General features: G+C 35.1%; 4 protein-coding genes and 1 pseudogene across 16 annotated transcripts; 2 read left to right on the top strand and 3 right to left on the bottom strand.

The window, feature by feature from the left end:
- Positions 1 to 11,840: 11,840 nt before the first annotated feature.
- Positions 11,841 to 15,575, bottom strand: LOC114316266 (serine/threonine-protein kinase STY13-like). 3 transcript variants are annotated; one of them, XM_082922780.1, is made up of 7 exons: positions 15,392 to 15,575; positions 14,610 to 14,753; positions 14,074 to 14,206; positions 13,743 to 13,938; positions 13,161 to 13,285; positions 12,865 to 13,023; positions 11,841 to 12,480 (listed from the first exon to the last, which is right to left on the bottom strand). In XM_082922780.1, exons 2-7 carry the CDS (start codon positions 14,738 to 14,740, stop codon positions 12,178 to 12,180), a joined length of 1,047 nt encoding a protein of 348 aa, XP_082778906.1. In that variant the 5' UTR covers positions 14,741 to 14,753; positions 15,392 to 15,575; the 3' UTR covers positions 11,841 to 12,177. The 3 variants fall into 3 exon arrangements, with proteins under 3 accessions (XP_082778906.1, XP_082778904.1, XP_082778905.1); XM_082922778.1 differs by having other exon boundaries at positions 14,841 to 15,466; XM_082922779.1 differs by lacking the exon at positions 15,392 to 15,575 and adding an exon at positions 15,048 to 15,300.
- Positions 15,576 to 20,779: 5,204 nt separating this feature from the next.
- On the top strand, positions 20,780 to 22,348 carry LOC114316235 (chalcone isomerase-like protein 1; annotated as a pseudogene).
- A 1,082-nt stretch (positions 22,349 to 23,430) lies between these two features.
- Positions 23,431 to 24,951, top strand: LOC114316312 (pentatricopeptide repeat-containing protein At2g01510, mitochondrial). Its single transcript, XM_028262979.2, has one exon. The coding sequence runs from the start codon at positions 23,431 to 23,433 to the stop codon at positions 24,949 to 24,951; it is 1,521 nt and encodes a 506-aa protein (XP_028118780.2).
- Positions 24,952 to 25,242: 291 nt separating this feature from the next.
- LOC114316267 (altered inheritance of mitochondria protein 32) lies at positions 25,243 to 27,840 on the bottom strand. The gene is made up of 5 exons (XM_028262929.2): positions 27,314 to 27,840; positions 27,121 to 27,206; positions 26,597 to 26,902; positions 26,400 to 26,483; positions 25,243 to 25,785 (listed from the first exon to the last, which is right to left on the bottom strand). Exons 1-5 carry the CDS (start codon positions 27,575 to 27,577, stop codon positions 25,443 to 25,445), a joined length of 1,083 nt encoding a protein of 360 aa, XP_028118730.2. The 5' UTR covers positions 27,578 to 27,840; the 3' UTR covers positions 25,243 to 25,442.
- A 29,951-nt stretch (positions 27,841 to 57,791) lies between these two features.
- LOC114317241 (transposon Ty3-I Gag-Pol polyprotein) lies at positions 57,792 to 69,063 on the bottom strand. 11 transcript variants are annotated; one of them, XM_082922768.1, is made up of 6 exons: positions 68,727 to 69,059; positions 67,581 to 67,802; positions 66,590 to 66,801; positions 64,493 to 66,472; positions 64,283 to 64,391; positions 57,792 to 64,004 (listed from the first exon to the last, which is right to left on the bottom strand). In XM_082922768.1, the coding sequence occupies exon 6, from the start codon at positions 63,453 to 63,455 to the stop codon at positions 62,328 to 62,330; it is 1,128 nt and encodes a 375-aa protein (XP_082778894.1). In that variant the 5' UTR covers positions 63,456 to 64,004; positions 64,283 to 64,391; positions 64,493 to 66,472; positions 66,590 to 66,801; positions 67,581 to 67,802; positions 68,727 to 69,059; the 3' UTR covers positions 57,792 to 62,327. The 11 variants fall into 11 exon arrangements, with proteins under 11 accessions (XP_082778894.1, XP_082778895.1, XP_082778896.1 ...); XM_082922769.1 differs by having other exon boundaries at positions 64,283 to 64,387; XM_082922770.1 differs by having other exon boundaries at positions 66,590 to 66,755.
- Between the last annotated feature and the right edge of the window lie 3,026 nt (positions 69,064 to 72,089).

Here is a 72,089-nt window from a genome sequence, read left to right as displayed (position 1 = left end):
TTAGCACTGTGTATGTTAGGATCGCATCTTAGTTACATTTCATGCATATCATGCATATTGCATCGTGTCCGGAATAGGAGTTAGTCCGGGCACGGGAATCGAGGTACATTTCGTACTCCGAGTGACGGAATGTGTCTCAATTCCCCAGTCACCGACACTCCAGATTATCCATGATGGAGTTAGGTTTTAGCTGTAGTCTCATGTGCATTCATCCTATATTGAGTTGTGCATTTCGACTCCTCGGCCATCATGCCTCGGTATGCGTGATTGGTGGCACGAGGATCGAGACATGCATATATTTGTGCAAATACATTGCTATGCCCCTTTCCTGCTCTCTGTTGCAGCAAAACCAGGAATCAGCAACCTTTTGGGGCTTGGCACACATTTCAAGAACAGGTGTAAACAGAGGCTAATTGGGGCATTCCGGTGGATTTCCGCGCAAGACAACCCGGACGTGCATCATCCAACAGAAGCAAGATAGTCCCTGGCTTGCACGCCAGTTTATTTACTTTCTAGTTAATTTATTAATTAATTAGAATTCTGTAATATTCTTTTATTTTGAGGACTGTAATATTCGGACTGTATATTTATTCGGACCCTCTGAGTGAGGGCACAACTGTAATAAGTGTGGGTGAGTGTGATGTATGTCTTCCAACCCCACGTCTTTCTCCCTTTTATTTATCCGCTTTTGATGGTTAGATTAGGGCATATTTTAATTAGCATACAGTATGACAGCATGTTTTCATTCATTCATCTGTATTGCATGCACCGGGCTCGGCGCACCATACTAACTGCATCGTACTTTCAATTCCGAGTTGAATACATGGTAGTTGTAGCATCTCATATACCATCTTAGGATAGCCGAGCCTACTACAGTTGCATTTTTGCATGTGTTGCATTAGGCATTTCTGTATACTTAGGATCACGCATGATTTCTAATATAGTTTCTATTTTGGCTTGGAGTACTCGGTGAGTTTTATGCTTTAGCATCCTTGCATGCGTGTGAGTGAATGCCATGATAGCATGCTTACCATGAGGCTATGTGCTTATCTGATATATCTGCCTGAATGCCTGTGGGTGAAGGTTGGGTTATCTGAATTGGAATGAATCATCAAATGTTTCAAGCCTACCTGCGGGTAGCAAACCATTTTCAAAAACAAGCATGAAATGTTTTGTTCCAATTCAGGCGATCCAGTCTATACTTGTATGCTGTGAGCATCACATAGTAACCTAGGCTAATAACCGGAATAAGAACTCACAATGTTTTTCAAAAATTGATATCATGGTTAGTAGAGGCCGGTCTATGACCGGGCGAGCGGGGGTGCTCACGAAGTGACCTTCCCCAATCGTACCCAAGTTCCCGAGCCGAGGCAACTTTGGTGATGACGGACACGTGGCCTTTTGGCACCGAGTCAGGGTTTCCTAAATTTCCCAAAATAAAATATTTAGGTGGCGACTCTGTATCTGGCAAAGCAGTCCATGTTTGGCACTTCTTTCAAAAATCAGTTTTCCTAAAACGATTTGCCGGATTTGGACTCTTTGGTTCAGATTTAGAACCGTGACAGCGAAAGTCGAGTCCGAGCTGTAGCGAGGTCCCCCGCGGGCTTGTTACATGTACCCTTGTGCTTCTTCTGGACGCCGGGCAGGGTGCATTATCTTTGTAGGCATGGAAGAAGTATACCAAGCCACAAGTAGATTCTCTTCCAAGCTACGTCGAAGGTCAATGGGCACGTAAGGGTAGACTACTGAGCTTCGAGCGTAAGAGGGAAACTCCAAGGGGTCAGTGAACTCAACAAAATGGTGATTGATTCGCTCCCTTAAATCATAAGTCTCAGGAGTTGACCAGCTTGTCCAGCCAGAAGCCCCAGAAGGTGAAGAGGTTACAGTTTCATCCCATGCAGAGGTCTGTGAGGAAGAGTTTCCTAAGTCCATGTTTGCAACTTGTCGAAGCAAAGGCTTGAGAGTAGATCGGTCAAAATACAAAGGGAGTTTAGGGGAAGAACTCTTTGTATCTGTAAGTTTGTAAACCAAGGGATTAAAGGCAATGTGTTCGTAGTCCAAAGGTTTATAATCTGCAAAAGCCTCCATTACCTGAATAGAGAAGGGCGGGTAAAGGTGGCTAATGAATGCGTGGAGGTTCTTTCGAGGGGGAATAACATCACTCAAAGACTCTTCATATGCTTGATCAGTAGTAAGGGAAGTTGATGCAGCCATAGCCTGTTCGAATACTAAGGTATTGGGATGTTCAACGAGTTAATGCAAATGATCACCAAATGGATGACGGTTGTGTTTCCAGAATTTGGACTCCATACACGATCTAGAGGCGCGGGAAAACTGTAATCCACTAATATCACCAAGTATTGGGTATATTAGTGCGGGGGGTAATGTTGGCTATATATTTTGTAAAAGCCAGTTACAGTTCGACACGTGGCAGAGTAAGGGTAATAAAGGAAGGTTATTCAAGCCTTTAATCCTGATCGTACACGTGGCAATAAATATTGGTCCTCACATGATCTGAGAAACACTAGATCAATAACGGGATGCAAGATGACATATCTTCAACGGTTACTCATATTCAAATTCCAGTACAAGAGGGAAGCTCAACTGCCAGTAATGGCGTAATGGAGCTACTTGTAAGGAAGCATGATCAGCGATCATGGAGGAGCAGTTCGACGGTTTGAAGTGCAGTTCGAAGGTCATCACTGATGAGTATAAATAGCAGGGCAGCCCCCAGAAAAAAAGGACGGACTCAGATCATACAAACCAGTCATTTACTTCATATATTTTCTTTTCCAGTCTTTACATTTCCAGTCTTTAAATACCTGCACTTTAAATACCCGCACTGCACTTCGATTCATAGGAGTAGCTTCAAGTAGATTCAAGTAGATTGCTGTTATAAACCTCTCTGAGGCTGAGTTCGGATCATTGTAAGTGTTCATTTTTATGAAATACTTCAATTGTTCTTCATATTATTGTTATTTCTATTAACTTCTCCTAAGTCAAGCCACCAGTAAAAGTCCTCTTCATTGAGGCTGTAAAGAACTAAAACACAATCATCTGATAATTGGTTGGCAATCACAATTTCTGTAAGGACTGATTGATCCTTGCTGGCACGCTCACATTCACAAAAATACCCTTCGAAAAGCCAAAAAGCCAACAAGTATGCTTTTTTCAGAAGCATGAAACACATGCACCCTTACTCCCACAGTTTCATTAACAATTTTTGATAATGGTTTGACCAATGGCAAATTAGTAAACAACCAGTCAAAAGGACTTAGATGGTTAACAAGAAAATATTTGGGACCATGTGGATCATAAGACCAAAATATAGGATTTATTGGTCAATTCCCCTTTCTTTAATTATTTCCCTTTCAAAAACCAATATGATAATTTTTTAAAATTCATATATTTTTATTCTAAAATAGTGAAGTATTAGAATTATGTCATTTTTTTATATAACAAAGCATAATTTTAATTATTAATTGTCAATACAACGATTTTAATCTATTATATTATATATTATAGTAAAGGAACATTTGAAAGAAAACCTTTAAACTTATATATAAAACTTTATTTACGAAAGACAAAATATAAAGAAATTAAATACAATTATCATATTTTTAATACAAATTATATTATTTTATCTCGTTATGCTAGTTCTATGTATAATAGAACGCATACCTATAGATATATATCACGTTTTTATTTTTTTCTTTTTTATATAGTTTGTTTGTATATTTTTTTTTCTTGATTTAAATTTTGTTTCGCATACACAAGAATGAGTGATTTGTATCTTTCGTTTTATATATTTTTCCCATGTAAACTAATTTGAAAAATTAATTTTTATTTTATACATAAACACTACACAAATAATTGTTATTTCTTATTGACAGATTAAAAAATTTCTACCTAAAACACATTACTGATTTTTTTAAAAAAATATATGTATTTACTACAATCATTCTAACAAAAGTTACTTTTTATTTTTTATTGCTTTTGTTGGTGATAATTACAAATAAAACATCAGAAAATACAAATAAAAAAAATTACAATAATTATTGGAAGGGCTGAGGGGCGGAAAATTTGCTCTTTTTAAGGAGATTTAAGCCCTCTGCGGTTAGGAAAAACCTCACACCGGTGCAGCAGAAAAAACCTTGACTTATCCCCCATGATACAACAGCCCAACCAAATCGTATGGTTAACCAATACTACACAATTGGTTGAACCCAAGGCCCCGTTTGTTTTGGGTTATAGCAAGGGGATTAGGATTACTAGTACCTTGGGATTAGTATATGGGGTGTTTGTTTTGAGAGATAGCTTAGGGACTATTAATACCTTGGGACTAACTAATACCTTGTTTGTTTTGAGAGATAGGGAGGGTACTACTAATACCTTGGTATTACTAATACCCTTGGGGAGGGGATTCATAGTGAGGAGGTAGAGATGGTATTAGAAATACAGTGAGGGGATTAGAAATTTTTTTATTTTTTTTATCTTTTATATATTGGAATTTTTTTTTAAAATATAATTTTTAATTTTTTATATTTTTTTATTTGTTTTATTATTTTATATAAAAATAATTTAACAATTCCTCACTACTAATCCCCTCACTATGAATCCCCTCACTACTAATTCCCTCACTATCAATCCTCTCACTAACAATCCCCTCATTATTAATCCCCTCACTATCAATCCCCTTCATTCTATCTCTGAAAACAAACGATCCTCACTAACAATCCCCTCACTATCAATCCCCTCCATTTCATCTCTGGAAACAAATGGGGCCCAAAGCTTTACGCATAGGGGCGGAGCTATCAAAGGGCCAGGGGGTCACGTGCCCCCTAGGTTTTGCAATTTTTTTTTTATTTTTTATTTTTAAGGCAAACATAAAGAAAATACTTTAAATAAAAAAAATTATAAAAATATTATTTTAAATGTCAATGACACTTTTAAAATAATAAGAATAACAATGGTTATTTTGATTGAAAATAAAGTGATTACGATATTATTATCTATGAAAATTTCAATGTAATGGTGATATCTATTACTATTGACATGCAAATATAATTAATCTCAATGAAAATATAGAATTTATTGAATTATTAGTTACATTTGACATGTAGCGTTCATTCTCTATATGTTTCTTTATTATTGGTTGGTGATATCACATGTTAATGATAACATGGTATAACTATTATATTGAATTTTTACGCATATTTTGTATAAAAAAATTACTTTATCATTATATATTTTATTTTAAAATTTATATCCATAACTTTTTTTAATATTGTCCATGATACACTAATTACAAATAATATTTAGCTTATTTGGTTCTAGTTTTCAGAAAATAATTTTCAAAAAATTCTATATTTTTATTTTCCGTATTTTAATATTTTCAATAAATTTTTTTAATATTTTAAGCAAACTTTTTTAATTTTTAGACACACCTAACATAAATATACCTAAAAAGTATAATATTTGTGAAAAAAATCTTTAAAAAATACACTAAGGGCATCTCCAACCCATCCTCTATATCTTCAAATATGGAGGATCCTCTCCCAAAAACAACTCCAACCCATCCTTTATTTCCTCCTCCCAAATGGAGGAGGATGAATTGATCCTCCAAATATAGAGGGAGGATGAAAAAATGGAGGAGACTCTAAAATACTATTCACTCTATATTTCTTAATCATATTCGAAATAACTTTTAATGTGTAAATTTAATTTTTATAAAAATGACATCAATAAAAAGTATAAAATCATACCTTTAAAATGAGTATAATATTAAATATGTTTTACAAAAATTTTAAAATTAAATATTTATTAATGAACAAAAATTACTTTTTGATTGGAGTTTGAATGAAGGAAATGAAGGTTTGTGGTTGGAGTTTGAATGAATAGTGACCTCCTCTATATTTACTTTTTTGAATAAAAAATATTATTTCCATCCTCTTAAGAAGAAGATGTGGCTGGGGATGCTCTAAATACCAAAAAATATAAAAATAATATTAAAATTCAGTACATTTTTCATATTTTTGTGTATTTCTTAATTTTTTAAAATATTTTTTCACAAATATTTTACTATTTGGATACATATCTAAGTAATGTGCATCTAAAAAAATTAAAAAATTGTTTAAAATTTAAAAAATATTCACTAAAATCAAAAAAAAAAATTGAAAAATAAAAAACTAGTTTTCAGAAAACTAAAACCAAACACACTGATTAATTTTTTTTATCATTCTTGAAGTTAATGGTAAAAATTTATGTTAATTATTTTTATAAAAAAATATAATATTGTAATTAATAAGTACCCCCTCTGATTTAATTTTTTGGCTCCGTTACTGTTTACACATACACCATTTTTTATTTGCCAGATAATCTCACGAATAAGAAACTTGAGCTTCCAATAAAAGAGATGAAATGCTCAATTTATAAGAGAGGAAACTTGATGGGCAAGTGTCTTGGAGAAGAGGAAACTTAGTGGACAAGATTCTTGGAGGAGAAGAAGACTTGACTTGGAAGGCAAGACTTGAAGACTTGGAGAAGAAAACTTAACTTGGAGGATTCTTGGAGGAAAAGTATAGGAAGTTGCTTGGAGAAAAAGAAAACAAATCAAACTCATAACACATTATAATATTAAAACATCTGCTAACAACTTTAATAAATGTTGATTAAATAACATTTTAATTATTTTTAATTCAGACCCTCGCGAATTCCCCCATTAAATGATGTTTGCCTAGAGTAAAACGTATTTTTATTTTTAATGCAGTTAATGAATATTTTTATTATGATTGTGGGTATTGTATGATTTTAAAATTTATTATTTTATTCATATTAATGAATTTTATTCATTTTTTAAATTTAATATGATTATACAATATTTAATCTGGTAGTTATTAATTTGGTAACTATTCTATTCCATTCAATTTACTTAACAAATCAAACATGAGAATTGGAATTGTAATTTCATTCCCACATCATTTTACTATATCAATCAAACGGTGGAATGAGAATGCACATTCCATTCCATTCCATTCCATTCTCACTATCTTTCCTTTCTATCATACCAAACAAGACGTAAATTCTACATTAATATATTCTTATACAAACATAAATTTTATATAGAATTTTGAAACACAATAATATAGCTTAATGGTAACCTTTCACTTTAAAACAAAATACATATAAACATGATTTATATTTACAACAATATCACTATCACAACATTTTTATGATATTTTTTGAAAAAAAAAATTATATATGAATTGTACGGGGAGCAAATATTCAGGCGAGCCCGTATTCCTTTCTTCCAAGCTCTGTTTCTGTCCGATCACCTGAAAGCACAATGTGGGTGAGCTACCCGGCGGTGTGTGGCCGGAAAACCCCTCCGACGATCAAGTTAGAACACACACCAGGGGATAGATAGAGAGAAGGGAGAGTGTTGAGTGTTTAGTGTATGTCTCACCAAATGTTCATCTGTCCGCGTATGGGGGGCGCAGACGTGCTTATATACCTTCTGCACCCCAAATCTACTCCCAGTGTCCTCTCAACACGTGGCACTACTATCCCATCTGTCAGCATAAACCTTGCTGAGCACCACCTAACCTAACTGCCTGCCCATTCTTCTAGGAGCTCGGCAGCCGGGCAGTACCATCTCGGCCATCGTCTGCCATGCTGCGCTTCATGCCCAAGTACTCCAATAGCTAAGCTCAGATGAGGACCGGACTCGGCGGCATCTCGGCAAAGCCGAGCTCCGGACAACTCACGCTTGTCTGCGGTCGACCTACCTGCCGAGCAAAAAGGTACCTCGGTCCAACCTTGCCTTTCCTGGCGCTGGACCTTTCACTTGACCGGCTTCGTAACCACGGATCCTTGCAGCTCGGTCAATCCACGCGCTGCCTTAACCGAGCAGCTTCCTTCAAAGCTGGGCCACACAACTTGGCCCAACACCTGTTCGGCCCAAATCTGTCTGGCACAACTCTGTCCGGCCCAAATCTGTCCGGCCCAATTCCACGGCCCAATCCAGATCATAAATCTCCCTCTCATAAATATAATTTTTCATTTTTATTTCCACCATTATACCTAGATTAGATCAATTTAATATAGATATATTTAAAAAGTATAAAACTTATACAAAAATAATTATTAAAAAAATCCATTGAATACAACAAATTAAGATAATATATTGATTTTTTGTATTTTTGTGTTTGGTGAATTTAAAAAAAAAATATCACAAAATATTTTCCTTCTTAAGTATATCTAGATTAGATGTATATAAAAAATAAAAATAAAAAATTGCTTAAAATATTTAAAAAATTCAGTAAAAATAAAAAAAATTACGAAAAATATAAAAACTCAATTTTTTTGTGAATTAAACTAAAGAAAATGATTGTTATTTCTCTTAAAATGACATGAACAAAATACTTGCATTATTTTATATGTATAAAGGCTAAGGAGTAAATATGTTATTTTAATATAACAGGGGATAAGTGCAATTTTTCAAATATGAGAAGGAATCTATATTAAACAAAAATCTCATGAGTGTAGTAATTTACCCTATTTTTTTTCTTCTATTTACTCTTAAAACTTAATTTCTGTTCAATATTGTATAAAAAATGCCATAACAATTGTCATATAATATACAAATATATTATTATATTAATGTTTAAATTTATGTTAGAGATGTGAATTATATATAATAAAATATTTTTATATCACGTTACTGTTACTGTATCATTTTTTGTCTAATTTTTAACACAAATTAGTTTTAGGAGTAAACTGGAAAAAAAAAAAAAAAAACTTGAAACATAAAAGTTCAAAGTGAGAAAAAATAAATTTTAAGGGTCAAAATTGAAAAGCGTCTAAATATAAAAGGGGCAAAATGTAATGTACCCATTTGAAAATGATTTATCATTCATATATGAGTTTTCTCTTAATTTTTAAAATTATGAAATGTTTATGAGATTTTAATTATTTTAATTTTATCTCCTCCTCAAAGTATGACATTATCTTTAAAATTTTAGGGTAAATTACACTTACACCCCTTGAGATTTGGATATAATACATATCACCTCCTGACATTTGGAAAATTACACTAACCCTCTTGTCATTGTAATTATTTAGACGGAATAAAGACATTGACTTTTACACACTCTTTTTTTGTTTTGCTTTACTTTATCTTTTTTTTTGCCCTTTTCATTTACTTTTTTTTTTTAAATATAATTTTCTCTGTTTTTCTACTAGGAATTGTTACTTTTTTATATAAGCAAGGGGGTTTGTGAAATGAGACTATTAACCACAGGGGTGGAAATGTAATTTTTAAAACGTCAGGCGGTGGGTAGTAATTAGCCCAAACCTCAAGAGATGTCAATATAATTTACCCAAAATTTTATTTATGAGAAATTAATTTATGATAAAATTTTATAGAAGAGATAAATACACATTTAGAGGTTGTTTGAGAAATATTAAATAAATATATCCTTTTTGACTTTTTACGAAAAGATATACAGAAAAGTAAAAAAAGTAATGTGACCAAAAAAAAATAAAAATGAGTGTTAAGATAATACTTTCCAAACCACCCCTTAGGTTTTGTTTGGCAACATGAATTTGAAATAATAATAATAATAAAATCGCTATAAATTAGCGCGTCATTTTCTATTTACTGTATGTTATTTTTATAAAAGTTTAAAAATAATTCACTTTGCTTGGTTAGAGTTTTTCAAAAATACTTTTTAGAAAATTATACTTTTTAGTTTTCCGCTTTTTTTTTAATTAAATTTTTTAAATATTTTAAGCAATTTTTTTAATATTTAGACATACCTAACATAAATATACCTAAAACGTAAAAAAATTGTGAAAAAAAACCTTTTAAAAATTCACTAAATACCAAAAATATATTTAAAAAAAATACGAGAATTCAATATATTTTTTTTGTATTTTTATGTATTTGTTAATTTTTTAAAATATTTTTTCACAATTTTTTTACTTTTTAGATATATTTAAGTAAGGTGCATCTAAAAAAATGTTTAAAATTTTAAAAATATTCACTAAAAATAAAAAACTAAAAAATCTAATTTTTAAAAAACTTAATTTAAAAAACTCAAACTAAACATATTGATTTATTTTCAAAGGGGGATTACACAGCACGAGAGAAAGATCATACAACACTGTGGTGTGTGTTCACGAAATTAAAAATTTTCTCTTTAAAGATCTCATTTGAGAATAGGTTATTTTAATAATTTTTTAATTTTTTATAAATATATATATAAAAAAGTAAAAAAAATAATGTAGTAATTTATAATAATTTTTTAATTTTTTAATTAAAATATATAATTGAGAAAAAAAACCTAAGTTTCATATTATGAATTCCCTTGCTAGATGGGATACAGTCATATAATAGGCACGTGTAAGCTGTTAGATAAACCATACCCTTTGAATAAAAACTTTAATAAATTGACGAAGTATACTTTCAATCCATTTTCAATCATTAAATCATAAAATTTTTAAAATACGTAAAGTCCTAGAATATGTGAATTTCATAGAATATATGAATTTCAAAAAGTTCGAGAAATAGAGTATCTGGTCTAGATAGGAAAATGATAGAGAGCTCTAAATATAGAGCTCTAATTTGAGTTCTAATGATGTGTCAAAGCAAAAAAATAAAAACAAAACAAGGCACAAACATCACATCAGGGTGGGACCCACCTTCCCATTAGAGCTATTAGAGCTCCTATATTAGAGCTCTAAAGCATTTTTGGGTCTAGATAAATATATTAAGGTAAATATGATCCAGCATGAATGCATTTATGATGAATAATAATTAAATGTTAGATAATTACTGTGACTTTTATATTGTAATCTTAAGTGCAGGATGTCGCGAAATAATATAACTCGGTGAATTCGAGGTTGAATTCACAAGGATCAATTTGTTCAAAATAATTACCGACCACTCAAATAAAGTAAAGAAAAATATGATTTTGAATTTTTGAAATGGTTGAATAATTTGAGAAAAATAATTAATTACAAGATAAAATAAGGTGATTATAAAAAGAGTACTAAGGCATTAAGGATCCTCCGCCAATGCTTTATTTAAAATATTTTAGATTCAATTTATATAACTCAATTGAAACATGCACAAAAGTTATTTTCAATAGGAAGATAAAACGATTATTCCATATAAAAATTAATTACTTTCGCTGATTGATTACACCATAAAAATCTAATTGTTTGATTCGCAGGAAATATCAAGCTTCTATCGTGCCCAGAATCTACAATAGAACAAGATATTATACAGAATAATAAAAATTTTTCCAAATAAATAAGTCAATCAATTAAAATAATCTAACATTGAAAACCATTATTGAGTCATAAAATGTTTATAAAAAAAATATTGGAGTTTCACCACTAACCTTAACAAAAGAAAATTAAAACATCATAAAAACAAAAGGGAAAGAATATCTATTAAAAGGTACTTTTTTTTTTTCCCCGAAATTCCTTCCTCTCCACAACAGATTAACATATATTTATAGTGCAAAAATGACCCGGACCCCCTCCAATATGTGACCCCACAACCCCCTTGGCCTGTGATTCAAATTTTCATTTTTTTTTTTTCTTTTTTTCTTCTCCGCCTCCAATCACCAACCCCCACATGTGTGCGGGGTGGAAGGGTTGGTGATTGAGAGGGTCTCAATCACTTCTCTTTAAAGTGACTGCTGAGAATTGAGTTTGACTTTAATTTGCCATTCATCAATAATAATAATAATAAAAAGTTTATTAAAAACAATACATATAATATTAAAAAAAAGTTCCAAAACAAAAAGCATTTGCCAAATCCCACCTCATTTGAGCACAAATAGCATCTGATTTTCATTAGTCATTGAGATTATTACACTAAAATGGAGTGAATGCCTTTGGATGGACCTTGCTCCTACAACTATAATACATCACAACCACCCTAACTCCAAATCTCTAAGTCGGTCAGAACAGAAGAAAGTTAATATCAAATTTATTATTCAACTTTACAAATAACCATCAAATACAAGGCTTCCTATAGCAACTAAACATGTAAACTCAGCCAAATTCACATCTTTTCGTATGAAAATTTATGCGTTGTTTTGACGCTACTCTTCATCAAGCTTCATTTCACTCATGCAACTTTTAGTACCTCCGGAGGGGCAATCAGTAGCACTGGCCAAAGCAAAAGAAACCTCTTGGCTTGTTTTCCATTGGGGTTTCGCCCGAGTCATCTCTTACAGGCATCAACGTACTTGTACCAGGAGACTCCGGTGGCAAGATAGCATTCTCAGAAGCAAAAATCCTATGTGGGAGAATGGGCTCTGGTGGTGAAATCGAAGAGAGATAATTGAGAAGCATTTGTATTATTTGACTGAAGTTGGGCCGCGCATTTGGGTCCTCCTTCCAACATGAAGTCACAATTAGAGCTAGATCTCCCGGGAGGTCATCAGCACTGGGCCTCACATTCTGAAACAACAAAAGTACATAACTCAAATCATGCCTGAGCTGATGTTTAGAGCCCCAATAAAACAACCTCGTTGTCCAAACCAGTGTTACTAAAAAACATTAATACCCTAACAATTTACATTTAGTGCACATTTCGATATATCATACACTTTCATTCTGAAATAGTGAATTTTGCAATCCAAATACTCCTATCGTACTGGAGTGATCCACGTAACCACGTTCCAGGTAACATAGATCAAAACTTTGTAAAATTCTTTTGGACAAACATTGAGGAGTGAAATTTGTTCAATAGTGCATATTCAGTTGTCCCTATGTTCATCGTTCTTACCCAAAAGGAAAAATTGAAAATAAAAAAAAGGAAAGGAGACGGAAGAGAGTAATTACTTTGAAAGCAGCGGCATAGGCTGCCTGCAAATTTGACATGCCTTCAAAGGGTAACTTATTGTGTATGAGCTCCCACAATACAATTGCAAAACTATAGGCATCCACCTTGTGGTTATAATGCTTTTTCTCTCCATGCCTCAAAGTAACTGTGCTATAAAGCTGCAACCGAGTAGGAAAGTGGCCAAATATTGAAGTGTGAACCCTCAAACCTCTACAAAAGACAAATTAAAAAAAAAAAAAAAAAAAAGCGTAAAGAAAGAAAGAAAGAAAAAGATCTTCATCATTCAATACTGTACCTCAGGAGCCATCCACCGATAGGTTCCGGTTTCAGCAGTCATCATCTCTGTTAACGACTCTTCTCTGGCCAAACCAAAATCCGCTAGTTTAACAGTTTTGTGGTCCGCTGTCAAGAGCAAGTTTTCTGGGAAACAATATAATATAAAGAATCAGAAGCAAAAACAATTTGATCCGGGGACAGAATCCTTGTAAAATTGGTTTAAAAGCAAAACAATTTTATCCGGGGAAAAATTGGGCAACAAGAATCAAAATAAACGAGGCAACCCATTTAGTGATCCTTAATTCAATCCAACTGTACCAAAAGAAAGTCTCCATCACATTTTCTACAACCCTCTAATGCAAATCATCGTAAGGCATTCACAGTTCATCCTTATACATGTTTCCTCGTCTTATGTTCTAATTTTCCTTCTGATGCAGTTGCAATTGGGATATAAAATGAATAAACAAACAACAGAATCTCTACAATCAACTGTAGTTATTATGCCCATCACAGTATGAAGGCATCGAATACTCCCAACAAGGATAACAGTTCAAATTTATTAAATTGACAATCCCATGAAGAAGATGGATAAAACTAGTACCAGGCTTGAGGTCACGGTGTATGATTCCATGAGAATGTAAGCATTCCATTGCACGAGCAATATCAAGTGCAAACCCAATAGCTACACATTTATCCAAACACCTTGGCCGCATGTTCAGCAGGTACTTTCGCACTGTCCCACCTAGTAGAAGTTCAGTTACTATCACCATTACAGGTTCCTTACAAGCTCCAATGAACTGCAGACATAGTAGAACTCAAATCATTAGTCTTACAGATGTGTCATATTCAAATTGCCAACAAACATTCACTTCCTACACATAGTTTTGATTTTAATATAAAGAAATCTTTGATTCAATTTTAAAATAAAGAACCTTGACTAAATTCTTGTGCTGTACTCTAGATAGCATTGCAACCTCTCTTGCGAAGCGAGCTTCCTTCTTTGCAATCTCCTCTGGGGTGTCCCCTCTATTACCAATTTTAATGGCAACAATCTGGTTCTTATATCTGAAAGAAACCAATACACAAAAAAATGAGATCACAAACACCATAACCAATCTAACAAGTAATAGCTAATGACACTAACAAGTGTTCAATAGAGATTTTGATGAGAACTAAAGATGTTGCAAGTTTGAAAAAGTAGTTTCTCTTTAAGTCTGAGAGACAATAAGCAATTCTTCTTCTCAATCAATCAAGAATCCCTAGCAAAACAATTTGTACTACCAAAATGTCAGCTAACTTCTTTCTCCACTTTCTCTTTTTTATGAGAAATCGATGAATCTTGCAAGTGGCGAGACAAATAGAGAGAACAAAGTGCACAATGATAAAGATGGTAAGGACTAAAAGACTTGAACCCACATCAATAATGTGTATTATACTAACAGTAATGATCAGAATAAGATTGACTTACTTTCCCTCGTACACTTTGGCATGTGCACCCTCTCCAATCTTTGGTCCAACAAAAAGAAGCTTCGGATCAATCAACCACTTGGCATCCAAATTGAACTCTCCTACATAGTAGAACCCATTCCCAGATCCCATGTTCTGTCTCTCTCTGAAATTTATCAATGAAACACCGAACCCATATCAACAAAAGATAATAAGAGGCAAGTTCACAAATGAGTGTTAGAGAAAAACACACATGACAGAGCTCTATATAGAGAACACAAGCTCTGTTCTGCTTCCATGGCAGAGACCCATCCCCCGAAACACAGCCAGAGATCAAGAAATCTCAACTCATGCCCTCAGTCAATTGGGAGGCAAACAAATTAAAGCAGAAAAAGCTCTGCCCTGAAACAGAGGAAACACAAAACAATCAAGAAAGACTTCAATGGGAAATTGAAATTACAGAGAAAAACAACGACCCAGAGAGGGGTTTTTTAGGAGGTGAATTGGGTAGTGGGTGGAGTATAGAATCGTCTCTCCTTCCACCTATGGAACAATCAACTACTCTGTTTTTTAATCTTGATCTGCCAAGGTAAAAGCCATGAAGGAATTGAATTGAGTGTGTCAGAGAAACAATGAAGTCTTTTACTATATTCTAGAAGGAAGAGAGAGCGGAGGAGGAGAGACAAAAGAGGGTTTGAAATCTGAGGAAACTTGATGCCATGGATATGGACATATATAATATATATTTAAAAACTAAGGAGGGCTAAAATAAAATTATTTAAAACATGCACATGGAAAATGGACCTTCATCTTGGGGACAACGACTATGGAGGATGAAAGGACTCGCCTCTTTAATTTTTGTTTTGCTTTTTGCCCAACTTGGACGCTACAGTACTATCAATAATGTCTTTCTTGTTTTTCATTTTAATAATGATATATATTTTCCACTACAATTATTTTTTTTTTTTGAAAATGACTAACAACACACAAAGGAACAATTTTGTGAGCCTACACTTATATAAGAAGATTGTTTGGCTATTTGATGCAATTTGTTTGAGTTGGTTATAATTTTTTTTATTTGGATAATTAGTGTCTAACTATTTGGTATAATTTAGGAAATTAAGTCAAAATCCTTCAATTGAGTCATTTTTTCGTGAAAAAGACAACTCAATTTATTTTGTTTCATAAACCTCTTAAAGAAGAAGTGCATAATTGAGGAAGGATAGAATAAAACTTTTGGTTTTTTTTTAGACAATAGTAGGCCAAGTTTGGCATGTGCCTAAAAAGTCAAAAAGTTACTGACAAAATTAACTCAAACAATCATATTTTTTCCTCAATTTTTTAGTCTAAAAAGTCAAAAAATATACTTATTTAGAACATCTCAAATAACCCGTCATATATCTCATAGATTTGAAATTTGCAAGATTAGTTAGTTTGTAATTATCTGAGAAATCCTTATATGTTTGGAATTTGGTAGTGTCATAAAATTATTTTTGGAAGTCTCAAAATCTGTGGTCTTCCTCATTCATCAATCACCGAAAAAGAAACTCGCAAGTCATAATTGTCTAAGTTCGAAGAAATAGATAAGAAGAGAACGTAATTATTGTTTGTTTCTTCTAATGTACCTTAAACTAGGCTTGTATTAACATCATTGTTTATCAATTTAATAATTTTTCACTTTTATTTATTTTACAAGTTTAGAAATGTTGTGTATCTGTATTTTTCGTTCGTTCTTTTAATATGTACTCTATTTTTTGTAAAATAAAATTTTACTCTAGTTAACGACGATAAACTTTGATTGTTGATATGCTTAATGATAGTAAATTTTACTGTGAAACATAGCATAGATGGTATTTTTTTAAAAGAATTTTATTCTCAACTTAGATTTTGTTTGATAGATCTTGATGAGAGTATTCAAAAAAATATAAATTTTATTAAAAACTGACATTTAGATTAAAAGTTATATCATTTTAAAATTTAAAATATTAAATTAGTTACTAAGGATATTTTGGTAATAATGATATGTGCTGAACTTTTTAAAGAAAATTTTTGTACTTATCCTTAATGCATTAAAGTATTTTGAAAATTTTTTGACCAAATCTCCTTTTTTTAATTTATGTTTATGACTTATTATTATTAGGCCGAATTAACTTAAATAAATTGATTATCTAAAAGTTAAGAGAGCGAGTAGTTTTGAATTTTTGTTTATTAAAATTACACCAAAGAGGCTTATCTCTGGTTCTATTATTGATTTTGGTACAAGCAAAATAACTATTTATAGAATAAAATTATTGGGAGTCATAAATTTGACCTAGTTGAAGGTTTGGTAATTTAATTCATTATCTATTTTAAAGAATTAAATTTTTGGTTTTTGTTTTTATTTTTTGAATTTGGTTAAGGATAACCTTAATTAAGAATACTTCTTAACAAGTGTACAATAATTATATATTTTATAAAAATATATATCATAAAAAAATATATTAATTAATGTACTAACATTCAAAAAAATATTTTAAAAAAATGTACTATATTAATTTTAAAATTTATTAATCAATAAACTTAGTTAAATGATTTCACAAGCCTTGACTACTCTTTCTTCATCATCATTTTTATTTGAAAAAAATTAATAAATAGTAAAATTATTTGAAAATTAACAGATTATTATCAAACATGTGCATGATAAAAATAAACTTTATTGATTTACCATTACTTTTCTTATTCCTTATCTATTTGATATTTTCATTAGATAAAGAAATTTTACTCATCAAAATCAGTGATGTGTGAGAAAATGTTTACAATATTTTTTTGACATTTGATGATTTCAGAGTGCGAAAATGTCAATGATGGTAACAGTGTTGTTATTAGATTATTAGGTAAATTGTATTTATCTTTTCAGATTTGTAAAACATATAATAAATTTTGTAATTTTAACATAATTATATAATTTTTTTAAAATTTTAATTTACATAATATGTAAGTCTATTTTGATACATTATATTTTAGTTAAAAAATAAAAAAAATTACTACAAAAATATCATTACTTTCTTTATTTTTTTACATATCTTTTCATAAAAATTAAAATGTCACTCTAAAAAAGTTAATTCTCAAAACAATCATTAGTCTCATTTTCATTAATAATTTGTTAGTTATATAATATTACAACAATGATAGGTGACTCGAAAAATTATGATTCGAATGGCTCGAAACACCCAAAACGACGTCATTTTGAGTATAAAACGCCGTTGTTTTAACACATTTGAATCATTTAAATCACAAAAATTCAGATCACCAAATGTTTCCATAATATTATCATCTTTATTTATTTATTTTTTTTTTATGTTGAAATGCAAATTTGGCCTTGTTTAACCTTGTATTTTCATATTATTTACATTAATTTCAATCTCTATAATTTTATTAAAAAAATTAATATAATTATATTAAATTTTTAAATTTTAAATTTCAATATAATTTACACTTCTTTATTTCATATCTATGTATTGTTTGACAAATACAAACAAGGTAATCACTTCAGGTCTTGTCTTCTAGAGCAAATGGTTGTTTGGCATGTGTTATTTTAAATTTTAAATTTCAATATAATTTACACTTCTTTATTTCATATCTATTTATTGTTTGACAAATACAAACCAGGTAATCACTTCAGGTCTTGTCTTCTAGAGCACAGGGTTGTTTGGCATGTGTTATTTTAACACATCTTTTTATTTTTTTATTTTATTTAGTCACATCATTTTTTATTTAAATTATATCATTTCTTTATTATATTGTATATCTTTTTATAAAAAATTTAAAAATATACTTATTTAAATCATTTTAAACAATCATTAATACATGTGATTTGTACAACGTCATGAACAACAAACACAAGAGAATTGAAGGGCAAAAAAACAAACAACTAATTTGATATGTAAAAGGAAAGACCTCACATTGGGTTGTTGAGGGAGATGAATAATAAAAAAAGAATCTAAGGCCAAGAAGCAAATTCAACGCAGCTGCTGCAATGGAGCTTTCCTAAAGCGTGTCGGTGTGTATTTTTATTCTTATCGTCATATAGAATTACAATTTTATTCGCCTCATTTTATTATTATTATTAACATTGAAAATCAATTCATTGTCTTTGTATTTTACATGATTTTTTGCAAAAATTTAAAAAATTATTAAAAAAGATAATTCTCAAATGAGCCCTTAAAAGCAGTGGACCATCGGGGGGAGGGGGGGGGCTTATGTTCATCTGTGTACTGTTAAGGTGGTTCACAAATTTAAATTATTTATCAAACACGACTTCAACTTGAAAATTACCGCTGGGGTGGCGGTGGGGTGCAAAGGTGCCTTCCTTCCACACAGTTAAGTAGGGCTTAACTCTTGGGGCATGACTAGGGCCTATTTTCAAATGGTGAGGCTGATTACGTTATACTTCGATCGTGACTCTGCCTCTTGTATTGGGGGTTGGTGTATTCTTTTCTTACTCTAGTGGTAGGTCCCTTCCTTTGAATTAGATTAAATCTGGTCAACGATTGGTTACGCCGATGCCAGGACCACGTATATTATAATGCCTTCATGGAGCATCCTTTTTTCATGTTCAAAAAAAAAAAAACTTGGACATTATATTTTTGAAACTTATTTTAATAAATTAATTCAAGGTATGTTTTGAAAACATGTCTTTATTAAGTTTATAAAAATAAATAAATAAATAAAAAGAAAGAAAGAATTTTGGTTAAAAAAAATAATAATGATAAATAAAACAAAACAAACAAATTTTGTGCCCCCAAACAACATAAAAGTCATCCACAAAAGTTAAAAAAGATATGCATATCTATTAACAATATAAAAGTAGTGAGTTTTGCTTTTTTGTATTTTCCCTTTTGACTATATGGAGAAAGGAAGTATGAAAGTAGTGGGTGGCTTGGCCTTCCAGTATTGACCCCCCCTTCTTCTTCTTCCTCTTTCAAAGTGTCCCAACTAATCCAGCTCATGTTGGTTACAAATTGGTGATCAGACTGTCCTACTTCCACCTTCCATATAGCTATTCTAGTAATCTAAATCTAGTTTCAAAACCCTAAAAACAAGTTCTAAATTGTAAATCATATGTGAAAAATCAAAATAATAGTATCAATATAAGAAGGGGAGAGAGTATGACTGTAAACGAGCTAAGTCGTGCTGAAGAGTAAATTGTTCAAGTCTAGCTTAGTTGGATTTTGAACATACAATTGGCAATGACCCAAAAACAAAAACATACAATTGGCTAATTAACCCTATTTAAATATTAAAAAAAAGTTAATGTGAGTTCATATTTATTTTTCACACTTAAAATAAATTTGAATTACACATTGATTTACTTGTATATTTTACAAAGCACACCACTTTCTAAGTTTCTATATCCTTTTTATCTTCATCCGCTTTCTCAAGATTTCTTCTTGCATTCATTAGCAATCAATTATTTATGAAGTCTGAAAATCAACCGCATAAAACATATGTAAAGCAATCTAAGTGAACTATATTTTTTATGATTGATTCACCCTCCCATATGTATGACTCAAATTATTTAATGTTATTGATTTTGGGTCCATAGACTTCAGATAATCATTCTTAAACCTCACCACTAACAGAAACTACTCAAAACAGTCCTAAATGGACAGAATCAAATGAGCATTGTTAAGCTATCAATAGATCAGAGGATTACATGGAGGGAGGTTGGTTCGAGGGACGTGAGAATTCCACATTTTTGTGGATGAACTGCAAAAACATTCATGGAGACTCATCACCCTTTTAACTTGCCCTATCTAATGCTCATATCGAGGTGTAGCTAGGCCTAAGAGATCGATGCTCTACCCTCCCCTTGCAACTACAAGGTTTTAAATATCAGCTGATACATATCGTATTGGGATTTTGAACTTTCAGTACTAATATTTACATATATCAGCTCATACTGTTTTATATTGGTTGATAATGATACGTATTCCAATCTTGTTCTTCTGTCCCAAATTTTATCTCTAATAGAAAAAAGAGTGTTCGAGACTAATGGGATTGAAGATCCTGAGCATACAACTATATATATCTTCATCATCAATGCCAATTTAATGCAATCCCATCTTCACTCACCTGCAATCTCCCCATATAAACACACCATAGTATATAGTATAGCCAACCAAAACAAACAACATCAATACTCTATAAAGAATGGCAACCACCGCGGAGGAGGTTATTGCCAACACAGACATGGTTGAGATAGAGCCCAAAACTGGTGTTGCCTTAAAGCCACAGACACCTCAAGATGAGAAAGCCAATAGTACTACTATGCCTAAGATTGCCAATAGTGAGACAGAATGAGGCAGTTCAAAAAGACTGGCCAAAGGATGAGACAAAGAAAGAGGAGGTGCCTGTTGAGACTGAACCCAAGACCGGGGTCACTTTTTCGGTTAAGCTGGATGATGGGAAGCAGTTGAATACTGTTGGTTTGAGGAAAAAGAGCATGCTTGGCATGGGCATCAAAATCTATGGCTTTGGTATGTACTCACTCTGTCAAATGCTCAGTTTATACTCATATATACTTCTTGATCTATAACTACAAAACCTCACAAATTAAAAAAAGAAAAGACTAGGTTAGCTCATACCGATGTAAGTGTAAAGTGTATTTAACTTAATGATGAATAAAAAATGCCTTGGGTTGACCAGTCCAGAAATAAAATGATACTAAGAGTCTGGTTGGATGGATGTGAGCTATTCTCCTTGAGTGATTAATGCCAAATCCATAAATACAAATGGAACTTAAGTATCATGCCACAGCTTAAAAAAAAAGTTAGTTACTTGTAACATTTTTCAGTTGCAGGGATATATGCAGATAATGAGAAACTGAGAGATCTTCTGAGGTCAAAAATTGGAAAAGCATGGGCAAAACCTACCAAGGAAATGTATCAACTGGTAATTGACAGTGATGTGGGAATGTTGGTGAGATTGGTAATTGTGTTTTCTGGCCTTACTATGAGCATGGTAAGAAAGAACTTCGATGAAGGTCTTGGAGCATCTATCAAAAAGCTCACTGGTAGAAAAAACGACGAGCTCACAAAGAAGTAAGTTGGTTATTTGAAATCACCATAACTGCATATTTCTATTTAGCTACTAATTGAACACTTTTTAACTTAAAAGATTTGACTGTTGTTTGTTTTAACGAAGGATTATGGGTGAAGCATCAGATGACATAAAGCTGACATCCGGTTCTGTAATTGAGATTTCTCGGCTTCCAGGATACATTCTTCAAACAAAAGGTGAGGATACAAAGGGAACAGCCGCCTTTTTTGGTTGTGTTTTCGATTTCTGTATTCAGTTTCCAAATAACTTGTTTGGTGAATTGTTTCCAAAAACTGGTTTCAAAATTCTTTTTGAGGAAATCTCAAAAAAAAATTTTACATTGTGGTGAGTGCAGTGATGGGTGAGGAGGTGAGCAAGGTTGAAAGTGTATCTGGGAGATGACCCTTTTGATAAGGAAGCAAAAGAGAAATTTGGACTGTCCTTGCTTTCTCTCTTCTAAACATTGAACTTTTGGCAGTTTCTAGGTTGTAAGGAATAAGGCCCAAATCGTCTTCTTTTTTTTCTCTCTTTTTTTTCCATTTTTTTTTTTAATAATGAAATTAAGGCCCAAACCTACTTTGTAGTGGCTGAACATTTTCTCAATAAAAGGATGATAATGAGAAAGTGATTGGTTTCCTTTACTAATCGAATTATAATCCTAAGGTCCTGAGGTTGATTCTTGTTTTCCTGTTGTGAAAACCTACACAGGTTGAGAACAAAAGCAGTGCAAATAGTAGTAGTACCTTAACCATCAATGTAACGATCCTGATTTTTGTAAATCATTATTTATTTATTTATTATTATTATTACTTTATTTATTTTTGACTTTATTAATTGTGTGGATATATGAGAATTTAATGTGGGGGAGGTGATGGATGGTTTGGTTGGCTTTTGTTACTTTTTTTTTATCCCTTGTATTTTCTTTTTAGTATTGAAATTTACATAAACCGGATTGGGACGAGAACATTTAGATTTTATTTCATCCCAAGATTTGGATGATGAAATATTGATTGGAGTTTAGTTCTAATTTAATATTTAATTGTTCAAATTTTAAAGCGTGACAATCAAATGCGCAACAAATTATCGAAGTAGTCTTGTGTCACCAAGCGCCTCAACATGCTCATGCAACCTAATCTGAAAGGATAACAATGAAGTATCTTCAAAACTCGGATATAAACAAGAAACTAACTACAGAATTTTTTATGAACAAAGGTGTAATAGAATGAAGACAAACCAAGATAATAATTAGTGAATTTACCAAGCATATTTTCCAAATGTGACCAACCCAAACCAAGACAAGTTGTGTTTGAGGATAACTTGGTGTGCATTCTTCAAACAAATTCAGTAACACAAAACAAAACCATGAAGTGTGAATACAGAGAGAGAATTAGATAAAGGAAATGGATAAAAGCCCGGAAAATCTAAAATGGAAAAAAGGAAAAATCATTGGAAATTCGTCAACTAGGTACCTGCACTTTATAATGTAGCTCAGAAGCATTTTTCACAAGGTTTCTAGATGTTTTCATTCAGTTTTTTTGGTTTTATTTTCCCAAAACAACTTGTTTTGGCAAACTGGTTTCGAAAGATTTTTTCGACAACAACCCACTTCGAGTTTTCGAAAACTTTGTTTTGCACGAAAATGAAACCAAGGTTGTTTTCAAATATTTCTTCGTTTTAGTTTATGAGAACAAAAAATAAAAATAAAAACACAACCAAACAAACAAGGATGTTCAATCAATGGAAATTAAGGGAATTGTTCAACTATGTGTGAAGTGATTGCAGTTATGCCAAAGGTCATCATCAAAAACCTCATGCTAAAAGGTCAGAAGAAGATCACACCCATCACTGAGATTGCTTCATATGTCTCATCCATCCTCCAAATATGCTCCAGCAGCCTTAGTTCTCTCAAGAAAGTTCATGCAAAGATCATTGCTTTAGGGCTCCAAAACGACTCTAATGTATCAACTGAGTTGCTCACTTCATACATTTCATTCAATAGCATAGACATAGCAACTCTTCTATTCAAAGCTCTACCCAACCCAAATAGTTACCTATGGAATATCATGATAAGGGCATACGCTTCTGATCGCCATTTTCGAGGATCATTAGAGCTTTATTGCTTGATGATAGAGAAGGGTTTGAGATCAGACAAGCTTGCTTTCCCTTTCGTGCTTAAATCATGTGCAGGACTATCGGATTTGTTTGCTGGGAGAGTAATTCACAATCACTCTTTGTGTGGTGGGTGTAACAACGATCTCTACATCGATGCTGCTTTGGTTGATATGTATTCAAAATGCGGTGATGTTGAATCTGCCCGCCAAGTGTTTGATAAAATGTCTCTGAGAGATTTGGTTTCTTGGACTTCAATGATATCTGGGTATGCTCACAATGGCTGTAACAGTGAGACATTGGAGTTCTTTGATATGATGTGTGATTCAGGTGTGAAGCCCAATAGAGTAGGCATATTGAGTGTTCTTCTAGCTTGTGGAAATCTAGGAGCTTTGAGAAAAGGGGAATTGTTTCATAATTATGTAATCAAAACCGGGTTTGGATCCGATATCTCTGTTGCGACCGCTGTCATGGATATGTATGCAAAGTGTGGGAGTTTGGGTTTGGCACATACCTTGTTTGATCAAACAACAGGGAAAGATGTTGTTTGTTGGAGTGCAATGATGGCAAGTTATGGAATCCATGGAGATGGGAAGAATGCAATCAATCTTTTCCACCAGATGGTTAAAGAAGGGGTGAGGCCGAACCACGTGACGTTCACTTGCGTTCTCTCGTCTTGCAGCCATTCAGGATTACTAGAAGAAGGCAAGAAGTATTTTCAATTGATGAGAGAAGAGTTTGGGGTTGTACCGAAGCTAAGCAACTATTCGTGTATGGTGGATCTTCTTGGCCATGCAGGACAACTTTCTGAAGCAGAACAGCTCATAGAAACCATGCCAGTCGAACCTGATGTGAGTATATGGGGGTCTTTGCTTGGTTCATGCCGTATTCACGGCAATATAGGTTTAGCTGAGAAAATTACAGACCAAATTTTCCAGTTGAACCCATTTCATGCTGCCTATCATGTTCTGCTTTCTAACATCTATGCTGCTAAATCTCGATGGATTGATGTCGAGAAGGTGAGGAAGATGATGACTAGAAGAGGAACCAAAAAGGTCCAAGGATTTAGTTTCATAGAGTATAATAACCTGGTCCATAGATTTGGATCCGGAGACAAGTCACATCCTCAATCAGAGAAGATTATTCTCTGCTTAAGGAGTTGGCTGCGCAAATGAAACGCTTGGGATATGTCCCCATGACGGATTGTGTGCTTCATGACATTGAAGGCGAAGCATGAGAGGAAGCACTTTCTTACCACAGTGAGAGGCTGGCCATTGCATTTGGCCTCATCAACACCAGTGCTGGGACTACTCTCCGAATCACAAAGAATCTAAGAATTTGTGGAGACTGTCACAATGCCATAAAGTTCATTTCAAAAATTGTGAATCGCGTAATCATTGTAAGGGACATGCATCGATTTCACCATTTTGACAATGGTATTTGTTCTTGCGGGGATTACTGGTAAATAAATAAGAAAAAATTGTTTCTGATTGCTAATAGTGGTAATTCATCTTAACAGTGGTAACATGAACATATATATAGCTATCACTTTCGTTCTAAAGAACTGCATGGTACAGAGGATTATTCAAACATATCTCGTGACCTCTCTACCAAAAACGAGGGCACAGACATGCCAACAAAATGGAACAAGATTACAGAGCATCTTTCACCCGGACCTTCTATAGAAGCTATAAGCCACAGCAATAGTTGCCACTGCTCCAAAGACAGCAACCGCAGCAAGAACATCACTTTCCTCCCACTTTCCCATCCAGCTTGAGAGTTTGCCCAGCCCCTTCTTTTCTTGCACTTCTGTGATTTCTTTAATCTCCGAACTTCCATCTCTGCAGCATGAAAACCCATTAGCACCCTGACAACAGCTTGCCACATCTTCCTTCTTGTCTTGACTGATATCTCCATGGGGCTTCTCGCTTTTCTCCATAACCTTTCCATTTGGAATCTTCTGTTTGTTCACTTTTTCAGCTTGTTCAACAGGTACACCCATTTGGCCCCTGCAGTTCAATGTGGTTAACTGTATGCTCCAATGTTTTTTTGAATATTGATGCAGGAGTGAAAAGACATCCCATCCATTAACAAGTGCAAAGAAGAGACAAATATGCTTCTAATCAAGACAAATTAGACTAGCAAACTAAAAACAGGTGTACAATCTAAAAGGTGATCATATACCTCGTGCAACATCCATGGAGAACTTGCAGGGCAACTTATGTACATGCTTTCAACATGATGGTTATGTCTCGACATTCAAATGAGAGCCACACGCAAACTACCAGAATAGAATGAGAGGATCTACTTGAATCAAATTGAATCATATTAGACCAAGCTTGAAACTAGATTTGACAACTAAAGATACCACATCCAGATGTACAAATGATTCATAAATAAGTCCAAAAGAAATACTGTAGAAATGATTCATCCCACAGCAAATAAAAGTTGCAATCCCTAACTGCACATCCCATGAAATTTATCACTAAGATGTTTGATCATGTGCCATATGGTTCGTTCAGTATCTTCTGGAACTTTGTTAATTAATGGTCAGAATAGCAACATATCATTCCAACAAGCATTTCACTGAAAAAAGAAAGAAAGAACTCTCAAAAGCACAAACCTCCAAAGATTCTCTATGATCTCTCCCTTTCCAATATGCTTTTCAAGCAAATCAGCCACATCATTTGGGGTAACATAACCATACCTACATAACAATAACAAGAACAATTTGTTAACACCATAATAATATCCAATTGCATCAAATATATGTGAGACTTCAAGAACCAAGAAAAAGATAGCAATCAAATTTGAACTGACCAGTGACCAGCAATGTTACCCTCTTGATCTGTGCTGAAAATTATCAAGTTCCCAGCATATTTGTGACCACCAACATGCGAACAAGCACTCACAAACACCTGATCCTTCAATCCCCTCAGTTCAATCTCCTCGTTAAATTTCTCAATGAGAGCTGGTCCACAAACACCACACCTTTGATCTCTGCTAGCATGGGCACACACAAATACATGAGAACCAATCAACCGCTCCTCCAATCCAGAAGCCCAAGGTTTTCCATTCACAAGCACGTCCTCAACAAAATTATCAACATCTGAGTCCTTCAAACCCCTTCAATCAATGAAATAAACGCAATCACAGACTCAACAAACAAAATAATTAGGAAATCGAAGCCCTAACCCCTCAAATTTTGGTCAAATTTGGCACATCTGAGACTCCTTAACAATAAATAATTCAGCAAGAAAAAACCAAAACTAAATATTCTAAGAAATTTCACGACCTACATGGAAAATTGCAATTGAAACCCTAACCTATCCTCTTTAATTTACCTGTATTTGATCATTTCAGGGAAAATCAACACATCTCCATCGGAAAACTCAGTCCCGTCGCGTCCCTCGCATATCGTCAAACGAGTCTAGCACATGAAATCACCAAGCCAAAGCTCATCAGATCAAAACCTACTTGAACAACTCTCTGTGATTTGAACTGAACTATGAAAATTCATCGGTTGAAGAGACTAACCTTGACATTGAGGTCGTTCTTGCGAGCTTTGAGAGCTCCAGAGAGGAGCTTGGGAAGAGGATCAGAATCGGAGTCCTCAACACGAGGAGGCCAAGAGTCGTGATTCTCGTAGCAGAGGAAGACGTGGCGGTCGTAGGGATCGACCGTGCCGGTGAGGTTGTTCTGGTACATTTCCGGCCGCTGGAACCCAAACTTAATGTCGTCGTCGTAGGCGGAGGCGGTGGCGGCAGCATCGGAAGAGAAGTTCTCCACAGCTCCGGCCATGGAAGAAAACAACTAGGGTTTGAAGAGAGAGAGAGAGAGAGAGAGAGAGAGAGAGAGACGGGTTGATGGAGAATTGAAGAAGGTGCTGCTGAGAGATGAGATGGGATGTATCTCAGTCCCTCGTGGGTGGTGCTCACCGCGCATTGGGCCTGCCTTTTATGAGAAGTTATTGGTTCGTTTTGGCCCATCGCTGGTAACGCCCAACGTTGTTCTAATTGTTGAAAGAGTTAATGAAAACGTAAGTGTTACCTATAAGAGTTTCCGAATTTTATGTTAGATAATTGAAATATATAAAGAAATTATTGGCATTATAAATAAATAATTTATTATTATAAATAATGTTATATATATCAATTAATGTATTAATTAATATATCAATTGATGATATAGCATAATTTAAGAAAATTTTAAAATTTGTAATGTGATTAATGAGTAAGGTCAACAATAATGTCATAACTAGTGTTGATACACTAATTAGTACACTAATTGATGCATGTAGCATCATTGTATTATTATTATTGATAAATTGATGGACACGTGGCACTCTCTTACCCATTTAGAGGTTATGAGAAGTTATGAATCATTAAACACATGTGAAAAGATGATGCAGAATGTGGAGAATCATAGAACATAAATTGGAGGTTAAAAGAAGTTATAGAGACATAAAAATGAAGTGGAAGGTCATGGAATGTGAAGTGTAGAAAATGAAAGAATGTGATAGTTATTATGTAATTTTTTTCTACAAATGTTTGTTTATAAATAGTCATTCATGGCTATAATGTAAATGGATTTAGAACTCAAATTAAAGACAACTGATTTATATTTTTCTTATCATTTATATTTTATGCGCTTATTTTTTTTTTTGCACTTTATTTTATGTACTTTATTTTCGAAGCATAGGAGTAGAAGTAGATTAATTGTTGATTTGATTATTCACTCTATTAATCATATTATTTAATTTTGATGATATCTAAAATATTATTTGTAAAAATTTAAATTTTTTAATATACATATTATTTGACACAAAATATTATCTGTTTAAAATATATATATTTGTTAAATATTATTCAAATAAAAATATTTTTGAAAACTCTACTATTCACTTTTTGACAAAATTAAAATTGATTAATTATAATATTTTGACAAAATTGATTGATTGGTTGTATTATCTTAACAAACGTAATATTGATGAGTTGTCTTCTTTTGACAAAAGTGATATATCCAAATGGAGTAGTAGGTTATGTTTAGTTGAAAATCTCTACAAAAATTTAAAAATGGTATATATGATTAGATCTATTATAAATATTACTTAAACAGATTTTACTATATATACAAATATTTGATTAGAATATTATATAGAATGCATATAATATAAATAGAATACATCACGTGAGCGATTAAGCTTTTTGCACTATATTGATTATATCATATCACACTACACTACACTATATTGATTATATCACATTACAATAAAATAAAAAGAAAAAGATGGAGCTATATATATATATATATATATATTATAATAAAACAAGATGGAGCAAATCATTTGCGTGTTTGAAAGTTGTGAACTTTGTATTAAAGTGTCTACAAAAACGGTGGCTCCATATTTGAAAAAACAAAAAAGGAAAAGAAAAAATTAATCTTACTTTTATCTTTTTAATTATTAACATTTGTTGACTATTTAAAATCAAGGAGCGTGCATATGTAAGGCATGACGTCAGCAATGAGCGTCCTACTTCCAACGAGTATATTTTTTAGTATAAATAGAAGTGTTGTGTGTGGAGAAAAATCAAGAACTTAAAGAGAAAATTTTCTGTGTATTCCAAAATTTTTGAGTATATTGTATTCTGCTCTTTCACTTTCAGATCTAAGTGTAACATTTGTTCTTATACTTTCATATCTACTCTTTGTGAGATAATTATTGTAAAAGAAGGTTTAAGTACCATTTATTTTTATTCATTATTGTAAGAGTTTTTTGTAAGAGTAAGACATTTATTGTTGAGTGAGGCTCAATAGATAAGAGTAAATCCTGTACAAAATCCACAAGCTTGGTGAAGAATTGGTGGTGTATTAATTTATTTTGATGGTAAAAAAATTCTCAATGAGGTTCCTTGGAGAGTGGACGTAGGCCTGGCGTGCCGAACCACTATAAATCTTTGTGTTTGATTTTCTCTCCCTATCTCTCTTATTTTTCATATTGATAATTATTATTCTTTTTTTTTTTTTTTGTATTCTGAATATTGTGTTTATAAATTTTAATATTGTAAATTTTTTTAAATAACCCAATTCACCCCCCTCTTGGGTTGCCTACCTGGGATAACAATTGGTATCAGAGTCTAAACTCTAGTTTGTGTGACTTAACCGTCTTAGAGTAAATCATGGCAACCCCTAATTATTTCTTACCTGAGGGGCAAGCGTCCAATAAGCCACCACTATTTAGCGGCACAAATTTTAGCTATTGAAAAACTAGAATGGCCATACATGTTCAATCTAATGATTATGAATGCTGGAAAATTATTTGCAATGGTCCAAAAATTCCTACCAAAATCGTAGATGGACTTAGGGTACCCAAACCTGAAGATGAGTGGAATTAATCAAATACTAGAATGACCTAAATTAATGTCAAAGCTACGAACATGTTGTACTGCGCCTTAGATGCCAACAAGTTTAACAGAATTTCCACATCTAAAGCCGCAAAAGAAATTTTGGATAAACTTATAGTGACTCATGAGGGAATGGAACAAGTTAAAGAATCTAGAGTCAGTTTGCTAGTCCATAATTATTAACTCTTTAAAATGAAACCTGATGAAACTATTCCTCAAATGTTTATTTGCTTTACTGATATTATTAATGGTTTAACTTCTCTTGGAAAAATATATACTAATGCTGAAATTGTAAGAAAAGTGCTTAGGTCATTGCCAAAAAGTTGGGAGACAAAAGTCATTGCCATTACCGAAGCCAAGGATTTATCAAAGCTAAGTCTAGATGAGTTAATAGAATCTCTCTTAACTCATGAGCTCATAATGTAAGAAGGAAAAGAAGAGGAGAACTACAACAAGAAAAAATGAATAGTCTTCAAATCCACCTCGAAACATCAAGATAATTCGGATGATGATGAGGAAATGACATTTATTACTAGGAAGTTCAAAAGGTTTGTGAAAAAGAAACAAGGTGTGCGAAAATTTTTTAGAAAAGATTTTAATAATAGGGATTTTCAAAATGGAGAAAATCACAAAAAAAATGAAGTTACCTGCTACGAATGCAACAAATCTGGACACTATAAATCAAAATGTCCGGAACTTAAGAAACAGTTCAACAAGGACAAAAAGAAAGCCATGATTGCAGCATGGGGAGAAGATAGTGATGAAAGCGACTCAGAAACCGAAGTTTGCAAAAATGAAGTTGCTAACCTATGCTTAATGGCACTTGGAAACGAAGATGAGGCAAATGATGAATCTTTTACGTTTAATGAATTACAATCAACTTTTGATAAATTACATGTTGAATTTATGAAGCTCAGGTTGAAAAGTAACTATCAAAAGAAAGTGATTTCAAGTTTGTCAAAAGAAAATGAATCCTTAATTTCCAGAATAAATAATTTAGAAAATGAAACCATGAAAATGAAAAAGGAAAATGATATTTTAACTCGAAAAGAGTCTTCAATTTTTGAAAAAAAAAAAAAAACATTAGTTATATTGCAAGAAGAAAATGAGTCTTTAAAAAAAAGCAAATTATTTTGAAAGAAAATATCGAAGACTTGAAAAATACTCTTTACAAATTCACTCAAGGTAGAGAGACTTTAGATAAAATTCTTAAAAATCAAAATCGTACTTTTGGTAAAGCCGGAATTGGATATAAACCTTTTTCAAAAGTAAAAGCTGTCAAAAATGATTTTGTATATGCATCTTCTAATCACTCTCATCTCACATGTCATTTTTGTGGTACAAAATGTCATATTTCACCTTCATGTCCTATTAAAAGAAATTATTTTGCTAAAATAAAAAAGATGTGGATTCCTAAGGAAATTTCAAAAATGTCAAATTCTAACTTTTATGGACCCAAGAAAATATGGGTACCAATAGAAAAATCAAATTTTTGTAGATATGTTTCAAGACAAAATCTAGGAACGATAGATGGTATCTCGACAGTGCATGTTCAAGGCACATGACCAGAAATAAAGTTATGTTCGCTACACTTCAATCAAATGATGGCAGATATGTGACCTTCGGCGACAATAGCAAGCGTAAAATCATAGGTGTAGGTAGTATCGGTAAAAATCATTCTCCTATTATTGAAAATGTTTTATTTGTTGAAGGTTTAAAACATAACTTGCTTAGCATTAATCAATTATGTGATAAAGGATATAGAGTTATTTTTGAGAAAACTCATTGCACTATTGAGAACACTCTAGAAAACAAAACTTTATTTGTAGGTCATAGATATGAGAATGTAAATGTGTTTGATTTATATGATTTGTCTTCTCATTTTAATATTAAATGTTTATCTGTTATAAATGATAATGGTTGGCTTTGGCATAGAAGATTAGGACATGCTCATTTTGATTTAATTTCCAAACTTTCAAAAAATAAGTTAGTCATTGGCTTACCAAAAATTATTTTTGAAAAAGACAAACTTTGTGATGCATGTCATTTTGGAAAACAAACTAGAATTTCTTTTAAACCTAAAAATATCATTTCAACCACTAAACCGCTTCAACTCTTGTATATTGATTTATTTGGACCATCTAGAATATTAAGTTTATAAGGAAAATCATATGCTCTTGTTTGTGTTGATGATTATACTAGATATACATGTGTATTATTTTTAGCACACAAAAATGAAGTTTTTTATAATTTCTTAAGACTTTATAAAAGAATTCAAAATGAAAAAAAAAAAACTTAATATTTGTAGTATTAGAAGTGATTATGGTAAAGAATTTGAAAATGATGAGTTTATTATGTTTTGTGATGAGTTTGAAATTAATCATAATTTTTCTGCCCCTAGAACTCCTCAACAAAATGGTGTAGTTGAAAAAAAAAAAAATAGAACTCTCGAAGAAATGGCTCGTACTATTCTTTATGAAAATAATTTGCCTAAATATTTTTTGGTGGAAGCCGTTAACACTGCATGTTATGTTATAAACCGTGCCATGATTAGACCAATTCTTAAGAAAACTCCTTATGAACTTTGGAAAGGTATAAAACTTAATATTAGTCACTTATATGCTTTTGGTTGTAAATGCTTTATATTGAACAACAATAAAGATAACTTAGGAAAATATGATACTAAATCGGATGAAACTATATTTCTTGGTTATTCTATGACCAGTAAAGCTTATAGAGTATTCAATAAAATAACTCTACTTGTTGAAGAATCTGTGCATGTTGTTTTTGATGAATCTAACAACATTATTTCCAAGAATCTTGTAAGTAATGATATTGTAGAAAATCAACCAAGCATAGACACCATTTATATAAAAGAAAATGAAGAAAATCCACTACGCGAACATGAAGAAGAAATGACAATGGAGAAACTTTAAGAAATATATGCTCTTCCAGAAAACGACTCAAATTTACCAAAAGAATGGAAGTATGCTCATGGCCACCCCAAAGACCTCATCATAGGTGATGCGGCGGAAGGTATAAAAACTCGTTCCTCTGTTAGAAATGTTTGTGGTAACTTAGCATTTGTTTCACAAATTGAACCAAAATCATTTTTAGAAGCTGAAAATGATAAAAATTGGATTTTATCAATGCAAGAAGAATTAAATCAATTTGAAAGGAATGAAGTTTGGTTTTTAGCTCCTCGACCTAAGGATCATTCTGTTATTAGTACAAAATGGATTTTTCGAAATAAAATAGATAAATCCGAAGTTGTTACTAGAAAATAGAGCTAGATTGGTAGCCCAAGGTTATAATCAAGAAGAACGCATTGATTTTGATGAAACTTTTGCACCAGTTGCTAGACTTAAAACTATTAGAATGTTACTTGCTTTTACATATTTTAAAGATTTTAAATTATATCAAATGGATGCTAAAAGTGTTTTTTTTAATGGGTACATTTCGGAGGAAGTTTATGTTGAATAGCCTCCTGGTTTTGAAAATCATAAATATCCGGATCATGTTTTCAAATTTTCAAAAGCCTTATATGGCTTAAAACAAGCTCCTAGAGCTTGGTATGAAAGATTGAGTAATCACTACTACAAAAACAGATAAAAATCACACTTTTTTTGTGTGATGTATGTTATTTAATCTCACCTTTTAAGTTTTATTAAAGTGTGATCTTTGGGAGTGTGATTAAAAGGGGTTTTTTTTAATAACATCTTTTAAGTGTGATTAACACCATTTAGATCACACCTTTTAAGTGTGATTAAAAATATTTAGATCACACATTTTAAGTGTGATTAATAATATTTAGATCACACCTTTTAAGTGTGATAATAAATATTTAGATCATATCTTTTAAGTGTGATTAATAACATTTAGATCACATCTTTTACGTGTGATTAATAACTAATAAAACCTGTGATAATCAACATTTAGATCACATCTTTTAAGTGTGATTAATAATATTTAGATCACATTTTTTTAAGTGTGATTAATAATATTTATATCACATCTTTTAAGTGTGATCAATAACTAATAAAACCTGTGATGATAAACATTTAGATTACAGATTTATTTTTGTACGCACATTTGAAGAATGTAATACATACTATATACTATAATTTGAATCACAACCACATATTAATGGAACTAGCGGTAACCTGTGCGATGCACGGAAAAATAAACTATATACATTTTGTGTGATATATAAATTATTCTAATCTTGAATTATATTTTAATAGCAGCAAGTCATGATGTTAGGCCATCTTGGTTGATATTAACAATAATTAATCTGCAAAATTTCACAACAAAAATTTGATATACATAAAAAATTGTTAATTATAAAGATTGTTGGGATAATAGTATTACAATCACTTGATAACATAAATAATTTGTATCAGACTATAGTGTCATGCAAAAAAAAAAAAACAAAAACAAAGCATTAAAAGAAATAAATTTTATAAGTTATCATAAATTTACTTATTTTAAATCAATGATTTATATTATTATTGTAGGAGCAAATTATGAATAAATCTCAGCTTTTAATTATAATTTGTAAGTAATCATTCTCCATAACTTGAATAATACTTGCATAGTTTCTACAACATTTAAAAAAAAAAAATCAAGATAAGAATTTCCTAGGATTATAAAAATTATATAAGAAAATAGTTTAATCCATTTTATTTATAAAAAAAAAAATGATGACAAATTATTTGAATTGTATTTGAAGAAATATAACAAATGATAGCTTTAATCATTATATACCCAAAAAAAAATTTATATAGGTTACTCAACAACAAAATGGTCAAATATAACTAAAGTCATGGACATTGAATTAAATCATGTGGGCTCTAAATTGATAATATAATCTAATAAATCAACTAATAATAAAAGAGAGATATTGACAAATATGTAGTATTTCTCTACCATCTTTGTATTATATTCATTCATTTCATATATCATATGAAAGTTTTACTTGTCTCAATCTTTCAATAAAATAAGCACAAAGAAAACAAATTTTATAAGAAATTAGTTCTAAACTTTATTATTAAAAAAACAGAAATTTCAAAGAGAAAATTTAGAGATGGGATTGAAAAAATCTATTTAATAAGGGAAGAAGGTTTTTGAAAATGTATAAAATGTATGTGAGATACATTTGATTTCAAAGGCTCAGATGAATTCTAATAAATATCAATGGTTCAAAAGAAGCTTTGATTCCCGCCCAAACGCTCATCTCTCTTTCTCCCACTTCTGCCAAACACGTCTACAGACCTGAAAAGGAAGATTGACACCCACCTTCCTCGGTAGTTTTCCCAATTTTGAGTTCCGCTCATCGCCGCCATTGAACTCAGCTCCTCGACACCCACCCTCCTCGGTCTCCTTTGAACTCGCACTCGCACCCCTCCCTCTTCGCTCGGCTCCCTTCAAACCCATCCTTCAGGTAATTTCAGTGTTTTTTAATGTTGTGTTGCGTCTCCCCTTCTCTCTCTGTGTTTGTTTTTGGCTATTAGACCGCCACCATTGAAGATCACCCACCCTTCGCACACGCACCCCTCTCGCTTCGCTTGGCTCCCTTCAAACCCATTGCTCTTCAATTCAACAGAGGTAAGTTCTTCAGTTCTTTGCTTACATTAGTTTTTGAACTGGAGAATTGTTTCTGCCTCTCCCCTTTTCTCTTTGTTTTTTTTTTACCTCTGATGGCTGTGTCTGTTTCCCTAGCATTAAGCCATTGTGGTGTTCAATTTTTCGACTGCTGTTGGGAAAGAGTCGATTGTTCTCTCACCTTCCAAGGAGACTCTGGGAAAGTGTTCAATTCCGTAAGTTTTAGGTTTTGATTTGAGTTGCTGAGAACAGCACGATGTTTTTAATTTTCTATTGTTATGAGGGATTTAGAGTTTTGAATCTACTTTTGTAATAACCCTCACGCTATCCTAACCATACTTATATGCATTCATGTGATCTTGTCTTGTAAACTTACATTTCGAGTCTTGTCCTTGTTCGTTTAAGTGTTTCAGTATGTTTTGTACCTTGCTTGGTGTGAGTTTAGCCGAAGTCGTCTTCCGTCTAGGATTACCTTGGAACCACTTTGTTTGACCTCCACCTTCGCCCTGACATATTGGCCGAGATGTCATTATCTAGGCCGAGGTGTTCATCACCAAGGCCGAGGTGTGAATCATCTAGGCCGAGATGTTACCTTTGCACCTAAGTGATCTTGTCCCGAAGAGGTATGACCTAGACCGAGGTGTGGCACATCTAGGTCAAGGTGTGGCACAGCTTAGTCAAGTGTTGTTCTTCTTAGCCGAGGTCCTTACTCGCCAGAGTGCCCATGCCGTCTTGCTTGTTGAACACACTTTGTCATAGTTTTGTCTTGTCACTCAGCCACCTTTCTGTGTAGCACCAACCAGCCGCTGCCACGTGCCTCTGTAGAGGGTTAAGTCAGCCAGCAGGCTTAGAAATGTATCATTGCTATATGTCTTTGTTTGTGAGGAGAGAGAAGCTCTAGAAGAGGAAGAAGAAGTTTAGAGTGAGAGAGTGAGTTTCGAGCTTGATTCCTAGAGATCAAACCATAGATTCGCGTATTGAGGTTAGATTCTTGATTTACTCTTGTCATTCTTATTGATCATCTAGCTACATTGCATGATCGAAACCGTCTTGCATGTCATGCATCGATTTAAAGTTGGTTTTAGAAAGAGAAAATGGTGTTCATGTGTTCATGAAAGAAAAGTCTTGTTTGATCTGGAAGTTGCATTAAGTTTCGTGTTTTTGTGTTTGTTCTCACTAGATCCTTGAATATGGGTACCCAAGTCCATGTTTTTGAACTCATAGCATGAAATCTCAGATTTAGTAATAGCAAATCACAATCTTTGCATTCATCTTCCTCATATTCATGTTCATCTTGTTCTTCAAGGAAAGGAAACCCAGATTTTTCCCGACTTCATTCCTTCGAATGTGGCCATCGAGGCCACACCTCGGCCAGGGGATGTAGAACCTCGGCCTAGACCTGGTAGCCGCCCAGCATGTTTTTCCGTGATAAAGAATTGTGTTTGTTTTGATTTGACTTAGTCTTGGGGAATGCCGAGATCATCTGCATGCATGTGAAACTTGCTTGAAAGTGCATTCAATAGACTTGCCATGTGTTTGTAGGGTTTGGACTTACCTCGACCCCGACGTTTGAAGAACTATGTGAGTGGTACTTTTAATAAACCTATGTTATAATGCTTTGATAAAGTCTTGTTTTGCTTCGTTTTGGAAAGTATTTGTAAGCATGAATGGTTATTCCTAATTGAAAAATATATTTATATTGTTTTGATGACATTCTTGGAAGTCCGTACGTGCTAAGGGACTATAAGCACTTGTAGCACAAAGTTTGGAAGTCCGTACGTGCTGGGGGACTCTAAGCATTAGTAGCACAAGTCCTTAGTGTCTGGGGACTATAATGCAATGACACCACTGAATTGAGATATCTCCCTTGTCTTGCCTTGTCTTGTCTTGCTCGCCACTGACGGTTTACCGCGTGGGTTTTGTTTGCCGAAATGTCATCACTTGAATTATAATGATGTTAGTAAGCATCCTGGGAACTTGGCAGATTTGCTAGATAGACTTGATCCATCCTTGACTTGCACTAATTATGTTATGTATTGTTTGATAAAGATCTTGAATACCAGTCATGCAAACCCCTTTATTTCTTATACCATTCACTGAGTATCCAAGCTCACCCTCTCTATATATATGTAGGTGATGAGCAGGAAGGCGGTGACGCCTAGGTGTGACTCGCAAGTTTGTTTTGGATTTTTGTCATGTCGACTTAACTTGTATTTACATCGGCAGTCTTGAAAATTATGCTTCTCGGCTTGTAATGCTTGTAATGTACGCATGTCGGCTGGAGAAGCCTTTTGATCAAGATGTAAAAAAATGTATTTTGTACTTTATTGTGTTTGTATTCAAGTTGTAATATTATGTAAAGTTGTATGCCATTCCATGTAACTTACGCACTGCTCTTATGGACCATTTGTATTTTAAGATTTTTGCTTCCGCACTTGTGAGCCCCATATATAATTATACTCTGTTTGTGTGTGAATTTTGAAAGTTGGCTTTCGGTAATCTCGGATTACTGGCCATCACGGCACCAAACTACTAGGGGCGGTTTGGGGTTGTGACAACTTTTATGTTTGTATTTATTTAATTCTTCAAATGCAAAATCAACCTACTTTGATTCCTTTGTCAAATCAACCTACTTTGAGAATTTGATGAAAGATTTCGCTCATCCTTGCTTTGGTGAAAAAATTGCCCCCCCTCGATTTTGATATAGATTTGATGAAATGGGTGGATCAGATTTTAGCATTTTTTTTTTCAAATTTGATGAAGGATTGGAAATGCTATTAAATATAGATTTTTGAATGCTGGTTGTGTTGTTAAGCTTGAAAGTCTGATAGATCTTAAATTTGGTGTTGGGTTCTGTTTTTTTTTTTTATTTCAGTTTCAATGACTTTGATTTTGGGGGTATACGGTGCTGTCAATCTACAACTTGGCTCTAATTGTTCTCTTCTAATAACACCTAATCCACTATTTGTGGAGTCTATAAAGGTAATTTGATAGCATTCATTCTCTTCTCTTTCATGGTTATTTTTCGGGATCGGTACCTGAATTGGGTTGGTTAAATATACCAGGTGGAGCAATTAGATGAAGCAAACAGTGGACCTATTCTATATGGATTTTACAAAGAGCCACCGTGTGATGTTGTAACTACTTGGTCAGAAACTCAGAGCACCTATATCCCAGCTCATCTTTACAAGGCAAGTTAGTTAATTTTGTTATGCAACATAAATATTCAAGTCAAAGGTAGTGGAGTAAATTCTTTTCTTTTTCTTTTTGTTATATGATTGGGTGTATATATTGAATGAGGGGTCTCAAATAAATATTTCGTACAGTGTGAACTCTCCGAGCTCATCTTCTCTAATCCTTATATTTGCCCAAGGTATGTTTACACTTCCTGACCAGCTTCTTCAAGGAACTACTACTTTATCCACTTTCATGCATCACTACAATCATATAATTATATCTTTAAGGCATGCTTAGAAGTCTTATAGTAATTGAATGATATGTTTTTTTTTTAATATAGTTTGAGATTTTGTATATTCTATTGTTATGATGTATTTTAGAGTGTTGTTCTCATAATTTTGGATACAATTTTGCTGTACATATGTTCATGCACACATATATATAAAAGCAAAACTACCCATTTTGATTCTTTTGTCAAATCACGAGTAACGAGCCGTTGATTTGAGTTGCTTACAGTTTGATGTTTTGTATATTCTGTTGTTATGAGCGATTTAGAGTGTCATTCTCATAATTTTGAATACAATTTTGTTATACATATGTTTATACACACACATATATGTATTTACTTCATTGTTCAAAAGCAAAAGCTACCCATTTTGATTCTTTTGTCATTCTCCTCAGTTCTGAAGACAGAGTCTCCTCAGGTCGGTCTCTCTTCCTTTTTTTTTGGTATTTTCAGTTCTTTGTGGGTCATTTAATTTGGGGTTTATTTTTATTTCCTCTTTTTTTAGAATGCTTTATTAATTTGGGTTGCTATTCTTTTTCTTAATCTAGGTTTATTTCCTGTTCTTGAACTGGTTTGTCTATATGGTTGTGGTGAAGATCACCATTAAGTGTATGAACACCACTGCTTTGTCATGTGAACCAACTGTTTGACAAAATGATTATGAGAGAAAAAAAAATACCAATACCCACATTTCTGCACTTTTTTAAATTAGTTGTTGCTTTTGAAAAGGTTTGCACATTGCATTGTTCTTCAAAACTTGCTCAATTTATTGCTTTGTCATGTGAACCAACTATTTGACAAATTGATTATGTGAGAAAAAAAAAATACTGATACTTACATTTCTGCACTTTTTTAATTAGTTGCTGCTTATGTGGTTATTGGGTTATACAAAATTTGTCATTGTATTGTTCTTCAAAACCTGCTCAATTGCATCTAATTGCATCTAAGGTCCAACCTTGAGCTTTTGATAGTTTGCTGAGCATCAATCCTAAGGTGGATTATTCTTGATTTTAGCGCTCTGTTTGTTTCAAGGGAAAACATTTTTTCGTATTTTCTGGCGTTGGGTTCGAAGAAAAATAAAAGTTGACGGAGAAAATCTTACCGATGCTACTATACTACCACTGCCACAACCACTAATCGTACCACTAATATAACAACGGAAATTAGTTTGAAAGTCTTAACCATAGGAAAATGTTTTGTACGGAAAACAATTTGGAATTTTTTTCCTGTAAAACGCTTTTTGTCGAAACAAATGGAGCGTAGAATTCAAACGGTACAATGGTCTAGATTTTATCCCAGTTTGTACCAGTCGCCTTTATTATTTACTATTGGATGTAATATTTCCAGTGATAAGAAACTACTCCACCTTTAACTGGCCACCTTTCTTCGTAGATTATGCATCTCTAAGTCACAATGATTTTTTGTGGTTGTATCATAAATGAAAGTTAGATATTACAAAATCTGATTACTATAACCAAATGTTTTTAGTTTGAAAATCCATTAGAATGCATATGCAAAACCTGCTTATGTGGTTATTGGGTTATACAAAATTTGTCATTGTATTGTTCTTCAAAACCGGCTCAATTGCATCTAATTGCATCTAAGGTCCAACCTTGAGCTTTTGATAGTTTGCTGAGCATCAATCCTAAGGTGGATTATTCTTGATTTTAGCGCTCCGTTTGTTTCAAGGGAAAACATTTTTTCGTATTTTCTGGCGTTGGGTTCGAAGAAAAATAAAAGTTGACGGAGAAAATCTTACCGATGCTACTATACTACCACTGCCACAACCACTAATCGTACCACTAATATAACAACGGAAATTAGTTTGAAAGTCTCAACCATAGGAAAATGTTTTGTACGGAAAACAATTTGGAATTTTTTTCCAGTAAAACGCTTTTTGTCGAAACAAATGGAGCGTAGAATTCAAACGGTACAATGGTCTAGATTTTATCCCAGTTTGTACCAGTCGCCTTTATTATTTACTATTGGATGTAATATTTCCAGTGATAAGAAACTACTCCACCTTTAACTGGCCACCTTTCTTCGTAGATTATGCATCTCTAAGTCACAATGATTTTTTGTGGTTGTATCATAAATGAAAGTTAGATATTACAAAATCTGATTACTATAACCAAATGTTTTTAGTTTGAAAATCCATTCGAATGCATATGCCACTCAGGGCAGATGCCCTGTATCAGAAGTATAATGGCCTCATCTCCTCCACTCCACCCACTTTATTTGCAAAGTTTTTTAATGGGTTTTTCATATTGTTAGTTATGTTATATATGCCAATCTATGTATTTTATCAAGTTTTTATGTATGCACTGTTTAGTTCCTCAAACATGTATGCATTCAGTTTCCAATATATTAAAATGGTTAAGATATTAAAAAAATTCAATGAAAACAAAAGAAACACGAAAAACGAAAAAGTAGAATTTTCTGAAAAGTGAATTTTGAAAACTGAAATCAAATAGTGTTATGAGCTGAAATTCTTGGAAAATAAGATTGACAGACTTTTTATTTTTTAAAGTTTGAAGAGAGAATTTATTTGATTATATTATGTAAACCCTCGAAAATGAGTACTATTCATTCACAGTATAACATCTTCAGAAATTGAATCAAATAGTGAAATAAAGAATGCATTACACCATGACTTGCTTTAGTTGCCTTCACTATAATGGCTGATACACTTCATTATTGCTTATAAAATGGTTGATGAAACAGTTTTTATTTTGTTTTATTTTTTTGACATAAATTTATGTTTGGACCTTCTAAGTGATAAATGGTGAACTTCATAATACTTATGATTATAACGGATTTTGATTTTGGTTTTAATTTCATCTCTAAAAAATTGTTGTGCTTCGATTTTAATTTCATCATTGATGGGTCTAAAATTATATAATGGAACAAACATTTTTCAGTTGAAGTACAACAATTATGGACAATATCACTATTTTTGGTTAAGTAATTTTTTTTTTCCTCCATATAAATTTTAGTATCTCTCTTATAATGTAAGGCCTATTTATTTATTTATTAATTTATAATGTAAGGCCTATTTTCTTCTAATAAATGCTTTTTCTCTCATACTTTATACGTGGATGGAGACTTACACTGAACCGTAATATCAAAAAAGAAATACTTTTTTTTCCTTATTTATGTGTATAAAGTTTACTTATCACTCTAAAGTTTTTGTATATATAGATTCAATTTCTTCAAGAAAGAAATGTTTATGTTGTTGTCTGCGATGAGCGTGACCTTAATACTATTCGCTTTCATGAGGTAAGCCTAAAAGTAACTTATTTTCGCATGAATTTTCCTCTCATTTTATAAATAATTTATAAATATATTCTACTTATTTTTTTTATAGGCAAATGCAAATGAAAAACACAAAAGCAATATCAAATGAGACAAAAAATGTTATCTCTTCTGGCAAAGGAAAGGAACATGCGTATCTCGTGGTATGGTTTCTCAACATTTTAAAAAGTTTGTTTTTCGAATATGTATTCATTTTTTTTTAATATTGATTTTTTAAAGAATTGCATAGTGTCTATACTCTTTTTTATGTACATTTTTAAAAAGTTTCTTTTTCCAATATTTATTCAATTCTTTTGACTGATTGTGAAATATTTTTTTAAACCATGTTAAAGTAAGCTTTTTTACAAAATGCTAATGCATTTGTATGAACACTAATTTGAACCCATGTTGCATTTAAGAGAAGAAAACGAAAAATGAAAAGGAAATTATAGAATATAATTTTTTTAATTTTATTTTCCTTATAAGAAGTTCTTAAGGAAAGAAGAAAAAGACAACAATCAAATTTAATATAACCATCAAGCAGAGGGAAAAGGAACGTATAAAACAGTACATGCTAATATTCACATTTTGCGTACCCAAAGATCTACTACCCACTGACCTCTAGGCATACACTTGGGCTTTTGGATTTAGAAACTTTGCAAGGGTAGTAGAGGTCAACAGAATTTCACTCACTGATTAATCTAGATATGGGTTATGAATTACATCGTGCCTTTAGGCATAGGCATAAGCTACAGATCTTTCCAAACAAAAATTATGAGAGATACATTTGGTATTAATCTAGATATGGATTAATCTATATAATAAGTCACAAAGGTTTTTGAAAATGTATACAAATGTCTGAGAGATACATTTAATTTGGACGGCTGAGATGTCTAAAATGTTTAGATCAATGGGTGGTTCCCGCCCACATTTCATTTCATTTGCCTGTATCTATCCTCCGTCTCCCCCATACCCTCTATCTACCATCTGTCTTCCCATACCCTCTATCTACCTTCCTTCTCTATCTCCTTCTCTATCTACCATCTGTCTCCCCATTCCTACTCTACACTAACTCTCCCCTCAGTATCTACCTTCCCTCTCTATCTCCATTTTTTGTTCTGTTTTTGTGTTTTTGGGTTTATCTTATTGTATTGGACCAACTGGTATATACGGGTGAGTTATACGGTTTGGATTTTGTATTGGGTGTGTGTAGATTTGGATTACACGAGTGATATGCAGATTATTATGGTGTTTTCTGGGCGTGTGCAGATTTGAATGATATATATATATTTGCAACAGATTTGGATGATATAGATATATGGAAAAGAAATTCTGCACTGACTTTAACCAATTCTGCAAAGAAATTCAGACAAATGATATATATATTTAGTTATAGGGATTATATTAGACAAATCCATAGTATTTATATCAGACAAATTCTGTACAGACCAATATATGGAAAAGTATTTTTAACTGCTGGGTTCAATAGAGTTATTGAAAACATGACTTTAACCAATTCAGTATTATTATTTAGTGTTGAAAACATGACTTTGATTGCTGGGTTCAAGAGAACTGAGTCGGGTAATTGAAAACATGACTTCTGTATTCTCTCATTTTTATCTTAATTGAAAACATGACTTTAGTATTCTCTCATTGATTCGGGTAATTGTTCTTCTTCTTGAATTTTTTTTTCCTCTCTCAGCTTTTTCCTTCATCAGAGCTTTTGTGGATCACTCTGACCACTCTCACCGTTGTTCACTCCGGCTGTGACATCACTTTGGTTGCTCGGCTATTCACTTCGGCTGCTCGACATCCTGCTCGGCTGCTCGGTTAGTTTATTACTTTGGTTCTTATTTTTTTCTGCTCGGCTGCTCAATGCTTTGGTAACGTTTGGTTGCTCGACATCACTCGTTTTCCTCTCTCAGCTTTTGTTATTTCTTTTGTTATTGCTTTGCTTTGATATTGAGCCAACTGATATATACGGGTTAATTTTTTTCTTTTCTATTGAGCCAACTGTTCTGTTTTGTTAAAGAAAATAGTTGCTTTGTTAAAGAAAAAATAGTTGATATTGACCCAACTGCTTTGTTTTTTTATCTCTTTTGTTGCTCTGTTAAAGAAATAACAAAAGAAAAAAACTGTTTTTTTCTTTTGTTAAAGAGTAGTTGCAAAGGCTATGTTTTTTATCACCAAAATCACCAAAAATTCTGCTAAATGTTTTTATTACTGTTTTTTGTCACCAAAATCACCAAAAATTATGCTCAATGTTTTTTTATTCTGTAATTAAAAATTCAATTTTTTATTACTGTCAACTGTTTGCATTAGTGATGAAAGACAAAAATTCTGCTCAATGTGTTTACTGTTATGAGAGACAATTTTTATGTTTTTCCAAAAATTCTGCTCAATATGTTTTTTCCAATAATATATATGGATGTGAGTATGAATTTAGATGTTATGAGAGACAATTTTTATCATTACATGAATATTCAATTAAGTGAATTTTTATCATTTCATGCTCACATTCAATTTTTATCATTCCATGAATATTTATCATTAATTGAATAGTTGGTCTAGATGATGATATGTGAGCATGCATATATATTATGAGGGACAAAAATTCTGCTCAATGTGTTTACTGTTATGAGAGACAATTTTTATGTTTTTCCAAAAATTCTGCTCAATATGTTTTTCCAATAATATATATGGATGTGAGCATGAATTTAGATGTTATGAGAGACAATTTTTATCATTAGATGAATATTCAATTAAGTGAATTTTTATCATTTCATGCTCACATTCAATTTTTATCATTTCATGAATATTTATCATTAATTGAATAGTTGGTCCAGATGATGATATGTGAGCATGCATATATATTATGAGACACAAAAATTATGCTCAATGTGTTTACTGTCAAGATATTTGTCTAGGTATATAATTTATTTGGTGTCTGACATACACCAAAACAATATATAATCTTTATTTGGCTCAAACTCAACATCACACTAGCCACTCCTGAACTAGATGAATCTCTCACCATCTCAAATGTTGCTTGAGGAAACCTGCCATCTTCGCCTACCAGGGCCAATTATAGTCCCTCTTTTGCCTTCTCTTTGTGGCAGCAACCCCCATGATATAGTTTGTAACGCCCTCAAAATAATAACATTTAAACCCATCAGTAGAGACATGCATTGATATATAAAAACTCCACATTCTTCTATTCATCAGAATTCCATTACAAAAAGTATTACATGTTAACGACAAAAGCAAATGCCCTAAGGGCTTACAGCTTTCCAAGTTAACACTTGGTTACAATAAAAGAGTACTAACTCATTTACACATTAAGCCCTTGGCTTGAATTTACATGTAATACATCAAAAAGAAATAAGACAACAAAAGTGTGTCCGCCTCTAGCCTCCCAAGCTATGTCCTTGGAGGTGGCATGCTACCTGTACCTGAAAATGATATTCCCATATAGGGTGAGCCACAGCCCAGTAGAGATATGCTAAACACAGTATGAGCAATGACTAAGACATTAAGTGTTCAATTTCCATAAACCAATTCATAATCCATTTCCATTTCTTATCAATTTCACAATTTCCATCAATGGCTCAGAACCTGGCCAACCACCTATATGAGACCAAGACTCATATTAAACGTTTTCCATTTTGTTACAATAGATAAACACACAGGTTATATCAATATCTCAACAGATAAGCATACAAGCTATATCCACATTTCAACAGATATGCATATTAGCTATATCAACACTTCCCATGACAAGCATATGAGCTGTATCAACACTTCCAATGACAAGCATATGAGCTGTATCAACACATTATCTGACAAGCATATGAGCTGTATCAGTGGAGTCCATCCCCTATCTCCTCCCACACAACATCCGGTTTAGAGGTCTATCCCCTATCTTCCCCTAAACCGTGGAGTACATCCCCTATCTCCTCCCACACACACAATGCATATATACACAAAGGTCATATACACAATCAATCAATGCATAACATTAATGTATTCTATCAACCGTCATACTCTATGACATATCCAATTGATTAGTTTTAGTTTGCCTAATCATCATGCATTGTCTACAACAATCAAAACTACCCTCCACCGGTAGCCCAAGCAGTTATTTCTAAACAGATAATAAAAGCTCTAACAGATAAAATATCAATGTTTTCAAAAATGGGCGATTAACAAAATCCAACTCTACTATTCTACCATATAATGAGTTAACTTCATTATTTCCAACTCAATTCCAAATATCAACATTTTCCCCAAATTAATTATACCAATTAATTTACACAACGAATTAGGGCTTTCTCCCCCATTTTCCAATATCAACCCAATGGCCCATATATCAACGATCAACATCAATATCGCTATTTTGAAACTCAAAATACTCATTTTAGAATCAAAATAATAAAACCCTCTTTGACATTTTGAAACCCTAAGTCCCAAAATTTCCCAACTTCAACACTTAATCAAAATCACCAAAAATCTATGTTAAAGACCATAAAAGTGAGTAGGAATCCCTACCTCAATTTCGGAGCCCAAGAGGAGAAGATGTAGAAAACTAAAATGCTCCAAACTCCAAGATTCACGGATCAAAACGAAGCCCTCGACGATCAACACAACTTTTACAAAGGGCAAAGGTGAGGAAATCACTCCTACTAGATCAATACCTAGAGAGAATGTAGAGCTCTAGAGTGAGAAGCTCAACAATGGTGTTTTTGGAAAAGTAAGAGAGAGAAATGAATGTGAAAAAGTGATTTGAAAAGCCAAAACACGGAGCTTTAACCCAGTCGCCCCGCTCGAGCGTCACTCACAGACTCCCGCTCGAGCGTCAACAATCCCGCTCGAACGGCGGATACACACTCCCAGAACTTTTACAGAACCAGGCCTCCGCTCGAGCGTCAAACCTCCCCGCTCGAGCTTCACACACAACATCCCGCTCGAGCGTCAAAACTCCCGCTCGAGCGCACAACACTACAGAGGAGATACTGGAAGATGGAAAACTACGCTCGAGCTTCGGAAACCCCACTCGAGCGGACAGATAATAACGAAGGGCCCGCTCGAGCGTCAAAATCCTCGCTCGAGCGTGAAGGCCAAAATCTGGGCAACTACACTTGGTTCCTAAGCTCAACCAACCTGTTATACACCTGCCCAACACAACCCAAGACTCAAATACAAAGAGTAAAGGATGTAAACGAGATGTACACAACAACCAATGAAAAGGGAAACCGGGATCGCTATAACCTCCCCCCCTTAAAGAATTTCATCCCCGAAATTAAACACAAGTTTTTCAAAAACAGGTTTTCTCCATTCTCAACAATATTACAACATAATATTAGATAACCCGACCCATTACCGGTCAATTCCATCTCTTTTCAAGAGGCATTTCACAACATATATTACAAGTGCATTATCAACATGCAATTTTCTTCCATTTCCAACCATTCCCAACATACATGGTTCACAGTTCATATCATAATCAATATACATGATACAACTCCAATTCTACAATATAGCCAACATATGCAGTATCATAAACAACTCCCATATCAAGGTAAGTTCTACAACATACTCCCATTTAACCAAAACATTACCAATGTTTTACAACTTAAGACATATATAAAGCTCTTAAGTCCAACAACATTACAAAATCTAAATACAAGATTACTCATCAATAAACAAGTTCGGATATTTCTCGCGAACCTCCAACTCACGTTCCCAAGTGGCTTCCTCCACTCCGTGATGTTTCCACAAAACCTTTACCAAAGGGATGGTCTTGCCACGCAGGACTTGATCCCGCCTATCCAAGACCCGAACCGGTCTCTCCTCATACGAGGCATCCTCATCTACCTCTAAGTCGGTCCAATCTAACACATGCGATGGATCCGGCTCATACTTCCGAAGCATACTCACATGAAATACGTCATGAACTCCGGACAACTGTGGCGGCAACGCTAAACGATAAGCAACTTCCCCAATCCTCTCAAGGATCTCAAAGGGACCAATAAATCGAGGGGATAACTTCCCACTCTTCCCAAACCTCATCAACCCCCGCCTAGGTGATATCTTCAGAAAGACATGATCATCTATCTCAAACGCCAAAGGCCTCCTCCTATGGTCAGCATAAGATTTCTAACGACTCTGGGCTGTAACAAGCCTCCTACGGATAAGTTCAACTTTCTCCGTCGTCTCCCTAACCAACTCCGGACCTAACAAAGGTGTATCACCCACCTCGGCCCAACAAACTGGAGACCTACACGGTGGGCCATACAAGGCCTCAAACGGTGCCATACCGATACTCGACTGAAAACTGTTGTTGTAGGCGAACTCCACCAATGGTAAATGCCTCTCCCACGTCCCACTAAAGTCAATGACACAACCCCGAAGCATATCCTCAAGGATCTGAATAGTACGCTCGGACTGCCCGTCAGTCTGAGGGTGATAAGCCGTACTAAAGGTCAACTTAGTGCCCAAGGCACTCTGCAAACTCTGCCACAACCTAGCAGTAAAACGATGATCTCTATCTGAGACGATCGTCACTGGGACCCCGTGCAATCTCACTACGTCCCGAATATACAAGTCGACGAGATGATCTACCGAATCTCTCACACGCATGGGAGTAAAGTGCGCCGACTTAGTCAACCGGTTTACAACCACCCAAATAACATCACTACCCCGCTGGTGACATGCTCCCACTTCCACTCGGTAATAGGCAAGGGTTGCAACAAACCCGCTGGCCTCTGATGCTCGGCCTTCACTTGCTGACAAGTAAGGTACTTCGACATGAAAACTGCTACATCCCTCTTCATACCTCGCCACCAAAACTGGCGACCCAAATCATGATACATCTTAGTGCCTCCCGGATGCACCGCAAGGCGCGAATGATGGAACTCTCAGAGTACCTCCCCTCGGCAAGACTCCGGCACAAACAAACGGTCTCGGTATCTCACACTCTGGTCGGGATACACCGACAAACCCTTCTCCACCTTCCCACTTGAGATCTTCTCTCGGAGGGATTCTACTTCAAGGTCACCTCTCTGTGCCTCTAACACTTTAGTCACAAGTGTAGGCTGCGCAACAACAGAAAACAAGGCCGCAGCCTCAACAGATTCACCTAGATGCAAATCAAACTCGCCAAGTGTACCCAACATCTCCCATTCCCGGATGGCTATACAAGCTACATCACTAATGGATTTTCTACTAAGGGCATCGGCCACAACATTGGCCTTTCCCGGGTGATAGTGCAACTCAAAATCGTAGTCCTCAATGAACTCCATCCATCTCCTCTGCCTCAAATTCAAGTCCCTCTGGGTAAACAGGTACTTCAAACTCTTGTAGTCCGAGAACACCTCAAACCTCTCACCATACAGGTAGTGCCTCCAAATTTTCAAGGCAAAGATCACGGCTGCTAACTCTAGGTTGTGAGTAGGGTAATTCTTCTCGTGAATTTTCAACTGACGTAAGCCATAAGCTACCACTTTCCCCTCTTGCATTAACACACAACCCAAACCCTCTCGTGAGGCATCACAATAAACCGCATAACCCAACCCTCTCTCCGGAATAATCAAAATCGGAGCGGTGGTCAATCTAACCTTCAACTCTTGGAACGACTTCTCACAAGCCTCATTCCACACAAACTTGACCCCTTTCCGTGTCAATCTAGTTAACGGCGAAGCTAGCCTGGAGAAATCTTTCACAAACCGACGGTAATACCCAGATAATCCCAGAAAACTGCAGATCTCAAACACACTCTTAGGCTGTGCCCAATCTTGCACTGCCTCAACCTTGCACGTATCAACAGACACCCCTTTTCCGGATACTACATGGCCTAAGAACTTGACTTCTCCCAGTCAGAACTCACACTTCCCAAACTTGGCGTACAGCCTATGGGCTCTAAGTAACTCAAGCACTACTCTCAAGTGTGGCTCGTGCTCCTCCTTAGAAGGCGAATAGATAAGAATGTCGTCCACGAAAACGACCACAAATCGATCTAAGAATTCCCGGAAGATCCGGTTCATCAAGTCCATAAAGACTGCCGGTGCATTGGTAAGCCCAAATGGCATCACCAGAAACTCATAATGGCCATACCGTGTACGGAATGCCGTCTTCGGGATATCCTCCTCCCTGACCCTCAACTAGTGGTAACCCGATCTCAAGTCTATCTTAGAGAAACAACGGGAACCCTTCAACTGGTCAAACAAATCATCTATACGGCGCATAGGGTACTTATTCTTGACCGTAGCCCGATTCAACTTTCGGTAGTCGATACACAATCTCAAGGCACCATCTTTCTTCTTAGCAAAGAGAGCTGGTGCTCCCCACGGTGAAACACTAGGGCGAACAAAACCTTTATCTAGCAACTCCTGGAGCTGAATCTTCAACTCACTCAACTCGGTTGGGGCAAAACGATAAGGTGCCATAGAAATCGGCGGCGTGCCGGGCACTAGATCAATAGAGAACTCTATCTCTCGATGAGGTGGCAAACTAATAAGGTCTTCAGGAAAAACATCCGAATACTCACAAACCACCCTCGGCAACACAAGTTGGGTCTCACTACACTCACCACTATCAAAGCTAGCAAGTAGACCATTAAGCTCACTCCGCCCTCGCGAATCATACCCCAGTGGCAAAACACTACCAACCCGGTCTCCCAAGAAATGGAACCACTCCCCGCTCAAGGTACATAACGTGACCCTCTGGCGGTAGCAATCGATAACAGCCCGGTATGACGATAGCCAGTCCATATCCAAAATAACATCAAAACCCTTCATGGGCATGACAACAAAAGGAAAAGGAAGCCTATGGTCGGCGACCTCTATATCACAACCTCTAACACCTTGTTTCAAGATCAACTCACCACCAATAGGCGATACTACACAAATAGGGGATGCTAACTGTGCCAACTCCAACTCCAAAACGGATGCAAATGCAGCAGATACAAAAGAATGAGATGCTCCCGTGTCAATCAACACACTAGCAACCGAGTTGCAAAACAGAAAAGTACCTCTCACTACTGATGGAGCCGGTACTAGGTCCTGCGCGGTAACAGCATACACGCGCCCTGTAGGCCCCTGATCTATCTGCTCACCTCTAGGAGCAAATGACTGCTGCACAGACTGGGATGACGAAGCTCCCGGATTGGCCCTCGAGGCCTGCACAGACTGAGCTGGCTGATAACTCTGCGTCTGCCTAGAACCAGACGCTCTCGAAGTAGCACTCAACTGTGGGCAATACCTCTTCAGGTGCCCATGCTGACCACACTGATAGCAAGACAAAGGCTGGCCCCTGCCCTGACTCTGGCCCTGAGGTCTAGCTGAAGAAGAAGCAGCTCGCTGACCCCCTCCTTTCTGTGGGCAAACTGACGACTTGTGACCCAGCTGGCCACACGCAAAACAAGTCAAGCCTCCCTGACTAACTCTCCCTGAGCCCGCACTCGGTACTGGAAAGGTCGATCTAGCCACACCACCCAGAGACTGCTGAGGGTTGGAACCCCTCTGTCTCCTGCCATCACCCTGACCATCTTGGCTCCTCTTGGAGCCTCTCTGCCCCTCATCCTCCTCCTGCATCATGAGCTCCATATGAGCTGCCGCATCCACCAAATGTTTATACTCCCGAATGAAGGATCCACCAACCCTCAACTTGAGGCCCCGCCTCAACTTCCGCTCAAACTCAAAGCAACGGCGTTCCTCAGACGCCACCAATTCAGGTGCAAACCTGGACAGACTAGTAAAGGTAGCCTCAAACTCGGCCACAGACAAGCCTTGCTGTCTAAGCTGGCAAAACTGCTCTCTCAGCTTCTCTCTAGCAACTGAAGACAAGAACTTCTCCTGGAAAGCATTCACAAATGCCTCCCATGCACCACCAACACTGCCCTTCTCATACTTCCACCACTGACCCGCATCTCCCTTCAGCTGGAAGGATGCCAAGGTCACCTTCAAAGCCCCGTCCTCGATGCCAAGCATCTCGAACGTCTTCTCTATTTGTTCCAACCACTCGTCAGCCTTAAGTGGCTCCTTTTGATCCCCAACAAACTCGTCCGGGTTAGATCGGAAGAATTCCCTCTTCAGGAAAGAAGGCCCTGCCTCAGCAACCTGATTCTCAGCTCTGAGAATACCCAAAGCTCCCGCTATCTCTCGGGCCAAGGCGCCCATAGCCTGCTGACCCACTGGCTCGGCCACATTGGCCTGACCAACTCCCTCCTGCACTGCCGGAACGTCATCCGGTACAGGTACCTCCTGCCTGCCACGCCTACCACGCCTACCACGCCCTCGTCCTGACATCCTAATAAAGGTAACCAAGACTATTAGCACATTCACAAATGTGCCGAAGCTATAACACTCGCGTTCTAATGTATGGACAACTGTAATTCACTCCACATAAGCACATAAACACATAAGCATTTACGAATTTCATTTCCGGATAATGATAGTCCCGAGGCGTTACTAGAGTTCCGATTAGAAACAGCATTGATCAAGTGCTTTTCCAACAAGACTCCCAGCAACCCAAGGATCCAATCAACATCCTAGAAACTACATTCCATACCCACATAGTCACATAAGCATGTTATCAATTAAGCACATAGCATATGACACTACATCTAAGTCTCTATCAAGCGAGACAAACCCATTGTGATCCTAATCACTTCCCACGTACCCAAAGTATTCGAACCCGGTACGCTTTGATACCAAGTTGTAACGCCCTCAAAATAATAACATTTAAACCCATCAGTAGAGACATGCATTGATATATAAAAACTCCACATTCTTCTATTCATTAGAATTCCATTACAAAAAGTATTACATGTTAACGACAAAAGCAAATGCCCTAAGGGCTTACAGCTTTCCAAGTTAACACTTGGTTACAATAAAAGAGTACTAACTCATTTACACATTAAGCCCTTGGCTTGAATTTACATGTAATACATCAAAAAGAAATAAGACAACAAAAGTGTGTCCGCCTCTAGCCTCCCAAGCTATGTCCTTGGAGGTGGCATGCTACCTGTACCTGAAAATGATATTCCCATATAGGGTGAGCCACAGCCCAGTAGAGATATGCTAAACACAGTATGAGCAATGACTAAGACATTAAGTGTTCAATTTCCATAAACCAATTCATAATCTATTTCCATTTCTTATCAATTTCACAATTTCCATCAATGGCTCAGAACCTGGCCAACCACCTATATGAGACCAAGACTCATATTAAACGTTTTCCATTTTGTTACAATAGATAAACACACAGGTTATATCAATATCTCAACAGATAAGCATACAAGCTATATCCACATTTCAACAGATATGCATATTAGCTATATCAACACTTCCCATGACAAGCATATGAGCTGTATCAACACTTCCAATGACAAGCATATGAGCTGTATCAACACATTATCTGACAAGCATATGAGCTGTATCAGTGGAGTCCATCCCCTATCTCCTCTCACACAACATCCGGTTTAGAGGTCTATCCCCTATCTTCCCCTAAACCGTGGAGTACATCCCCTATCTCCTCCCACACACACAATGCATATATACACAAAGGTCATATACACAATCAATCAATGCATAACATTAATGTATTCTATCAACCGTCATACTCTATGACATATCCAATTGATTAGTTTTAGTTTGCCTAATCATCATGCATTGTCTACAACAATCAAAACTACCCTCCACCGGTAGCCCAAGCAGTTATTTCTAAACAGATAATAAAAGCTCTAACAGATAAAATATCAATGTTTTCAAAAATGGGCGATTAACAAAATCCAACTCTACTATTCTACCATATACTGAGTCAACTTCATTATTTCCAACTCAATTCCAAATATCAACATTTTCCCCAAATTAATTATACCAATTAATTTACATAACGAATTAGGGCTTTCTCCCCCATTTTCCAATATCGACCCAATGGCCCATATATCAACAATCAACATCAATATCGCTATTTTGAAACTCAAAATACTCATTTTAGAATCAAAATAATAAAACCCTCTTTGACATTTTGAAACCCTAAGTCCCAAAATTTCCCAACTTCAACACTTAATCAAAATCACCAAAAATCTATGTTAAAGACCATAAAAGTGAGTAGGAATCCCTACCTCAATTTCGGAGCCCAAGAGGAGAAGATGTAGAAAACTAAAATGCTCCAAACTCCAAGATTCACGGATCAAAATGAAGCCATCAACGATCAACACAACTTTTACAAAGGGCAAAGGTGAGGAAATCACTCCTACTAGATCAATACCTAGAGAGAAGGTAGAGCTCTAGAGTGAGAAGCTCAACAATGGTGTTTTTGGAAAAGTAAGAGAGAGAAATGAATGTGAAAAAGTGATTTAAAAAGCCAAAACACGGAGCTTTAACCCAGTCGCCCTGCTCGAGCGTCAAACTCCCCGCTCGAGCGTCACTCACAGACTCCCGCTCGAGCGTCAACAATCCCGCTCGAGCGGCGGATACACACTCCCAGAACTTTTACAGAACCAGGCCTCCGCTCGAGCGTCAAACCTTCCCGCTCGAGCTTCACACACAACATCCCGCTCGAGCATCAAAACTCCCGCTCGAGGGCACAACACTGCAGAGGAGATACTGGAAGATGGAAAACTACGCTTGAGCTTCGGAAACCCCGCTCGAGCGGACAGACAACAACGAAGGGCCCGCTCGAGCGTCAAAATCCTCGCTCGAGCGTGAAGGCCAAAATCTGGGCAACTACACTTGGTTCCTAAGCTCAACCAACCTGTTATACACCTGCCCAACACAACCCAAGACTCAAATACAAAGAGTAAAGGATGTAAACGAGATGTACACAACAACCAATGAAAAGGGAAACTGGGATCGCTATATAGTCACTACGGCTGCTCTGTTTTTTATCACCAAAATCAGTTGTTGCTTTGCTATGTTTTGTACCAATTTTTGTCTCTCCTCCTTTCTCTCAGTGTGTTGGGCCCATGCTATAGATTTTTTGAATTCCTGCTGTCGAATATTAACTGCAATTTCAATGTGTTGGCTCTGTGCTTATGGTTATTTACTTCCAATATTCAGCCATTAATTTGGTTTTTTCAGAGTCATAGCAACTCCCTTTTTTCAGAGTCATGTTAATAATTTTTAAGTGGGTGTGAAGTCCATGTCCATGCAGTGTTGTTAGTAAGTTGCTATGACTCAGCCCAATTTGGAATAGTAAGAAAAAAAAATTGTTTTCTCCATTTTAGCTCCAAAAACTCACGAACATTATATAGTTCTTTGCCTCTATAATTGATTATTCTTTTTAGGGGTCCACATGATGATATGGACAAAAAAAATTAATTAATTTCATACTCCAAATCCAACATCTTAAGTAATAGATTCTAATAAATTTGTAAGCTTTTTAAGTGTACACATATAAACATATAGAAATTCCTATTTATTAGGTTAATAGCATCTAAATTCATGCTCACATGCATAAGTTCTTTAAGAAGAAAAATATTTCAATATATTTTTTTCAGTATCTTTATAAAAAAATGACACAAACTTTATAAATTTCAACATAATACGTAAAAATTATAACTGCATTTTAATCTTAAAATTATTTACATCGTGCCTTTAGGCACGGGCATACCCTAGTACTATAACAAATGACAATCTTATAAAAAAATAAAAAGAAAGAAAAAGAAAAAACACATAGCAATGATCTAATGTAAACTATTTTTAAAAATTAAAAGAAAGAATATCAAATTATTACCTTGGATAAATATAGTGACGGAAAATAACTTTGTGAGATTTTTGTATTGCATTTTCCCATACAGCTTTTATTATTTAATTATTAATACTCTTCTTATTCATAGCCAACCATTCTTTTTTTATATATATCTTTATCACTTGGTAGATAATAACAAATAATAAAAATGATAAGGGGTAAGTTAAGAGGAGATAAGAAGTTATAGATAAGAGTATTTCACCAGATAAAAAATTTAAAATAAAAAAATATAATATGTGATAAAAGGAGAAAAAAAATATAAGTAAACCAAAATAAAGATTTAGATAGATATGTTTTTAATAGATATAGATTAACAAATCTTATATTTATCTAAATTTTATTATTTTAATTTTTTTTTGTAAATCAATTAGTTAATCTTTATCTTTATCTGTAGACCACGAAATTAATTTTTATAAATTATTTATCAATTCTTATATGTTTATTTATCTATAAGTCATGAAATTATTATTTTTCAAATAATTTTTAAAATTTTTATCTTTATCTAAATGTCATGAAATAAATTTTCATAAATTATTTATGATTTTTTTATATGTTTATTTATAATGAAATTAATTAAAGTACAAACTGAAGGGCAAAAAAGATGAGTAATTTTTTTTTAAATCAATTTTTTAACTTTTATTTTTATCAGTAGGCCATGAAATTAATTTTTATAAATTATTTATCAATTTTTATATGCTTATTTATGGGAAGAAATTTTAAATTATCTATAAGTTATGAAATTAATTATTTAATTTTTATCTTTATCTGTATATCACGAAATTAATTTTCATAAATTATTTATCAGTTTTTATAGGTTTATCTATATGTAGGAATTTTGAAATTCAAATCTTTATCCATAAGCCATGAAATTAATTTTCATTTTAATTAATCAAACAAATAGAAAATTGAGGAAAATAGAAAACACGAAAGACAATCAAAGAGGGTTGCTACGTAGGAAAGAAAGAATTTAGGAACGAATATGTACAGATTTTTGACAAAACCACTACATTTGATTATATATATAGTATAGATAGATAACGTCATATATTTCATAAATGAAAATTAAATGTTCAAAAGTATATACAAAGGAATTAAATAAAAAGTTTTTAATTGTGCTTATATATATTAGAAAACACGAAAGACAATCAAAGAGGGTTGCCACGTAGGAAAGAAAGAATTTTAAAATTATAAGAATTTAGGAACGAATATGTACAGATTTTTGACAAAACCACTACATTTGATTATATATATAGTATAGATAGATAACGTCATATATTTCATAAATGAAAATTAAATGTTCAAAAGTATATACAAAGGAATTAAATAAAAAGTTTTTAATTGTGCTTATATATATTAAAAAATGAAAAAACTTGAAAAACTTGAAAAACTAAATTCTTGAATTCTTTGACCATATTTTGCACCTCTCCAAAAAATTCCTGACCTGAAAAATTGTAACGCCCTCAAAATAATACATAAAACCCATCACTTTAAACATGCATTAATATAAAAGAAACCAACCATTTCTATTCATCAGAGTAATTTTTACAACTGTATTACATGTTAACAACAAAAGCAAATGCCCTATGGGCTTACAGCTTTCCAAGTTAACACTTGGTTACAAAAAGAAGAGTGCTAACTCAATACATATTAAGCCCTTGGCTTGAATTTACATGTAACACATCAAAATAAACAAAAAAGAGTCTTCAACTCTCATCATCATCCAAGCTATGTCCTTGGAGGTGGCATACTATCTGTACCTAAAAATAATGTCCCATATAGGGTGAGCCAACGCCCAGTAGAGATATGCTAAACACAGTATGAGCAATAACTAAGACATTAGCAATTGATAAATATTCAATTTCCATAAACTAATTCATAACCCAATTCCATTTCATGACCACTATGTTCATGTTTCATTTCAATTTCCATTTCTTATCCATTTCATAATTTACATCAACGGCTCAGAACCTGGCCAACCACTTATATGAGACAGTGACTCATATTAAACATTTCCCATCTTTTACAATAGATAAACATACTAGTTGTATCAACATCTCAACAGATAAGCATACAAGTTGTATCCACATTTCAACAGATATGCATATTAGCTATATCGACACTTCCAATGATAAGCATATGAGCTGTATCAACACTTCCAAAGATAAGCATATGAGCTATATCAACACATTATCTGACAAGCATATGAGCTGTGTCAGTGGAGTCCATCCCCTATCTCCTCCCAAACAACATCCGGTTTAGAGGTCCATCCCCTATCTTTCCCTAAACCGTGGAGTACATCCCCTATCTCCTCCCACACACACAACGTATATACACAAAGGTCATATACACAATCAATCAATACATAACGTTAATGTATTCTATCAACCGTCATACTCTATGACATATCCAATTGATTAGTTTTAGTTTGCCTAATCATCATGCATTGTCTACAACAATCAAAACTACCCTCCACCGGTAGCCCAAGCAATTATTTCTAAACAGATAATAAAAGCCCCAACAGATAAAATATCAATGTTTTCAAAAGTGAGCGATTAATAAATCTAACTCCACTATTCTACCATATAATGAACCAATTTCATTATTTCCAACTCAATTCCATATAGCTACAATTTTTCCAAATTAATTATACCAATTAATTTTAAACAACAAATTAGGGCTTTTACCCCCAACTCTCAATATCAACTCAAAGGTTCAAATATCACCAACCAACAACTATATCATCATTTTGAAACCCAAAATACACATTATGAGCCCAAAATCACAAAACCCTCTTTAATTCTTTTTGAAACCCTAAGTCCCAAAATCAACAATTTAAACAATAAACTCAAAATCTAGGTTAAAACCCATAAGAGTGAGTGGGAATCCCTACCTCAAATTCGGAGCTCAAGAGAAGAAGGTGAAGAAACTCAACGTGCTCCAAAACTCAATATTCTCGGATCAATGGATAGCCCTCGACGATCAACCCAACTCTTACAAAGGCCGAAGGAAGAAGAAACACTCTAATTAGATCAAACTCTAGAGAGAAGGGAGTTTCTAGAGAGAGGAACTCTCAAAATGTCTTTTTAGAAAGTAAGAGAGAGAGAGAATGTAAAAAGTGATTTTAAAAAGCCCAGCTGCCAACTGATATACGACATTCCCGCTCGAGCGGAGAACACAACGCTCGAGCGTCAAGAACAAAAAACTAGGTATGCTCGAGCGCAATAAAGCCCCCTCGAGTGCCAAGACACAAGAATAAAGTACATCCGCTCGAGCGCGTAAACCAGTCCGCTCGAGCGTAGATTTCCTCCTCCCAGAACTTACATCAAAAAGTACTACCCGCTCGAGCGCCAGAGTACCCGCTCGAGCGCCACCGCTCGAGCGTAAAGAAACCCGCTCGAGCGTAAAAATCACACCTGCAGAAGTTTTGCAGAGACACGAAAAACTGGGAGTGTGCAATCTCCGCTCGAGCGGACCTCCTAAAAACTGGGCAACAAAGAATTGAAACCAAAGCCTAACCAACCTGTAACAACTCTGCCCAATACATCCTAAAACCCGAACAAATGGAATTAAAGGATGACAACAAGATAGATACAACTACCAACTCCACGGAACTGAGTCCGGAATACAACAGAACAGTAAAGGGACAACCCGGATCGTTATAACCTCCCCCCATAAAGAATTTCGTCCCCGAAATTAAACACAAGTTTTTCAAAAACAGGTTTTCTCCATTCTCAACAATATTATAACATAATATTAAACAACCCGACCCACTACCGGTTAATCCCATCTCTTTTCAAGAGGCATATCACATTACACATAACGACCTGCATTATCAACATGCATTCCTTTGAAATTTACCAATTTTAACTCATTTTCCACAATTCCATAACACATGCAACATTAATATCATGCCTGCATTTCCACAATATACTTAATATAGGCAATGTTAAAACAAACTTCCATTAACCAAAACATTCACAATGTTTTACAACTTGAGACACATATAATGCCCTTAAAGTTCAACGATATTACAACAATTCCAATACATGGTTACACATTAACAAACAAGTCTGAATATTTCTTGCGGACTTCCAACTCACGTTCCCAAGTGGCTTCCTCCACTCCGTGATGTTTCCACAAAACCTTCACCAAAGGAATGGTCTTGCCACGCAGGACTTGATCTCGCCTATCCAAGACCCGAACCAGTCTCTCCTCATACGAGGCATCCTCATCTACCTCCAAGTCGGTCCAATCTAACACATGGGATGGATCCGGCTCATACTTCCGAAGCATACTCACATGAAACACGTCATGCACTCCGGACAACTGCGGCAGTAAAGCTAAACGATAAGCAACCTCACCAATCCTCTCAAGGATCTCAAAGGGACCGATAAACCGAGGGGATAACTTCCCACTCTTCCCAAACCTCATCAAACCTCGCCTAGGTGATATTTTCAAGAAGACATGATCACCTACCTCAAACGCCAAAGGCCTCCTCCTACGGTCGGCATAACTCTTTTGGCGACTCTGGGCTGTAACAAGCCTCCTACAGATAAGCTTAACTTTTTCTGTCGTCTCTCTAACCAACTCCGGACCCAACAAAGGTGCACTACCCACCTCAGCCCAATACACTGGAGACCTACACGGTCGGCCATACAAGGCCTCAAACGGTGCCATACCGATGCTAGACTGAAAACTGTTGTTGTAGGCAAACTCCACCAAGGACAAGTGCCTCTCCCACATCCCACTAAAGTCAAGGACACAACCTCGAAGCATATCCTCAAGGATCTGAATAGTACGCTCGGACTGCGCGTCAGTCTGAGGATGATAAGCCGTACTAAAGGTCAACCTAGTGCCCATGGTAGGGAGGATCTCTATCTGAGACGATCGTCACTGGGACCCCGTGCAATCTCACTATGTCCCGAATATACAAGTCGGCGAGATGATCTACCGAATCTCTCACGCGCATAGGAATAAAGTGCGCTGACTTAGTCAACCGGTCTACAACCACCCAAATAGCATCACTACCCCGCTGAGTCCTCGGAAGGCCTACAACGAAGTCCATAGTGACATGCTCCCACTTCCACTCGGCAATAGGTAAGGGTTGCAATAAACCCGCTGGCCTCTGATGCTCGGCCTTCACTTGCTGGCAAGTAAGGCACTTCGATACGAAAACAGCCACATCTCTCTTCATACCCCGCCACCAAAACTGGCGACCCAAATCCCGATACATCTTAGTGCCTCCCAGATGCACCGCAAGACGTGAATGATGGAACTCTCGGAGTATTTCCTCTCGGCAAGACTCCGGCACAAACAAACGGTCTCGGTATCTCACACTCAGGTCGGGATACACCGTCAAACCCTTCTCAACCTTCCCATTTGAGATCTTCTCTCGGAGGGATTCTACCTCAAGGTCACCTCTCTGAGCCTCTAACACTCGGGTCACAAGTGTAGGCTGCGCAACAACAGAAAACAAGGCCGCAGCCTCAGCTGGTTCACTCAGAAGCAAGTCAAACTCGCCAAGTGCACCCAACATCTCCCATTCCCGGATGGCTATACAAGCTACATCACTAATGGATTTCCTACTAAGGGCATCGGCCACAATATTGGCCTTTCCCGAGTGATAATGTAACTCAAAATCATAGTCCTCAATGAACTCCATCCATCTCCTCTGCCTCAAATTCAAGTCCCTCTGTGTAAACAGATATCTCAAACTCTTGTGGTCCGAGAACACCTCGAACCTCTCACCATAAAGGTAGTGCCTCCAAATCTTCAAGGCAAAGATCACTGCTGCTAACTCTAGGTCATGTGTAGGGTAATTCTTCTCGTGTATTTTCAACTGACGTGAGCCATAGGCTACCACTTTCCCCTCTTGCATCAACACACAACCCAAACCCTCTCGTGAGGCATCACAATAAACTGCATAACCCAACCCTCTCTCCAGAATAATTAAAACTGGAGCGGTGGTCAATCTAACCTTCAACTCTTGGAACGACCTTTCGCAAGTCTCGCTCCACACAAACTTGATCCCTTTTCATGTCAATCTAGTCAACGGCGAAGCTAGCCTGGAGAAATCTTTCACAAACCGACGGTAATACCCAGCTAATCCCAGAAAACTGCGGATCTCAAACACACTCTTAGGCTGTGCCCAATCTTGCACTGCCTCTACCTTGGATGTATCAACAGACACCCTTTTCCCGGATACCACATGGCCTAAGAATTTGACCTCTTCTAGCCAGAACTCACACTTTCCAAACTTGGCATACAACCTATGGGCTCTAAGCAACTCAAGCACCACTCTCAAGTGTTCCTTGTGCTCCTCCTCAGAAGGCGAATAGATAAGAATGTCGTCCACGAAAACGACTACAAATCGATCCAAGAATTCCTGGAAGATCCGGTTCATCAAATCCATAAAGACTGCCGGTCCATTGGTAAGTTCGAATGGCATCACCAGAAACTCATAATGGCCATACCACGTACGGAATGTCGTCTTAGGAATATCCTCCTCCCTGACCCTCAACTGGTGGTAACCCGATCTCAAGTCTATCTTAGAGAAACAACGGGAAACCTTTAACTGGTCAAACAAATCATCTATACGGGGCATAGGGTACTTATTCTTGACCGTAGCCCGATTCAACTTTCGGTAGTCGATACACAATCTCAAGGCACCATCTTTCTTTTTAGCAAAGAGGGCCGGTGCTCCCCATGGTGAAACACTAGGGCGAACAAAACCCTTATCTAGCAATTCTTGGAGCTGAATCTTCAACTCACTCAACTCGGCTGGGGCAAAACGATAAGGTGCCATAGAAATCGGCGCTGTGCCGGGCACTAAATCAATAGAGAACTCTATCTCTCGGTGGGGTGGTAAACTAACGAGATCCTCGGGAAAAACATCTGAATACTCACAAACCACCATTGGCAATACAATCTGAGTCTCATCACACTCACCACTCATAAAGCTAGCAAGTAGACCACTAAGCTCACTCTGTCCTCGCGGATCATACAACGGTGGCAATACACTACCAACCCGATCCCCCAGGAAATGGAAACACTCCCTGCTCAAGGTACAAACCGTGACCCTCTGGCAGTAGCAATCAATAACAGCCCGGCATGACGATAGCCAGTCCATACCCAGAATAACATCAAAACCCTTCATGGGCATGACAACAAAGGGAAAATGATATTAATTACCTGAACTACTTTCCAAACTGGATTGGTCATCCTCTTCCTTTGGGTAGTTTCATAAATTTTCAAAGCACTTTACAAAAGAAATTCCAGAAGTCAAAATATTTTTAAGGTAACTCAAATTGCTTAAAAATGTACTAACCAACTAAACTTACGTGTTTATTACAATTTCAAGGCTTGTGTTTATTTTAGAATTAATCGGATTAAGCAAGTATACAATCATCAATGTTAGATCAATGACTAACAATATCCAAAAGTACCTACAATTAAACAAGTCACAAGTATAAGAAGCTTGACAGCATGTACATATCACAGAAAAAACTTTTAGGCAAAGAAAAATTATATAAAACAATTCATAGAAACAAAATATTATAATTTCCCGAGCTAAAATCAGAGGAAACAGAGGCACTTGCCTTTCCATCTATCCCCAAGCTAAAAATACTTGTCTCATCAGGCCCAAAAAGAACAGAGCTAATAACAGAATCATGAGCTAGCCACCCAGTAATTTGTAGTCCGGCAGACATATCTTTGCTAAATTAAGATGTATACATTTGTTGCTCATGTCTTGCGCATGAGATTGGGGTCAAGTTTCGTTTCAAAGTAGAAATGTTTAATCCCCCCCTTCCTTCCACCAACTCTGAAGCCCCAAAAGAAAGAAAATGATTCATTTTTCATGTATTTTTGCTTGGTGTACCAAAGAATAGTAACAGCAACGCATTTGAGCCTCAAAAGCAAAATGTGTAACACTTACTTTAAGAAATATAATAACCATTCATACATAAACATCAAATGCTATAAGGATACCGAACATCTGAATCATTCCATCAGTTGCAACAGTTGCTAAAATCTTCCCGTTATGGTTGAAGCATAAGGAAGTAATTGCCGGAGGATCTTTACCAAGGGGAAGGACTGTCTTCAATAAAATTGAGAAATATTACGACATAATAGATGTCTGTCAAAGACAAATTGACTTTCTACATTAATGTACAATTTGTGGGACACATAAGGGCATACCATAGCCTTCCATGTTTTCATGTTCCCGACAATTAAGCTTACAAATCCCAACTTATCCATATAACTCTTGCCATGCCTATAAAAAAAACTAGGTCCTAAGAATGATTCATATTCCAAAAACATAACTAATAAACAAGTATGATGATAACATCTAAAAACATTGATTAAAGATGGGGATTGGTGTGAATTTTTTTTTTTTAAAATTTTTTATCACAAGTAGTCAATTAGTAAGTTACATAAACGCTGCACCTCAATAGACAGAATTTAACCAACTACAATAGTACTTAAAGGACAAAAATATACAGTACAATGGAGAAATAGATTTAGTTACAAGAAAGATACATACCATACAGTGTTAGTTAAAGAATCTCCTGCATTAATTTAAATAAATAGTAGCAAACATGTGCATTGAACTTTTTAATCATGCAAAATCCATCAGTAAGTAGGCATATCAGAACGACATAAGGCAACAATTATGATCAGTCAATATATATAATGTCCTGTATAAGCACTTAACTTAGCAAAGAGATACATTCTCCTACTCAAGCCTTGAAATGACCTCAAACATAGATAAAACTTGATTAATATTTCAGTTCAAGCAATCAAAGAAAGCTAAATAAACTTCCTCAGGTTCCAAGGGGCATAAGCTTTAAGTGGTAATGGCTCAAGGAAGAAGGCAGCTACAAACAAGAGCTACAAACATGAATTTCTGGTTTTAAACAATGAAACATCATCCTCCAACATGAAAATGAATAAACATGTTCATATGATGTTGAATTAAATACCAAACGGTCTGATTTACAATCCCACTCATATGATGTTGAATTAAATACCAAACAGTCTGATTTACAATCCCACTCAAGTGACATGATCTCTGATCCACAGTAGATAGTCGCATTTCTTGATGCTGGAGTTGATGGGTCATATGTCCGTATCCTTTATCATAACAAACAGAACATGTAAGGCAATTGTGGCCACAACATGAAATAAACCTTATACAAGGCCTCATCTAGCATGCGTCCAATAAATGCACCACCTCTAAGGTTTGATGGAATCAAAATGCCTTATTTTAGTACACATCTGTTCTAGCCACATTAATTTGAATTGTCAATGCAATAAAAATAAAAAATAAACAAACAAATGACCTAGAAAAGCATTCTGAAATTCTGATCAAAGAGTGATATTATGAAAATTCGTTTAACTAACCAGCCAAGTGCAGAACACTGGGAGGCTAACACCTAAAATGTATGGTTTTTAAGGTCAATAAATATGAGCAGATTGAAGGAACAAGTTAATAGTAAGGGCACTATTTCTTTATTTAGAAATTCCAACTAGTTTATCAGCCTCCCACATTACTCTCCTAGTATAGGTAAATTACAGTCCCTGAAGCACAATGTAATGGAAAGAATAGTTTTATTTTAGTAATTACCCACCTTGAACATATTTAGAAAGAATGGCCTTTCTGGATTCGATCTCTTCAACTTCAAGGTATAAGCAAAGCTCAATTGATCACATGATGTAAAACAGTTAACTTCATTAAACCAAAGGCATTAAAATAAATTTGACATCGGTGTATGGGCCCTAACAATAAATGAACCTTCAGGCACATCTACAAAGTGCAAAGCATATGACAAACAAAAATAAGCACTTAAGCATCAAGGGGCAATAATTGCGGATAAGGAAAAACGCAAACTCCAAAATAAAAAAAGACAATGACATGACCAACTTGGAAGAGGAGTATTTAGGTCTGAAGGGTCAAACTTGGTGAGACCATCAGACTAGTAAAAGTTGAACTGTTCATCAATGGCTGTGTGGTTGTATTTATTTAGACGGTTATTCTGGTGTACCTCCTTCCAAACACAATGGCGAGTATAATGATTTGAAATAGCATACTCTAATCTAGTTTGCCACAAAAAGAATTCAATGATTAGCACCGGATCAGTCTGAAGTCGCATCTTGCTAGCAAGCCAAATAGAATACCTAAGAAATCACCACAAAATAAAAAGATATGTTAAGTAGAAATCTTAGTGTTGGTTAACGAAGAAAGCAAATAAGGTCTATAACCCAGTGATCTACAAAATTTGGTGTGAGAATCACCTAGAAGAAGGGAAGAGACGATGTGATAGAAATTTTGGCACCTTCCCAGTTTTGTGCATATCCTTGTAGGGTAGGTTCCTCACAATAACTATTCTCCATAACCCAATACATACTCTCTCATCAAGAACATTCCCCTCTGTTGACAGTTTCAACAGTGTTTGCTTATCTAAAAACATGATAAAACAAACATTCTTCTTTGAATACTCACTGATCTGTAGAAAAGAAGAAATATTTACTAAACAGAGTATACTATCCTAAAGATAACACAGAAAAACAAAAGCAAAACCCAAAAACATCTAGCAGTTCCAAAAAAAATGAATTTTTGTTGTTGTGATTATTGACAGCTAGCACAGTAGAGCAAAGAAACTAACAGTTCTTAGCTTCTGAGCTGGACACACATTCAGTGTCTAATCCTGAGATCATAATAACAAGATCATGAAACATAGTCATACTTATGAGAAATGGTATATCACGAAAACTCAAAGCACTGTCAGCAAAACAGAATTGAATGAAAAGGTAAGAAATTATCCAGTTAACAATTAGAATTATCTAAATAAGAACCAGAGAAAAGAAGTACCAACACGTTTTTGGCAATGTAAATGTGCTCAATATAAACCATAATCACATATTTATTAGGAAGGCAAAAAGTAAACAATACAAAAGAGTGATTTCTGAAAACGTAAATGCCTCAACTTTAAAAGTAAATGCCTCAAAGAAGGCAAGTAAAAAAAACAGACTGTGCAAGAAATGCCATAATTCATACCAAAGTTGTGAGTCTTTGATTGACCATGAACAACGAAAAAAAATTAAAAATTTACAGAGTCATGAGAAGCAAAATTGAGAATTTGCAAGTATAGTAAAAGGTTTTCAAAAAGAAGTAATTTAGAGGACACAAAGAACATGCAAAAAAGTTAATACATAGCAATAGGTACTAACCTCACCATCAATAAAAATAATTAACAAAAAACAAAAGGAGAAGAAAGAATATAACCTGGCCCTTCTAAAATAGCCCACAACTTTCAGATTCATTTTGATTACCTCATCACAAAAGTAGAACAATAAATAAAATCATCACTTTTGCTAATTCTTTTATGGCTTTCCTAAATTCGCTCACTGCCTTTTCTATTTCTTGGCTCTTCTCTTTATAGACAAATTTGTCTTCCACAATAATTCATTTAACACGTCAGCAACTTAATTTTTTGCCTAAACGTACCTGGTTAAATCAGAAAACCCCAAAGAAAATCAATGAATAAGAATGGTACCATTGTATCTTGGAGAAATTATGGAATCCCAATAATTTCAGTAACGAATAGATACATACAAGCAAGATTTATATAAGAATTCAGGCCTCTGAACAATCATGAAAACAGAGCAGCAGTTTGTATCACATCCTTAAACTGTGACAGATACCATGAAAAATTGGACTATTAACTTCCACCACATGAAATGCCTCTTGAAATTAAAAAGATTTATATTAGAATTCTAGAACATTATTCGTCATTCTTAAAAAAAAATAAAAAATTGATACTTTAGATTGAAACAACATAATTCAAGTTAATTGAAAAGGACTCAGTAGTCAAGTGTTGATTAATTTGGGAGGAAAGGTGACTGCTGACAATGGGGGTTTTTTTTTTTTTTGTTCATAAATTAAAATGATGACCCATCTATTCTATTTTATTATATAAAGCATACAGTCTAATTTGCTTGTCATTGTTTTGTATATGTTAGCAGATAGATTTTCGGGTAATCCATAGGGGCAGATCAGAAGGCATAGAGGCAGAGTCCCCAAATTTGTATCATGTAAAACACAAATAGGAATCATAAATCAAATTTATTTTCTAAAAGCATTACAAGAACCAATCAAACAAGCTAATGAGCAGTTCCAATATCAAAAAAATATAAAAATAAAATACAATCAAATTGTTCATCTGTTGGAAATCAGATGAATATATCCTTATTTATAATATTAAACACGTATATAAGGCAACCAAATATCTTCAGTTTTCTTATTTTCATCTTCTTGTGTCCCAAACCCTAAATTCCTCGTTCTTGTAGGAAAAATGAGGAGATTATATAAACATACATATATATAGGAACACAGAGAATACACAGAGAAAGAGAGGCAGAGAGTGCTTACCAGGAAGAAAGAGATGAAGGCGGTGATGATGGTGCAGAGAGAGAAAAGAGAGATTGCAGAGAGGTCGAATCGTTCGATACAGAAGAGTGCAGAGATTGGCAAGGCTACTAACGGCGGTGGCGACCGGCAAGGCTACTAGAGGTAACGACGATGGCAATCGGCGTGGTAGAAGAGTAAGAGATGAGTACAGCGTACTGGAGGAGCAAAAGACGAGTGTGAGACAAATGTTGAATATGGTGAGATAAGGGGTGGGTGTGTTAGGGTTTAATTTGGGAATTGATTGTGTGTGTGTGTGTGTGTGTGTGTGTGTGTATGTGTGTGTGAGAGAGAGAGAGAGAGTAGTAAAATAAACATATATAATCACACTTATTTAAAATGTGTGATTAAAAATAATATATCATCTCACTCATTAAATTAAGCGTGATTAAAAAATCATTTTAGTTTTTTTAATCACACTTTTAATAAAAGTGAGATATTTTTAATTTTTCTTATGTGATCTTTAATCACATGTTAATTAGAAAGTGTGATTAAATATATATATATATATATAATCACACTTAATTGAAAAGTGACATAAAAAATAAATATTATCACACTTAATCAAATCAAGTGTGATTAAAATATCAATCTAATTTTTTTTATCACACTTCTAATAAAAGTGAGATATTTTCATTTGTCAAAGTATGATCTTTCATTGTTTTTGTAGTAGTGAATCTTCTACTTGATAAAGGTTTTTGTAAAGGAAAAATTGATATAACAATTTTTATAAAAATCAAAAAGGAATATATGCTAATTGTTCAAATTTATGTTGATGATATCATTTTTTGTGTTACTAATGAAAATTTGTGCAAAGAGTTTGCTAAAGATATGCAAGGTGAATTTGAAATGAGTATGATGGGGGAGTTAAATTGCTTTCTTGGTCTACAAATTAAACAAACTAATAATGGGATCCATTTAAATCAAATGAAATATATCGAGGATTTACTCAAAAGATTTGAAATGGAATCATCAAAACCTGCAGCAACTCCAATGTGCACATCAATAAAAATCGACAAAGATAAGCAAGGTAAACTTGTAGATGAAAAGAAATATCGAGGTATGATTTGTTCCCTACTCTATCTTACTGCAAGTAGGCCCGATATAATGTTTAGTGTTTATATATGTGCACGTTTTCAATCCGCATCGAAAGAGTCACACATCACCGCAGTCAAACGTATTTTCAGATATCTTGTTGGCACTCCAAATTTGGGATTATGGTATCCTAAGGGAACCACCTTTGAACTTTTTGGTTACTCAGATGCCGACTTTGCGGGATGTAGACTTGACCAAAAAAACACTAGTAGCATTTGTCATTTTCTTGGACGCTCTCTCACTTCTTGGTTTTGCAAAAAACAAAATTCAGTGGCTTTGTCAACTGCTGAAGCAGAATACATTGCCGCTGCTGGGTGTTGTGCACAATTGCTTTGGATGAAACAACAACTTCAAGATTTTGGACTTCACTGTGATTATATTCCTATAAAATGTGATAACACAAGTGCCATTAACTTTTCAAAAAATCCTATTCAGCACTCACGCACTAAACACATTGAAATAAGGCATCATTTTCTAAGAGATCATGTACTCAAAGGTAACATTGAACTCGAATTTGTGCCTACAAATCGTCAATTAGCTGACAAATTTACCAAGCCTCTAAATGAAGAACAATTTTGTTATATTAGAACAGAACTTGGTATGATGAATACTCCAATATAATGTTTATATTACAAATAATTTTTTTTTAAATAAATAATTAAATAAAATATTTCTAATAATAATAAAAATAAAAATAAATTATATCCATATATATTCTCTCTCTCACCCACTCCGTTTCTCTCGCACTCGCTCTATCCCTCACTCTCTGTGTTCTCTTTCTCTCGCTCTGTCGCTCTCCCTTTCTTCCCCTCATCCTCAGCCGACTCAATCTTCATCCTCACCATCGTCTACAACCAGCCCCATCATCCACAACATCCTCTATCATCCATCCAAATCCCTCACCAATTTACCGAGTTCCATCACTTCTCTACTCAAAATCTGCATCACCATCTTTACCAATTCATCAAGTTTCTTCACCGATCCATCAAGTTCCGTGACTGATCTATCAAGATCCGTGACTAATCCATCAAGATCCATTGTCGATCTACAAAAATTCGTCACCGATCTACACGGTCTTCTCTATTTCCTCCGATCATCAAGGTCATTACCGATTGTAGACACCCCATTTTTGACTGACCTTAAGACTCAGACGTCACCGATTGAGAGCTTTGTGATATTACATAATGTGCTCATTCAGAAGTTTCAGAGTCGCGGCCGTGAGCCCTGCCTCCGGACTTCCGAACCCTCTTCTGTGCCTTGCCTCGGTTTGCGAACCAGGCTCGGTTTTCTCTGTTTCTTTTCCTGAGGGGAGGGAGAGGTCCCGTGGACCATCTCTCAGTGGCCGTGGGCTACGTTTTATGGTCATAGGCCATTTTGCCCATTTCGGAGTCCGGTTTCCGATTTTTCGGGACCGTTGGCCGTGTGCCTCGGTTAGGGACCGCCTAACCATCTCCGTTTGTTCTGATTTTTGGCATACATCTTATTTTCTCCCTTTTGAGGGACACTAGGGTCTGAGAAACCCACTTCGTGGCCGAACGCCACTTTTGGTGCTTAACAGGCAATTTTCGGGACACCGAACTGCGTGTTTTGGCCCCCGAGCATTCGTTTTGCATCGGTTTTCGTTCATTTTTGGCAGGTGCCTCTGTTTCATCACCAGGAAGGTCACTGGAGGGTGGGAGGCCAGCAATTATCTTGGCAACCAGTTATATTCCATTTTCGCCCTCCGACACCCGTTTTTCTCACTTCCGAGCCAATGTTGAACACCTTGGAGCCATTTTCTTCAACCCCAAACCACATATTTGTGATGTACACACATGGGAGGACCCTAAAAGTTTATGGCCAGCCATTAATTCCATTTGAACCTTTTGAACCTCTCCTCAAAATGGCTTGTTCTCTCTCCTGTTTTAGAGTTTCCAAATTCGAACCACAGGGTTGTGAAGAGGAGACCTGGGAGGCCACCTTTTTGTGGTGGCTGGCCACTAAAGCAGGTTGACCTTTTTGACCCCTAGCCGGCCGGCTAGGGGAGGTGGCCGGCCGGCCACCTGCAAGTCCAAAAGGTGGCCGGCCATGTTCCTTGCATTGCACACTTTACAGCTGTATAGCTGTATCCCCCAAAAAATATCTCAATCCGGGGGATATTTCTTGGGGGAAAAACTTGTCTCCTTTTCACCCACCTTTGCCCCTCCTTTTCTCCCTCTTTTTGGTCCATATAACCAGCTGCAAGCATTGGTT

Source organism: Camellia sinensis, chromosome 4 (genome assembly GCF_055761805.1).
Source record: "Camellia sinensis isolate YWXY chromosome 4, ASM5576180v1, whole genome shotgun sequence".
Lineage (NCBI taxonomy): Eukaryota > Viridiplantae > Streptophyta > Magnoliopsida > Ericales > Theaceae > Camellia > Camellia sinensis.
This window is presented reverse-complemented; position numbering and strand designations above follow the sequence as displayed.

Bases quoted from the DNA above. Each gene is read 5' to 3' on its own strand.
- LOC114316266 (XM_082922780.1), bottom strand. From the start codon at position 14,740: ATGGGATCTGGGAATGGGTTCTACTATGTAGGAGAGTTCAATTTGGAT. The intron at 14,207-14,609 runs GTAAGTCAATCT...GGTTTCTTTCAG, and splicing joins GCCAAAGTGTACGAGGGAAA to ATATAAGAACCAGATTGTTG. The intron at 13,939-14,073 runs GTTCTTTATTTT...CTATGTCTGCAG, and splicing joins AGCACAAGAATTTAGTCAAG to TTCATTGGAGCTTGTAAGGA.
- LOC114316312 (XM_028262979.2), top strand. From the start codon at position 23,431: ATGTGTGAAGTGATTGCAGTTATGCCAAAGGTCATCATCAAAAACCTC.
- LOC114316267 (XM_028262929.2), bottom strand. From the start codon at position 27,577: ATGGCCGGAGCTGTGGAGAACTTCTCTTCCGATGCTGCCGCCACCGCC. The intron at 26,484-26,596 runs GTCAGTTCAAAT...ATTGTTATGTAG, and splicing joins GGTAACATTGCTGGTCACTG to GTATGGTTATGTTACCCCAA. The intron at 25,786-26,399 runs GTTTGTGCTTTT...ATTGAACTGCAG, and splicing joins ATCATAGAGAATCTTTGGAG to GGGCCAAATGGGTGTACCTG.
- LOC114317241 (XM_082922773.1), bottom strand. From the start codon at position 63,455: ATGCCCATGAAGGGTTTTGATGTTATTCTGGGTATGGACTGGCTATCG.